This window comes from Passer montanus, unplaced genomic scaffold (assembly GCF_014805655.1).
Source record: "Passer montanus isolate IOZ18808 unplaced genomic scaffold, ASM1480565v1 scaffold109, whole genome shotgun sequence".
In the NCBI taxonomy this organism is placed as follows: Eukaryota; Metazoa; Chordata; class Aves; order Passeriformes; family Passeridae; genus Passer; species Passer montanus.
In genome coordinates this window covers 2,586,921-2,658,631 of record NW_024357502.1, presented here as the reverse complement: position 1 = coordinate 2,658,631, position 71,711 = coordinate 2,586,921, and the positions used below count along the sequence as shown (strand labels likewise).

The 71,711-nt window shown below is 46.3% G+C and overlaps 1 protein-coding gene across 1 annotated transcript; it reads right to left on the bottom strand.

The window, feature by feature from the left end:
* Positions 1-22,810: 22,810 nt before the first annotated feature.
* Positions 22,811-52,202, bottom strand: DDRGK1 (DDRGK domain containing 1; the record flags this gene model as incomplete). Its single annotated transcript, XM_039724346.1, has 8 exons — positions 22,811-24,292; positions 25,653-25,701; positions 26,339-26,395; positions 29,445-29,483; positions 31,566-31,688; positions 40,794-40,895; positions 42,438-42,544; positions 52,046-52,202. Coding segments are annotated over 8 exons (807 nt in total), but the record flags the coding sequence as incomplete, so codon positions are not given.
* Between the last annotated feature and the right edge of the window lie 19,509 nt (positions 52,203-71,711).

The window sequence follows — 71,711 nt, the reverse complement described above, 5'->3', positions numbered from 1 at the left end:
AGTGCAGTTTGGGGACTGGGTTGTCTGGGAGGCATCACAGTTCCTCTGGTGGGATCTCATTATGTGATGAGCTGAACATCTGGATTAAAATAGATCAAATAGTCACTAAATCCTAAATAAGCCTGGGAGCTCAGCGGCAGCCATATGCTTCCTACTGACAAGCTCAAAAAAAAAAAATCTCTCCTTGCCATTACCTCACACTGCAGCAGTGTTTTATCCTCCTCCAAGCCAGCTCAGGGACAAACCTTCCTGCTCTGCCTGCCCAGCCCTCCCTGCTCTGGCCATCCTCTGGACCAGCAGCCTGAAGCCCTTTTAGGCAGGGATGCCTGGAAATGGGAACTTACCCACTGTGCAAAAGATCTGGTGATGGAAATGAAAGGAATAATATTCAAAGGAAGATCAAAGAGGAAGAGAACCAGAATTTTGTTGTTTAGCATTCAAAGGATGTTAAATGTCCCTTAGTGTTTGGGGTTTTAGGAAAATCCTGTAGGAACACAGTGAATATTGATGTTTTGTTGTCTACATCCTTCTGGGGCCAAGAGGAAAGTGGAGGTCAAGTGGCCTCCAAGAGCTGGATGGAGAGCGTGGAGGGTGGGATGGACCCAGGGGTGCTGCAGGAGGATGCAGGAAAGGTTTTTGTTGGAAGGAATCTTAAATACCATCCCATTCCACCCCTCCCACTGTCCCAGGTTGCTCTAAGCCTTGTCCAACCTGGCCTTGGGCACTTCCAGGGACCCAGGGGCAGCCACAGCTGCTTGGGGCAACCCAGAGCCTCCTCACCCTCACAGGGAGGAATTTATTCCCATTTATTCCCATCTAAATCTCCCCTTTTCAGAGCAGAAAGGAGGGGAGGACTCGGGGGTAACACATCACAGCACTGTCTTTACCCCTTGGGAGCACAAAAACAAGGTGTGGCCACTGCCTTTAGGTCATGCTCCTTATTCAGCTAAGCAAGACAAGGGCTAAGGTCCTGGGAGGCCTTGGCAGCCTTGTCCTGGAGCTTTTTTTAGCCCCTTTCAGCTGATTTTAGCTGAAACAGCACATGGCCCAATGGTCAGATGGGCATTGCTGTGGCATTCACATTCCCTGAACATGATCCCTTCGCCCAGGGTTTTCTCCTGGGAAGTGGAAAGGCAGCCAGAGGCCTCAAAGAAAAAGGAAAACAATTCTTATCTCATTTGCTTCTCCTGTGCTGTGCTCATGTGCAATGTGTTTGGAGATTGTTTACCCACAGGTGATTGTTTCACTGGGTTCTGCTGGGAGTTGTTTTCACTCTTTGGCCAGTCAGGGCCAAGCTGTGTCAGACTCTGGAGAGAGTCACCAGTTTTCATTATTATCTTTTTAGTCTTCTGTAAGTGTCCTTTCTGTATTCTTTAGTATAGTATAGTATTCTTTAATATAATATAGCATTATAAAGTAATAAATTAGCTTTCTGATAAAATGGAATCAGATTCATCATTCCTCCCTTCGTTCGTGGCCCTGCATTTACAATGCATTGCTGGTGTGGCAACCAGTCACGCCACCAGATTTCACCAAGCTTTTTGCAACTGCGTGGTTTCACCCCAAAAACATCCAACCAGCCAGCGAGTGCCTGACTAAAACCTGGGGGGCTTCTCTGAACCAGCAGTGCTTCTGTAGGTTGTTGTGTGAGGTGTGAGAGCAGCACCAACCAGGCCACCCTCCACCCTCACCTCCTGCAGGAAAAAATCTGTGCTGCTCTCTGTGGAATCCCAGGGCACTGGGAATATTTCTCTGTCTGCTCCGGGTGCCCTGACCCCCAGGGCAGCACTGACTTTGACTCTCATCCATGGAGAAAGTTTTCTAAACTTCAAGATAGACCAGAATCCACTAAAATGTGAAATAGATTATAGAGAGTAGTGTAGGTGTGTCACTTAGGTGGGAGATTTAGTTTTTGGGATTTTTAGTGTGTTGTAAGTGGAGGAAAAATGGAGGGCACAGGGTGTTGTCCTGGGTTTCTTCTTCACACTTCTTCCTTCTTCATGGGTTTTGGTGGCATTTTGTAATTGTGCAGAAGAGTCTGCACTGGGGATCTTTGGGATCAGTTATTGGGTTAAAAGGGGAAATAATCCAGGTGTCAGTTCTTAATTGGACAGTTAAGTCTTAAAAGCACTTGTAACAGATTGTTGGCCATTTTGTGCCTTGCTAATGAAAAGCTGCCAAACTCATATCTGTTTTACTGATAAGAAATAACAAACACCTGAGTGCAAACACGAACTGCTGTCTCAAGTGCCTTCAATCCCAACCCAGAGGAACCCACAACTGGCACCCCACAGCTGGTCACTTGCCGTGGTGACCCCGAGGAGGGCCCAGCACAGGAGATGCTCAGAAGCCCGTGGGCACCCACCATAATTGCATTATTGATGGGAATTAGCAGTAATTGGATAATTTGGGAGCCGAGTGTTGGATTTGTTCCAACAAACGCTGACAGAAACGTCGCGGCTCGTTGTGGTTTGCTGCTTAATGAGCCCAACCTCAAACTCCCTGCCCTGTGCACCAGGGCTCTGCTGCCTTTTTGCCTTCTAAATTGTAACACTTCAAGGATAATCATCTGGAAATGGCACGGAAAAACCAGGGCAGGCCGTGACCTGAGTTAGCTGGAGAAATTCTCCTTCCTTCTCTGGTTGGAGGGAGAGGAGGATGGTGGTGGCTGAGCTGTGCTGGATCAACCTTTGATTGATTATTGGTTAATAATGAGATGAAATGGGGGCACGGAGGTGTCCCTGGTGTCCCCTTCTCTCCATCACCCACTGCTGTGACTGGCTGAAGGAGGCAGCCCAGGGGCAATAATGCACAGAGGCCAAATCCTGCTGGGAAAGGTCCAAGGGCCCAGTTCGGGCTCCTTGGTGCCTCTCAGCAGAGGGAAGGACCAGATTTTCACCTCTGGGGTGCACAGCCTGAAGGACCCAGAAGGAACCAGTTCTCCATTTGCAGACACACCTCCCCAGATTCCTGTTTTTCCTCTGAAAACTGCTGTGGGGTTGTTTATTTTATTTTATTTTATTTTATTTTATTTTATTTTATTTTATTTTATTTTATTTTATTTTATTTTATTTTTTTATTATTTTTACTTTTTGGGGTTTTTTGAGGTTTTTTGGTGGGGGTTTTTTGGTGAGGTTTTTTTTTTGTTTGACTTTTTGGGAGTTTTTTGAGTGTTTTTTTGTCATTTCTTTGGGGTTTTATTTTGTTCATTTTGTGGTTTTTTTGTTTTTTGGGGATTTTTTGGGGGTTTTTTGTCTTTTTTTTCTTGTTTGTTTTGTGGACTTTTTTTGTTTTTTTCAGGGCTTTTTGGTAGTTTTTTGTTTTCTTTTTTTGGTGTGGATTTTTTTTTTGTTTTGTTTTTGGTGGTTTTCGTTGGTTCTTTGGAATTTTTTTAGTTTTTCGGTTGGGGTTTTTTTTGTTGTTTTGTTTTCTTTTTCAGGCTTTTTTTTGTTTTTGTTTTTTTGGTGGTTTTTTTTTTTTGTTTTTTTGAGTGTGTGTGGAAGGGGCTGTCTGTGCCATGGCAGTGTGGCATCCACACCCTCCTCTCCCCTTCTTGCCGACACCTCCTGATTTTGCACCTGACACCTCCCATTTCTCCCAGAAGGGAAACGAGGGGGCACGAGAAGAAATCACACCCCCCAGGAGGAAAACAACCCCAAACAACCCCCTCCCTCTCTTTTCCAGCTGTGCAACCCCTCCCTCCCCATTCCCCCGCCTCCTTCCCTCCCCGAATTTGGGGCAGGGATGCTCTTCCCGCATCCCCTGTGCCGGGTGACGGTGATGCGCGGCGACACTCGGCCGTGCCAGCGGGGACACCGCAGCCCCCGCTGCCCCTCCCGCAGCCAGGGCTCCCGGGAGCTGCTCCAGCAGCGCCCCGGTGCCCCCATCCTTCCCCCCAGCTTGGCCGAGGGGTCCCCGAGGGGTCCCCGAGGGTTGGGGTGTGCTGGAGGGAATGGTAAATGGGGAAAAGGCTCCGGGGACTTGCTGGGGGAGAAACTCCCCGTGGATGGGGCTGTGTCAGGGGCAGGAGCATTTTTGGGGCAGGGATGCAGCTGCCTTGTGGATTGGGGTGGTGGGATGGGGGAAATACAGCCAGTGGCTGAGGCTGTTCAGCCCTTCTGCAGCTCCTCGTGGTTCAAATGCAAGCAAAGTCATCCCTTCTCCATCCCCATCCTCCCTTTCCCCATTTCCATTCCCCTTTTCCCCATCCCCAGCCTCTCTTTCTCCCTTCCCAACCTCCCCTTCTCCATCTCCATCCTCCCTTTCCCCATTCCCCATTCTTCCTTTATCCACTCCCATCCTCTTTTTCTTCTACTTTTCTCCTACTCCTACATCCCCATCCTACTTTTCTTCACCTCCAGCCTCCTTTATTCACCCCCAGCCTCCCCCCTCCAAAGTCATCCTTTCTTTCTCCATCCTCAGCCTCTCCTTCTCTCTTCCCAACCTCCCCTTCTCCACCCCCATCCTCCCTTTCCCCATTCCCATCTTCCCTTATCCTCTCCCATCCTCTTTTTCTCCATCCTCAGCCTCTGTTTCTCCATCCTCATCCTCCCTTTCCCCATTCCCATCCTCTCCCATCCTTTTTCTCCATCCCCATCATTCTTTTCTTCACCTCCAGCCTCCTTTATTCATCCCCAGCTTCCCCCGCTCCATCCCCATCCTTTCTTTCTCCATCCCCATCCTTTCTCTCTCCATCCTCAGCCTCTCCTTCTCTCTTCCCAACCTCCCCTTCTCCACCCCCATCCTCCCTTTCCCCATTCCCATCTTCCTTTATCCATTTCCATCCTCTTTTTCTCCATCTCCAGCCTCTATTTCTCCATCTTCATCCTACTTTTCTTCACCTCCAGCCTCCTTTATTCATCCCCAGCTTCCCCCGTCTCCATCTCCAGCCTCTATTTCTCCATCTTCATCCTACTTTTCTTCACCTCCAGCCTCCTTTATTCATCCCCAGCTTCCCCCGCTCCATCCCCATCCTTTCTCTCTCCATCTTCATCCTACTTTTCTTCACCTCCAGCCTCCTTTATTCAACCCCAGCCTCCCCCCTCCATCCCCGTCCTCTTTCCCCATCCCCATCCTTTCTTTCCCCATCCCCAGCCTCTCCTTCTCTCTTCCCAACCTCCCCTTCTCCATCCCCATCCTCCCTTTCCTATTCTTTCTTTATCCTCTCCCATCCTCTTTTTCTCCATCCCCTTTTTCCCCATCCCCATCCTCCCTTTCCCCATTCCCTTCTTCCTTTATCCTCTCCCAACCTCTTTTTCTCCATCTCCAGCCTCTATTTCTCCATCCCCATCCTCCCTTTCCTATTCTTTCTTTATCCTCTCCCATCCTCTTTTTCTCCATCCCCTTTTTCCCCATCCCCATCCTCCCTTTCCCCATTCCCTTCTTCCTTTATCCTCTCCCAACCTCTTTTTCTCCATCTCCAGCCTCTATTTCTCCATCCCCATCCTTCCTTTCCCCATTCCCATCCTTTTTCTCCATCCCCATCCTCCTTTTCTTCACCTCCAGCCTCCTTTATTCCCCCCCAGCCTCCCCCTCTCCATCCCCATGCTTTCTTTCTCCATCCCCATCCTCCTTTTCTTCACCTCCAGCCTCCTTTATTCACCCCCAGCCTCCCCCTCTCCATCCCCATGCTTTCTTTCTCCATCCCCATCCTTCCTTTCCCCATTCCCATCCTTTTTCTCCATCCCCATCCTCCTTTTCTTCACCTCCAGCCTCCTTTATTCACCCCCAGCCTCCCCCCTCTCCATCTCCATCCTTTTTTCCTCCATTTCCAGACTCTCATTATCTCTTCCCAATCTCTCCTTCTCCATCCTGATCCTCCCTTCCCCCATTCCCATCCTCTCCCATACTCTTTTTCTCCATACCCAGCCTCTATTTCTGCATCCCCATCCTCCCTTTATTCGCCCCCAGCCTCCCCCTCTCCATCCCCATCCTTTCTTTCTCCATCCCCATCCTTTCTTTCTCCATTCCCAGCCTCTCTTTATCCACCCTCATCCTCCCAGCTCCTTCTGCTCACCCTGACCTTGCCCCTGGCTGCCCTGACCTTGACCTGGCCCCATAAAATCCCATAAATCCGAGCCCTGTGCCTAGCTCAGGAGCATCCCTCTGCCTCAAACCGCGGAGCAGGACGAGGGGAGCCGAGAGCAGGGCACAGGGAAGCCGAAATCAGTGTGGGAACCCAGCCCTGCTTTCTCACCCCGGCTCAGGAAGGCACAGGGACGTGACCCAGTTATTCCATGGCAGCGTTTAATATTTCCCCTGCAAGGCACAGCCAGCCCGGCTTCCTCTCCCTCCCGCTTCCCAGCCAGCCAGCCCGGCCTGGATCGCTGCTTTCCCGGGGCTGGAGGGCTCGTGGGGCTGGGATGGAGGGGAAAATGTGACGGTGCAGCCTCGCCAGATGTGCTGCTGATTCATCCCAGCATTGCGTAAGCCCCGCAGCGCTGCTCCAGCCGGGAAGCAGCTGCTTCCTCCGGGCTCTGCCTGGAATGGGGGTGTGGGGGGACCCCTCCAGAGGGGGCAGAGCGCTCAGGGTGGGGTGCAGCGCCCCAAAAACTCCGCAAAGAGGTGAAGGAGCTGGGAGAGACATCACTGTGGTGGTGAGAAGAAGGTGAGCAGGTCCAGGAGTGGTCAAAAAAGGCAGCCCAAGGTGGCCAAATCAACCCTCCCAGCTCCCTGCTCAATGCCCTGAGGGTGTTTGGCCTCTCTGAGAGAGCCAGTGGCTCTCCTGAGGGGACAAAGGACAAATCTCTCTGGGGTGCTCCCCATGTAATGGTGTGGATATAATTTGATTATCCTTTCCTCGATGTTTAGCATCACAAAGGGAAAAGCTGCCTTGGAGCCACCACTCTGGGAATGTGGCTGAAGAAGGGTCTGAAACTGGCCAGGAGAAGCTGCAGCATTTGGGAAAAGCCTTAAAAACATCCTGCCCCAGTCCCAGCTCCTGGCTGTGCCTGTGTTCAAGAGGCATTTGGACAATGCTCTCAGACACGTGGTTTCATTTTTGGGATTGTCCTGTGCAGGGCCAGGAGCTGGACTGATGATCCTTGTGGGTCCCTTCCAGCTCAGGAGATTCCATGATTCTCCCAGCAGCAAACTGTTCAGGCTCCTCTGGAGAAGACACAAAGCTTTTGTTCCAGAGCCCACAAAAATTCATTTATTTTCAAAAAAAGACACAGGCATTGATAAGAAAGACCTGGACAGACCAGGGCTTCTACACAGTCACCCTGCAGAGCAAAGAGGTTTCAGTGGGGCCCCAAAACTCCTGATCTGCCTTAGCAGGGGGAGTTCAGCAGGTGGGACTTCACAGAAAACCTGTGTGTGTGCATCTGCCGAGTGTGTTTGCACACAAATAACACAACAGAGGTTTTGGAGGACAGTGTTGCACAAAGCAAGAGCGGGACACGTTGTGTTTTATGTAAAAATCCCTGGCAAGATGAGATTAAAACAGAAAAACATCCAGGGCCTTGCACAGGACTTCAGTGCCGCCTGTACCCCCCTTCCCATGCTCAGCCTGGGCTGCCTCTGCAGGTTTGGGATTTATTTTTGGGGGAGATTTGGCAGGCTGGTGTTCCTGAGGATGACCAAGACCTTGGCCAACCCTTCGAAGAGGCCACCTGAGCATCTCACAGGCAGCAGGTCCCAAATCAGAGTCAACACACAGGGGAGAAACCACGAAAATCCCGAATCTGGTAAAACAAGAGGGGGGAAAAAAACCCCTTCAGTGCCAGAGGAGGTGGGAGAGCACATGGAGAAGGGGGTGGCAGAGCCAGTCTCATCCTTTTGGGATGCTGGGAGCAGGGGGGAGGCCTTTTCTTGCAAGGAAAGTGCTCAGTGAATCACCAGGAGCAGAGCAGCGTCAGGCTAAGCCGCGGTTCTAAGCGGCTTTAGGAGCGGCGAGAGAAACGCGCACCAAATAAAAGTGGGCAAAGGAAAACAAACAGTGCCGTGGTTATGTAAGGGATCAGAGGCTGCCCACGTGCTCCCTGGGGTCCTCCAGCCCCCCTCCTGGGAATGCTCTGATGGGTTTTGGTTCATCCTGGTCGCCCCTCATTAGGAATTTTTGGGGAGGGTTTGTGGAGGAACGAGGGGAGGTGCAGGGATGTGACAGCTCCTGTTGGAGGGGTGACCAAGGAGGATTGGAATGGGATTGAAATGAATTGTAATGTTCAGGGTGGCTGGGAAAAGGGTGTGGACAACTCCTTGCTGGCTCCGCTGTCAGGACCCAGAGCTGGGGACAAACGAGCAATCAAGTGACACTTGGGTAGGACAGATCAGCCAGGACAGAGAGCTGCTCCCCACCACCTGCCCAGCTAAACAGGGAATTACTGCTGTGGGATGCTGCAAAGATAAAACACACACACGGATCCCAAAAGTTTAGCACCTGATAATCCCAAAAGGTTCTTCCAAAGATTCAACTTCTGGCTTGTGAGAAAGAGGGAGAGCAAATTTTTACATGGGCAAGGACAAGGGGGATGGACATAAACTGCCAGAGGGCAGGGCTGGATGGGAGACTGGGAAGGAATTGTTCCCTGTGAGGATGAGGAGCCCTGGCACAAGGTGCCCAGAGAAGCTGTGGCTGCCCCTGCATCCCTGGAAGTGCCCAAGGCCAGGCTGGACAGGGCTTGGAGCAACCTGGGACAGTGGAAGGAGGTGGAATGAGATGATCTTTGAGGACCCTTCCAACCCAACCCAATTTGTGATTCCACAATTCTAAAATCAATTGCAATGTTTTAGATGTAAGGGGTTACCTGAATTCCCCCTTTGGGTTGTCCTGGGCAGGTGCCTCCACGTGTCACTGTAAGCCTCTGTCACATCCTGCTCCGTGCCTCAGTTTCCCTGCTCTGGAGCTGGGCAGAGCCACACACAGCGTGCTGCAAAAGGTGCAAAAGCAGCTTGGATGGAAACCGATGGAGTTTGCTCCAGAGAAAAACAAATCCTTGGGAGGAGAGGCTTGCTTTCCACGCAGAGTTTCAGCCTGTCATTAAAGCAGAGGGTTGGTGTCCTGCAGCTTCCTAAGACATCCCATCACTGCTGACGTCCCTGTGGAGGAGAGGACGCCTCTGGCACCCCTGGGTCCTCACCAGCCATGCCCAGGAGGTCAGGAGAGCCTTGTCTCTCCAGGAACCCTGGAATTGTCCCTTCTCAATGGAACAAACACAATAATGACACAATAATCCCCTGAAGACTTGCTAGACCAATTGTGCTCTCCAGGGCCACTTTTCCTCAATGGCTGCTCCTGTTTGGTCCTTTCCAGCTCCCCAAATTCCACTCTTGGCTCACCCTCACTGCTGTTTTCTCCCCAGGGAGAGGATGAGCTGTACCCACGCTGCTGTCACATCCACCCTCAGTTTTTCCCTTGAAAAGCTGGAAATACCATCCTCATCCAAAGCCATAAAACTCCTGACTGAGCCACTATTGTATTTGTGGGGAATGTGCCAACAAAGGCAGGAATGATGAATCTGACTCCATGTTCTCAGAAGGCTGATTTATTACTTTATTATACTATATTATATTAAAGAATGCTAAACTATACTAAAGAATACAGAAAGGATACTTACAGAATGCTAAAAAGATAATAATGAAAACTCGTGACTCTCTCCAGAGTCTGACACAGCTTGGCCCTGATTGGCCAAAGAGTGAAAACAACTCCCAGCAGAACCCAGTGAAACAATCACCTGTGGGTAAACAATCTCCAAACACATTCCACATGAGCACAGCACAGGAGAAGCAAATGAGATAAGAATTGTTTTCCTTTTCTCTGAGGCTTCTCAGCTTCCCAGAACAAAAACCCTGGGTGAAGGGATTTTCCAGAGAATGTGAATGCCACAAGCCACTCCTTCCCATCCACTCCTAGAAAAAAATGGAATGATACCATCATAAAAACCACTGCTGATCCACTTTCAGTGAAGTATCAGCTCCATCCCATTGGGAAAGGGTGGATCTCTGTCCCAGCTCTCCTTGGACTTCCAGATTTGTCTCATTTCCAAGCCAGCAGCTGCTTTGTAGCGTCCTGTGAGATCTGGTCTCATCCCTCATCGCCTTTTGCTGCTGCAGAAGGGATCCCATTTTCACCTTCTCCCAAATTCTGGATGCTCCCACCTGTGCTTGGCCCCAGTGCCAAGTGGGAATGTGTTGGAACCGTGGATGATGAGAATTTCAGACTTTCTGTGCCCCCAGGAGAACACTGCACTGACCTGAGGCTGTGGAGAAGGCTTCCAAAATGGAATGATGGAACTGGGATTGTGGGTGTGGAGTTTGCATAGAAGTGTGTAATATCACAGGACAAAAAACCTAAAGTTTAAGGGTTTAGAATGTAGCAATATATATAAAAAGCAAGATGGGGGTTTTAGGGCAGATGCTGGTCCTTCTTCTTCTTCATGGGTTTGGGTGGTTTTGTGTAATTAAATAAAAAAAAAGTCTGCATTGTGGGCCATGGGTGGTTGGTTATTGGGTTAAAAATATAAATAATTTAAATATAATTTCTTAATTAGACAGTTGATCCTTAAAAGTCCTTATAGAAAGAGAGATACATCTCCATTTTTAACTTGTTAGAGCTGAGTGCTATAAAACTCACAGCTTGTGAGACTGTAATATAAATAAAAACTAATAAACATCTAAGTCCAAACAAAAAAATAGGTCTTGCACATTTAACCTGACCTTAACAAAAAAGAAGCAAAGAATCCATTAGGAATGAGGCAAATTCTGGGAATTCTGTGAAATTCCTCTTGCCTTTTGTTTCCTGGAGGGGGGAAGGAGCAGGAGTGGGAATTGAGTCCTGTTTGGGACAATCCCGGCCAGTTTTGGGTGGGGTACAGATGCAGCCCCCCAAAAAGGATCTTCAGAGGAGTCAGGTGGTGGCAACCATGGGGAGAGAGCCCAGGCAGGCAGGAGGATCCCATGGCTGGATTTATCCTTCCCAGAGCCTGTTGAGGAGGGATTTTAGGAGGGTTTAGGAATGCCCAGAGCAGTTTGGCTGTGTGAGAGTAGAGCTGGCACCTGTCCCCCAACACCTGGGGTGAAATCATCCTCCTGGGTGGGGGCACTTTGCCACCAGAACTAATTAGACACAGTAGGCTCCTTGATTAGTGCCTGTGTTTGGGACACAACATCACAGGGAGGCAGAGGAAAGGCCCCAACCCTCTTTGCCAGAGGGGCCAAATCCACCCCAAATGGGGGTGGCTGACCCTGGGGAGCACCAGCTGGGGACTGTCACATCTCCTGGGGCATCTGGCTTCTTCTGGCCTTGCTTCCATGACTTTCCTTTCCTTTCCCTTTCCCTTTCCCTTTCCCTTTCCCTTTCCTTTCCATCACCTCAAAGCAAGGTGATATTTTTAGGGTGTTCAGCTGGCTGAAGGCAGACACTGTTTAGGTTTTTCTTATTTCTAGCCCATTTCCAAAGAAAACCAGGTGTTGGAGTCCATGGAATTGCTGGGTGTTCTGGGCACAGCCTTTCCCTGGGGTTTTCCTTAGGGATGAGAGATAAAAGCAGAGTCATGGGAAATCCCTGTCTTCCCACAGGCCTGGGCCTCATCTTTCCAGCCTTTCCAGAGTGAGGATTCCCAGAAGAACAATTCAGAATTTAAACCCCAAACTGTTGTCATAAAGGAAGTGTGGGGAAGGTGGAATGGCTCCAATCTGGCAATCTGGGAAGGAATTCTTCCCTGTGAGGGTGGGGAGGCCCTGGAATGGATTTCCCAGAGCAGCTGTGGCTGCCCCTGGATCCCTGGCAGTGCCCAAGGCCAGGCTGGATGCGGCGTGGAGCAGCCTGGGACAGTGGAAGGTGTCCCTGCCACGGCAGGGGTGGCACTGGATGGGCTTTAAGGTCCCTTCCAACCCAAATAATTCCATGGTTCTGTGGGATTTTATCCAACAGCATCAACCCCACCCTGAAATTAATCAGAGTCAACACCCTCTGCAGCTTGATTAAAAACATCCCTAAATATTCTGGTACTGGGGATGGATAGATGGGGTGGATCCTGGTGGTTTTTAGGGTTTTTTTTTTTCAAGTGAGAGGCTTCCTGGCAATATTTGGCCAGCTCTGCTCACTCATATCCCCACCAGCACCCAGGATGTGCAGACATGAACAATCCTGGATTTGGGAGAGCCTGGAATTGCTGCCTCCAGCTTAGAGCTGGGAAATACTCCTGGGGTCCAGTGAGAGCCCAGGCTGCCCTCACTTCCCACAAATTCCAGCAGCATCTCCAGCTGGGAGCCCATTCCCAGCCACGGGGGCTGCTCCACGGCCAGGAGTGCAGGGAACCTCTGCTCAGGGCTCAGGGCTCTGCCCAGGGCTGGAGGGAGCAGAGCAGCGGGCAGGACACGGGGACACCGCGGGTTTCCATGACAACCACTCCAGGTGTCAGGTGGGGATGCTCAGGGATGCTGCAGTGCCAGGGAGCTGCATTCAGCAGGGAATGGGGCTGGGAATCTCCTCTGGAAATGTCAGCAGAGCTGGGAAGGGCCTCGTGTCCCAGAACCACAGGAAAAGAACGACACTCACGCGCTGGGATGTCCGAGGCCAAAAAGGCACTTTTATTTCCAGACCTTGATATTTATAAAATTCCAAAAGTGACCATGGATTGGAGGGTGAAATTGCCACCTCTCCAGCCACACTGGTCAAACCAACAGTGCATCAATTCCCTCCTCCTCCAGAAAGGAATGCAAAACAGTAATTATTTACACGAAGAGTGCGTGAGAAGCTCCATTACAAAAACGCAGACATCAGAAGGCTTGGGAGAACTTCAGAAGAGCAGGGTGACCCCTCCTGCAGCCTGCTGTGCCTGGCTCAGCCCAGCCAGCGAGCTCAGGTCTCTGCAGAGCCCAGGACAGGGTGTGACAGCAGCTGGGTGGCACAGGGGGTGTGCTGCTGGTGTCCTCCACACTGGGGACACACAATTCCCTGCTGGGACCTGCTGTCCTTCCTTCTCCGTGCCCAGTGCTGGCTCCAGCTCATCTTTCTTAACAGGACCATAATAAGATGCCTGAATGTTGGCCAAAATGTTTTCCCAGCTGCTGGCACGCCCAGACACTCTCTGAGGAAGGTGGAGAGGGAGGAGAAGTGAAGCAGGGACATTTCAGCCTGAATGCACCTGAAACCTTCTGTGTCCCCCTGGATCTGCCCTGCCACCCTCCTGCCATGACCTGCTCCCAGAAACGTTGAAGAATCCCCCCTCTACCCAAGGGACCTCGTGGATTCTGTGGTGGCACAGGTCACTCCCATCATGATTATGTTATTTTTATGTTAAAAAACCCCGATTTTTTATTTTAAGCTGTTGGCAGGGGAAAGCCATGGGAGCCCAGCTGCAACCACTCCCCTCAGTGGAGGTTTTCCTCACAGAAGGTGTCTGGACTTTTAAGAACGTGCCAACTTCAATATCCAGATGTGGAGAGGAGGGATGTGGCTCCTGACAGCCTGATTTAGGTCTTGCAGAGGAAGAAAAACTCCTTTTTCTCCTTTTTTTTCCTGGCCTTGGCTCAGAACAGGCTCCACCAAACCCAGACTTGATGTTCCCTGTGGAGCTCTGGTGGTTGGGAGAACAGCAGGACTCCTGGCACGAGTCAAACCCTCTGGAGAGGATCCTTGTGCCACATTTCTGTCCAAGATTATTGTCTGGAGCACACGCAGGGCTTGGCAGGAAGGGTGGAGAAGCAAGGCTGGTGGTGAAACCCAGTCCCTGTGGTCTGCGAGGGAGGGAGCCCCTGGTCTGTGCTGCAGGTGATGTGAAATGTGGGGTGACCCCATTTCCTCCCTACAGAGCTCCATAAGATTTTTTAGGGAGGTGTTTTTGTGCTGGAATTTTCCCTTTTCTGCTCTTGCTCACGGAGAGGAGCCCCACAGGCTGAGGGGATGTGCCAGGTCACTTCCAGTGGCCACAGCTCCCTCAGCTCCAGAGCCTGGGCTTGTTCCTTGGGTGGGATTTAAGAACAGGACAAACAGCTGGGCTGCCCTGGCTGATTGTGAAAAATTCTATTTGCAGGGATCCTCGTGGCAGGAATGATGGATCTGACTCCATGTTCTCAGAAGGCTGATTTATTATTTATGATACTATATTATATTAAAGAATACTATATTATACTAAAGAATACAGAAAGGGTATTTACAGAATGCTAAAAAGATAATAATGAAAACTCGTGACTCTCTCCAGAGTCTGACAAGCTTGGCCCTGATTGGCCAAAGAGTGAAAACAACTCCCAGCAGAACCCAGTGAAACAATCACCTGTGGGTAAACAATCTCCAAACACATTCCACATGAGCACAACACAGGAGAAGCAAATGAGACAAGAATTGTTTTCCTTTTCTCTGAGGCTTCTCAGCTTCCCAGAAGAAAAATCCTGGGGGAAAGGATTTTCCAGAGAATGTGAATGCCACAGTGAAGCTCCTCAGAGATTAGAAGTGAAGCACAGGCTGCTTTGGGCAGCAGGCTGGATGAATTTCCTGGCATAATCAACCTTCCAGCAGAGAATACCAAGGTCCTTTGCAATCATCACTGGTGCTTTGTGCTGCCTGCACGAGCAGTTTGCTTTGCATTCTGGCTTTATTCTATTCCATTTCAGTTTACCCAAAATATCTCCGCATGCTGCTGAGTGGCAGCTCTCTGGGATGAGTGTGCATGTGGATGTACTTCTGCTAAGTCAGTGTGAATCCCTTCTGCCAGTCAGGCAAATAATGACAGCAGGGAAAATTAGCAAGGGGAAAAAGAAGACAGAGACATGCAGCATCTCTGGGGAATAACCGAACAGCCCAGGAGAGCTGAGTGTGCCTTTCCCACTCTGCCTGACCAGGTCCTGTGGAGCTGGGCAGCACATCCGAGCTCCCTGTGCCATCCTCCTCTACTCCTGGCTCTCTCCACAGCTGGGCTGCTAAAATTTTCCCCAATATCCAGTCTAAATCTTTTCTGGCACAACTTGAGGTCATTTTCCTTCATCCTGCCCCTTGTTCCCTGGGATCAGAGCCTGACCCCCACTTGTTTCTGTGGAAATTGAGAATACCTCCCTTCAGCCAGGCTGAGCACTGGCTGCATTTCAGAATTCATTTCGAATTCTGAAATGAAATGAGGCAGGATCTGTCCAAGGAAACTTCCCAAGAAAAACAGGTGGAATCCTTCCAGAGAAGAAACCTGAGACTGCACAAGAGTAGGAGGCAGATTCCTCAGGATCCCCAAGGCCTGATGATGATGATGATGATGATTATTTTTCTGTGTGTATCTGCTGTGTCAGTCCCTCTCTGGGTCTCCAAACCACAGCAGCTGGTCAGCAGGGCAGGAACAGCAGCAGGGCAGTGTTTGCTTGTGCTGTGTCAGGTCCCAGCAGGGTGACACCAGCACTGTCAGCACCTCTGGCTGGAGCTGAATCCCAGAGGGAAAGATGGAGCAGCTGGAGAGCAGCCCCAGGACAGGGTCTGTGCTGCTCCTGCTCCCTGCTGGGGGATGAAACAGCTCCAGGGCTCAGCTTGAGTCAACAGGAGAACAAATCAGGGGGGCTGGGTGATCCCCAGTGCTTGGGCTGGGTTGGAGGGGATCTTAAATCCCATTTCATTCCAGCCCTGCCATGGGCAGGGACACCTTCCACTATCCCAGATTGCTCCAGCCTGGCTTTGGACACTTCCAGGGATGAAAGCATCAGAGTGAGGAGACAAATTGAGTTTACTGACTCAACAGAGCAGCCTTGAGGGGTTGAAACAACCCCTTCCAAACACTGCCCTTGCCCTCCTTGAGCAGCACTTGGAGATGTGCCGACTCCAAGGAAGGATGCTGAAAGTGGGAATGGCTCCGCTGCCAGAGGGATGGGAAATTGGGAAGAAATTCTTCCCTGTGAGGGTGGGCAGGCCCTGGCAGAGGGTACCCAGAGAGCTGTGGCTGCCCCTGGATCCCTGGAAGTGTCCAAGGCCAGGCTGGACAGGGCTTGGAGCACTCTGGGATAGTGGGAAGTGTTCCTGTCCAAGGCAGGAGACAGAATAAGATGAACTTTAAGGCCCTTCCCACCCAGATTCTGTGATTCTATGGGAAACCCCGTCCTTGGAGCTCTCCAGCACAGCTCTGAGCTGCATCCCAGAGCTCCCCACCTGCCCAGGACTGTGGCATCAGCCACAGGTGGAGGGACACATCCCTGGTGACAGCTCAGTTAATGTCACACCTGATTGCCAAAAGCTCTCTGTGCAAACCCTGGGACAGGCACAGTGCTCTCTGCTCTTGAGCCACATTAACAAAAGCTAATGAGCTCCCAGTGCTGCCCCTGCCCGGGATCACACCCCTGTGCTAAGCAGCTTGCTGGGAACAGCCCTTCTCAAACCCTCAGAGCCCCTGCTCAGCAGCAGCAGCATCTGAACCTGTCACTGTCACATTTTCTGGAAAAATCCCTTTGCCAGGATTTCCCTCCTGGGAAGCTGAGAAGCCTCAGAGAAAAGGAAAACAATTCTTATCTCATTTGCTTCTCCTGTGTTTTGCTGCTTTGGAATGTGGTTGGAGATTGTTTACCCACAGGTGATTGTTCCATTGGTTTCATGTGAGTTGTTTTGACTTAATGACCAATCAGGGCCAAGCTGTGTCAGGGCTCTGGAGAGAGTCACCAGTTTTCATTATTACCTTTTAGCCTTCTGTCTGTATCCTTTCTGTGTTCTTTAGTATAGTTTAGTATTCTTTATATAATATAATACCATAAATAATAAATTAGTCTTCTGAGAACATGGCATCAGATTCATCATTCCTTCCTTCATCGGGGAACCCCACAAATACAAAATAAACCCACAAAGAATTCCCTGCTCCCAGCCTGCTCTGCTGATGCTGCACAGCTTTTGGGGTCAATCCTGCCCTTTTCAGTGCGTTCAACACCAGTGTCATTCCTCCCGTGGCTTTTCCATCCTGCTAAAAGAAGTAAAACTCGGCAATTTTGGTTAATTGAACCCCAATACCCCGGTTGTGTGGTAATGCTGGGCGAGGAGCAGAGCCCCAGGCCCTGCCGAGCCCTGGGATGCTCTGGGGATGCTCGGGGGGATGCTCGGCTCCCGTTGCCATGGGAACGCTGGGCGGGAGGGGGATGCGAGAGCGGCTGCTGCCATCTCCTGGAGGAGCCGGGATGGAGAGGGGGTCAGGAAGAGCAGGGGCGAGTCGGAGATGTCCCGGGCAGGGCTCAGCCCCAACCCGGGCAGGGACACTGGCACCCAGGGGTCTGGGCACAGCAGAGCTCAGCGGGGTCACCGAATGCTGGCAGAATGTCACCCTGAATGTGCGGGCTGTCCCCCCAAAAACCCATTAACAATTCCAATTAACGGCCATGACTCCAAGTCATAAAGTCATTAAAGCTGGAAAACCCCTCTGAGATCATGCAGTCTAATCATTAACCCAGCACTGCCAGGGCCACCACTGACACCTGTCCCCAGGTGTCACATCCACAGGGATTTTAAATCCTGCAAGGGATGGGGACTCCAATGCTGCCCTGGGTGGAGTCCCTTCACCCCTTTTGTTGAAGAATTTTTCTTAAATATTCGGCCTAAAGCTCCCCATGCCCAGCCTGAGGCCGTTCCCTCTCCTCCTGTCCCTGTTCCCTGGAGCACAGCCCGACCCCCCGGCTGTCCCCTCCTGGCAGGAGCTGTGCAGAGCCACAAGGTCCCCCCTGAGCCTCCTTTGCTCCAGGCTGAGCCCCTTCCCAGCTCCCTCAGCTGCTCCAGACCCTTCCCCAATGTCCTTTTTGTCACAAGCAGCTCAGAAGTGTCCCAGGAGTGGAGACACCTCAGCACAGGGGATGTCCTGGCCTTCCTGCCACCCCCAGGCTGGGACACACCAGGATCATGCCCAGGACTGCCTACATTGTATTTTGGCAGCTTTGGGCACATCCTGTGGTGGGCTGGCCTCCCTGGCAGGACCCTAAAGGGCTGCTGAGCTCAGCTCCAGGATGGAGAGAGGCTCGGAGGAGGCTGCTCCAGCAAGAGCCCTCTGAAGGAGTTAATGCCACCCTCAGTGTCCTGATGGGAGCAGCAGCAGGGGAACAAACAGATGGGAGGGGATGGCTGGGAGCTTCCTCTGCTGTGTGGGCACCACAGCGAGCGTGGGACGTGCCGGAGCTGCAGCTCAGCCTCGTTTCTCAGGGTTACAACCAAGAGCTGCAGCTTTGCATCCATCCCATCCCATTATCCCATCCCATCCCATTATCCCATCCCATCCCATTATCCCATCCCATCCCATCCCATCCCATCCCATCCCATCCCATTATCCCATCCCATCCCATCCCATCCCATCCCATCCCATCCCATCCCATCCCATCCCTGCTGGCAGCAGGAGCTCGTGGATCAGGGATCTCAGTCCCCAGCATGGAAACCCCAGCTCCTGCTGGTGACATGGGACACGTGCCAGGCTGGCAGGGACACACACAGAGTGGATTCCTGGGATTGGCCATTTTAGGGACAGTGACAGGAGCTGGAACATGGGATTGTTTGTGCTAAAGGCCAGAAACACTGAGGTATTAAATGGCTGGAAATGCGGTAGCCTCACCCTGTGCTTGGTCACCATCACCCAGGGAAAAGTGTCCTCAGGAGCTGCCAGGCTCCTGTGGGATGTCCTTGTCCCACCCTGGGTTTGGTGGTTTTGGTTGGTTTTCTTTTTTTTAAAATTTTTTTTTTGTTTGTTCAATGTTTTTATTTTTTTTTAAATTTCTTTTAATTTTTTTATTTGTGTTTTTTTTTTTTTTAATTTTTTGTTGTAGTTTTTATTTTTTTTTCTGTTTTTGTGGGTTTTTGTGTTGGTTTTGTTTGTTTGTGTTTTGTTTTTGTTTTCCCCTGCAATGCTCCTGCATTGGAGCAGATGAGAGAAATTCTGATTATTGCTGCTGCCAGCTCAGCTCCAGCTGCAGCAGCAGCACCTCCTGCAGGGTTGTCACTTCCCAGCCTTCTCCCTGCTTGGACACCCTGGCCCTGTGATCCCCTCGGGCACCTGAGCCCTGCCTTCCCCAGAGAGCTCCTGCCAGGGGGCAGAAATCCACACAGAGCATTCCAGAGGAGCATTTTCCTGGCAGGAGGATGGGGGAAAACCACACCAGTGTCCCCCAGCTCTTCTGGCTGTGGGAGAGGGCCCAAAGGCAGCAGAACCAGGAGATATCCACGTCCTGCTCCAGGGCTGTGGTACCCACACTCCTGACCCCAGAGTCCCCTGCAGGGCCAGTTCTGCCCTGTCCCCTCCTCCTAATGCAGGAATTTGCTCCTGAGACAAACCAGGAATCCCTGTCCTCTCTGGGGACCTGGATCCACCTGGCCAGGAGGGGTTTTAGGAGGTGCCCACCCTGTGGCATTCACATTCTCTGGAAAAATCCCTTCATCCAGGGTTTTTCTCCTGGGAAGCTGAGAAGCCTCAGAGAAAAGGAAAACAATTCTTATCTCATTTGCTTCTCCTGTGCTGTGCTCATGTGGAATGTGTTTGGAGATTGTTTACCCACAGGTGATTGTTTCACTGGGTTCTGCTGGGAGTTGTGTTCACTCTTTGGCCAACCGGGGCCAAAGCTGTGTCAGACTCTGGAGAGAGTCACAAGTTTTCATTATTATCTTTTTAGCCTTCTGTAAATGTCCTTTCTGTATTCTTTAGTATAATATTCTTTAATATAATATAGTATTATAAAGTAATAAATTAGCCTTCTGAGAACATGGAATCAGATTTCATTCCTGCCTTCATTGGGGTTCCCTGCAAATACAAAACCACCCCTCCTCCAGCTCACATCTGAGCACACAGCAAGACCCCTCTGCAACCATTCCACCCCTGCTTTTAGGTCATAAACAAATTTCAGGCCACTGAAAGTTGTGAAAAAGAGAGAGCAAGGGGAATTGTGTCTCTCTGGTGCTGGACTGCATCCACAGTGCAGCTCTGCACAGGACCTGTGGGGTTTTTAGCTCAGCTGCTTCACTTCAGAAAGGGAAGGGCAGCTCCTTGACTCAAGAGAGAAATGAAATGGATTATTGGACAGTGAATAAATCTGGAGTTGTTCCTCTAATCTCATCACCAACCAGTTCATTCCAGTAAGAGAAACCTTTTGAAGAACCATTTTGGTTTTGGTTGGAGTGGACCTTAAGCCCATCTCACTCCGGGACACCTTCCACCATCCCAAACTGCTCCAAGCTCTGTCCAGCCTGGCCTGGAGCACCAGGATGGGTGAGGAAGGTAAAATTCAACCTGGACCAGGTGGGCTGGGAAGAGCTGGGCCACCCCAGCTGTGGGGTTTTATCCCAGTTCCTCCCAAACCAGGCCCAGGCAGCTGCTGATGCCACTCCTTGTTCCACCTTGTCCCCAGGGATAGGAAATGTCACGTTTGATGGATGCAGAGAGATCATTAAATGTTCTCCTCTCTTCAGGGCAGGAAGGAGGCATTTCCCCCTCCTTTGTTTTACTTTTTCTTTTGTATCAAAGAAGATGAAAAGAATTAAAGTGCCATCTCTGCAGTGCTGCAGGCACAAGACTTCCCTGGGTATCAGGTTTTGTTTTTTTTTCCAGGGATTCCTGCAGCCACAGATTGGTATTAATGATCTGGATTTGCTTTTGGGGTTAAAAAGAAAGAAATCTGTGAATGCAGAACGTGGCTGTTCCTGTGCAGAGGGGAATATTGCAGCTTTGTAATTCACTGCCATCTTGTGATATTTAACGTTTTCCTAAAATGATGAACGTGCAACATGAATTAGAACAGAACCCCAAACAAGAAAAAAAACCAACCCCAAATCTGTTCCTAGTATCCATAGTTACAGAGAAAACTCAGAGACCCTGAGGGTGATGGGTAGAAAAACTCCTATCACAAAGACATAAAATGAAAAGTTGTGACATTTTGTTGCTTTTATTTTTTAACCTGTAAACACTTTGCATAAACTCCACTCTTCCATCAGACAAGAAGTTGGAGTTTTCCTTGATGAGCTCTCACCTTGTGTGTTCTGGAGACAAGGTCTTAAATATATATATATGTATTTTTGTCCTTTGCCTTCAGGTGGGATGGCAAAATTAGGAAAAGTTTGCTCCAATTACCTTAATAATAATAGCAATAATAGCATTAGTAATAATAATAATAATAATAATAATAATAATAATAATAATAATAATAATATCTCCCACAATATATAATATATTATTATTCCTCCAGTATATATTAATATATATAATTATTATTATTATTTCTTCAGTATATGTCTGTGTGTATATATATATATTTATATATATGTGTATATATATATTCCTATATGTACAGTCAGAGTACCTGGGAGTCCTGTGCTACTTCAGAGGGAAGACATTCTGCATAATGCATGGCAAAGTTTAACAGAAAATAGGGAATTTTTTGAAAGTCAAATAGGGGGATGTTCCACCTTCTAAAAACTGATGAAAGCAGATTGGGCAAAGCAGCAAAAAGCAAAATCTCACCCCCAACCTGTCTCTTGCAGAGAGAGGCAGTGGGAGGAGCTGCCCTTGCCCATGGCTAATTTTGATGAGTGATTTGCATTTGGATCACCCCAAAGTGAGGAGCCCAAAATCTACTGCCCAGAGTTTTGCTGTATTTACCATTTCCCCAGTGTTCTGCTGCCCTGTATTTGGTGCTGACTGTGCCAGGCTGTCAGGGCTTGGCCCCAGCTGGCAGCTGAGTCCCACAGAACCACAGGTCAGCCCAGGGAATGGGGGTAAAACTGAGAAAAGTCATGGCTTGAGACCACAGAGTGATGGAATGGTTTGGGAAGGGACCTTAAATCCCACCCAGTGCCATGGGCAGGGACACTTCCCACTGTCCCAGGTTACTCCAAGCCCTGTCCAGCCTGGCCTTGGGCACTTCCAGGGATCCAGGGGCAGCCACAGCTGCTCTGGGCACCCTGTGCCAGGGCCTGCCCCCCCTCCCAGGGAGGAATTCCTTCCCAATATCCCAAACTCTGGCAGTTCAAGTCCATTCCCTGTGTCCTGTCCCTCCATGCCTTGTCCCCAGACCCTCTCCAGCTCTCCTGGAGCTTCAGGCCCTGAAAGGCTGGAGGGAGATGAAGTTCAGCACCCAAACTCTGGGGTTTATTAGGAGAGCAGAGCACTCCACTGCTCCCAGACTGTTCCACCTCTGCCCCAGCACCCTCACCCAGGACACTGGGGACAACTCCCAAGTGAGCCAGGACACCCAGGGGTGTCCCTGTTTCAGTGCCAGCAGGGAGGGAACAACTCTCTTTGAAAATACTGAACTTGTGCTTTGAATTCAACCAGTGAAATAATTTTGGGGGCACAGCCCTGAATTTCCTCCCCCTCCAATTCCACAGACACGACTGAAACAGCAGCTTAGCTTTGAACTGCCTCATTTATAACCCATGCAAACAAATGGCCTGAAGCAATTGTGTTCCAGACTTTCAGCTGCCTCCTGGGACTTTGGATGTGAATTCCTAGAAAATACCAAAACACTCCTATAATAGAAAATGGAGCTGCAGTTTTTAGTGGTGGCTGTGCCCCAGAGCACCAACACCCACCTGTCCTCACCTCCTGCAGCCACTCAGGAAACTCAGGGAGCTGCAACAATTCCTTCAAGGCAGAGCAGAGGTTGTTCCACAGGAGTTTTCAGCAGAGTTAGAAGCCCCACTCATGGTTTTTTTTGTTACCTACATTGTTTTCTCCTGGCTCATGTAAATCCCCAGCCTCACAATTCACATGCAGCAAAGCAGCCCCAAAATGAGGGAAAAAGGAGTTTTCCTGAGTGCTGAGAGGATGCAGCTGGGTGAAAAGAACAGGAATGGAAATGTGGGAGAGGATCAGGAGGGCAGAGCAGCTGCTGGCAGAGCTCAGCCATGTCTTACCCCAACCCTGTCCCTGTCCATTTCTAACACAAACCTCTGCAATTCTTTCAAAATTGTCAATTTTATTACAAGAATACTTTAAGGCAGAACAAAAAACAGTGGCAAACCCAAATATATTTTTAAAATTTAATATGCAATCCTTAAATAAGAGACTTTACAAGCCCCAAATGATAAAAAACCTCTTTGCTGGCTGTGGTTGTACAGCACTCAGGATGTGCTGATCTTTCACAGCAACACGTGGTGCTGGTGGAACTCCACTCTCCTGCACTCTCACATCCAGCAGCAGTGCAGAGATTAAAAGGAAATGTTTCCTTCCATTGTTTTATTGCTGTCTCATCCCACTGATAAGGTGACTTTTAGTCTGCTCAAGTTACCCCTAAGTTTGGCAGAGACAAAACCTCTTGTCCTCCCCAGTTACTGTTCATCCACATAAATTCTGCTGATTTCAGAAAGGAGAATGAATGAATGATTGAAAAAAATAAATATTCTTATGCAGGAAATACACTGACCCATACAATTAAAACATTAATAATCATTACCTTGGAACATTAATTGCATGACTCAGAGTGAATGAAGCTTTTATTTAAAAACCCCCAGACCTGCAGAACACAGAGGCCACGGGGTGGGGGTGGCTGAGGCCTTCAGACACCCTGAGCTGGCTCTGACTTCAAAGGATGAATCACCAGGATCTGGCTGGTATCAGCAGGACAATAAATGAGCCCAGTCAGCCCTTCCCTGGAGGGGTTTCTGTCTCTTGGCTCCAGGGAAATGATGCAGCTTGTCTGCAAGCAAACTTTTTATGTTACACAAACCAAGGAAAACATATTTATGTAGCTAAGGTTTCCTGAAATAGCCCCTGGAATTTTGAACAGAGCAACCATTCTTTCCAGAGTTTCAGGATATATTTCAGCAAGAACAAAGACACACTTAAAGAGTATTTTCTTTTTACTCTTTCCTTCCAATGCTGTGTCCATCACAAAGTTAAACAGCTCCACAGTGCAGAGCAAGCCTGGAGAATCCTGAATGCAAACAACCCCAAATTATTTGACACAGACACCAGAATCTGCAAACAACAAAAGGTTTGTTTATAGCAACATGAGGCTGGCTGCCAGGGGATAAATGACTGACCTTCCTGGGCTACAGGTGCATCAGTGTTTGAACTCCTGGCCAATCAACTTTTACCATTTCACAGCAGTTCTAACAGAAGGAAAAGCAAAAATTTCTGAGTTTGCAGCTGGTGCTTCAAAAGCGCATCCTACCTTCAGGCACCACCAACAGAGGGAGGTTCTTGTTTGCTTTTAATTACAACGTGCTTTATTCATGAAGAGGTTCAGCCCCTGCAGTGTGTGTCTCAGGCCAGGGTTGGAGCCACAGCTCTGCTGTCAGGCTGGAGGTTGATGAGGGAGTTGCTGGCCTGGGCCAGCTCTGCAATGGACACTCGGCCTCGCTGCTTGATGTACTGGGCCACGGCTGCCATCTCCTCTGCAGTGATGTAGATGAACTTTCCCCTGTCATCAATCACACCTGCAGGGCAAGCACAGCGCTGAGAGGCTCCCCTCACCTCCCCCCAGCATCACTCACTGCTTTGGGAAGGGATGTTCCAGCTGCTGAGGCAGCACTCCCCACCTAGGCCAGGCAGGATTTTATCTCCTGGCACTGCCGGGAGCTGGAGCAGGGCTGTGCCAGCAGCCCCAGGGCCCTGGGAATGCTCCTTTTGCTCAAAAAACACGTTCTGGCACTGGGAACAGCTCCACAGCAGCTGCTGCAGGGATCCCAGATGTTCTGAGCTGGATGAGACCCACCAGGATCATTGATCCAGCTCCTGGTCCTGCACAGACCCCACAACAACCCCACCCTGTCCCTTGGAGCATGGTCCAGACTCTCCTGGAGCTCTGGCAGATTTGGGGCAGTGCCCAGCACCCTCTGAAGGAAAAACCTTTCCTGATCTCCAACATAAATCCCCCTGACCCGGCTCCAGCCGTTCCCTGGGTCCTGTCCCTGTCACAGAGCAGAGATCAGAGCTGCCCCAGGGGAGGAAGCTGCAGAACTTGATGGATCTCCCCTCAGCCTCCTCCTCTCCAGGCTGAACAAGCCAAGTGCCCTCAGCTGCCCCTCACACTGGGATCCACATCCTCAAGGGTCTGGATTCCTCTCCAGACCCTTCCCCTTCCCAGCCCTGCTTTTTTTGGTGCTCATGTTCCCAGCTCAGCCTTTCCAGCTTCCCCTCTGAAGGGAATGCAGCTCAGTTTCCATATTCCTGTGGCTCCACCCAGGCTGAGAGCAGAACTCTGTTTTTATGTATTCCACTCAGGCAGAGCCTCCCTGGCTTTGGGCACAGCCAGCCAGGACAGCACACATCCTTCTCCCTGCTTTCCAGGCACTTTTAGGGCATTTGAAAGGGTTTCCACATTGCTGAGACAGTTGTTCTCCAGCCAAGAGCACAAGATCAGGTCAATAAATGTTTGTGCTGGCACTTTTCTGTACTTCACCCTTGGAAAGAAAAGACTGCCCAGCTCTAAACCAGCCTTGTTCCTGCTCAGTCTGCTGCAATTCCAGCTTGGACAGGGCTGGGAACAAGCACTTGACTGGCTCCAGCACCCTGCAGTGCTCTGGGATGTCTGCCTCTCTACCCCATCCTAGCTTTAACCCACCCCAAATCATCCCAGTGATCCTCTCAAATTCAGATTTTAGAAGGCCCCATTTGCAGCTGGCAGCTCAGCAACCCCAAAAGGCCTTCAGCAGATGGGTCAATAAATAAAATAGAAATATCTAGCTATCAAGATCCTTAAAACAGGAATGGCACTGGAATTCTCTCTCTGCCACAGGGAAGGCATTTTGTGCACCAGCAGCTACAGAAAGATCCCCTTTGTGCTTTGGCTGTCACCTGTCAGAGTGCCATCTGCCATCAGGTCCTGGATTCTGTTAATTGCATCCTGTGCAGAAGAGAAAAGGGAGAAAGAGACTGATCAAAAGGGAAGCAAAAACCATTTCACACGTTCAGATAAACTCCAGAGGTTTACCTTGAAATCCCTCAGGGTTAAGGAATCCAGAGAGCTGGAATCAGCCCTTTGGTCTTAGAGGGATGATTTTGTTTTGCATTTTGGGATGTTCAAATTAAATTCCCTACCCCTTAAAAGAGCCTTTTACTGCCATTACTTGGCTGTTTCAAGGAGCAGGGGGTTATAGGAGTCTTCCCATGGAAAGGCTGTGCAGTGCCATGAAGCACACTGAGGTGCTTCTCCAAGGTCCTTGCTCAAAAATTCCATATTTTTTGTATATTTTCCTGCTCCTTTTACGAGCAAACCTCTCCTACCAACCCAAAGCAACAACTTGTTGAATTTATGGCTGGGTTTACTCTACAGTTACTCCAAGAATGCAGATCCACAGCCCTACCTCTCTCTTTTTCTTGTTGTTATACGACTGCAGAAGGAAATTATAATTTAGATTATAACCAGATAAGTTCCTGTAAGTAACCCACTGCACATTTAAATGGAGCTCTGGTTTAAGATGGAGGCAGGGGCCCAGCAAAAATTAATACTTCCACCCCAAAAGTCAGTTGTTTTTTTTTACCTGTGTCCTTAAACCCAGATGTGAAGCCAAGTCCTCCAGCTGGATAACCTTTGTTTTCTGTGGGGACAAACAAGAGTTAAGCTGATGAATGAGAAAGCTGGGATTTTTTTTTTCCATTCCAATTAAAAAAATGCATTAACCAGACAAAGCAGAAGCTGTTCCTTTAAGTAACTTTTCCTAGTAAGCACTTTCCTGTGATGAAAAACTCTCAGGTTACCTAAAGCAGGGAGCTCTGTGGAAAAACTGAGTGCTCTGACCCACTTAGGGCAAGACTCAAACACATCTGCCAGCCTTGATCCTGGACTTTTCCTGACACTGGGATGAGCACAAGGAACAGCCATGACTCTGCTCCCCCACCTCCTGAGTTTCTCAGCTGCTACCTTTAATTTCCACAGTGTTTTATCAAGATCCCTTTCTTCTTTCAGGGATGTTTCAAAGCACCTTTTAAAACCACCACTGGTGTGTATCAGCACTTACATAAAACCCAGGCAAGACTGGCAGCATTAAGTGCTTTAGTCTGTTTTACTGATGTCATGTGTATTAATGCCATAATAATCTTCCTAAGCAAGCCAACACCTTATTAAAATTGTCACTGCTGGAACTGCACATTGTCATTTTGCTTTTGACAGATGCTTCCTGCAGCTTTTCTCAGTCAAGGCACAGCCACCACTGCTCACATCTGGTTTTGTGCTTCTCTGCAGCTCCAGAGAAAACACCTGCAGGGCTTGTCTGGAGCTACTTGATTCCTGTTTTCTTCTCTGCCAAAGTTTTAGGAACTCATCTGTTTAGCTGCAAAAGGATGCAGTGTTTGCAAGGAGCTTGGAAAAGACAAAACTGTTGGAAAGCTCAGTTAATATTCAGGTTTACATTCCTAAAATCCATGTCTGTACAGCCACAGGAGCTGCATCTCCATTAACAAATTAAATACTTCAAACAAGAAAGTCCTTTGTTTCTGGTCTTGAGAGCATACTGGGAGGCCACAGAAGAAATAAAGAGAGGCTGAAATAGATGAATCTTTTTCATTAATAAAATCAGACCCAAAAGAAAGGCACATACAGATTTAGCAGCTGTGAAGTTCGATGCAGCCAAGCTAGAGAACTGAATACCATGGACTGAACACATGGAACTGGAACCAGTCCATGGAATTCAGTTCTCAGAGCTGGGAACTGCCAACATTCGTCACATCTTCTTCTAAAGGGACTGGGGGGGTTGGTGCAAAGCCACATGAACAGCAAAAACAGGACTTAAACCTTCACTTAAAGAACTTCCCCCTCAATGACCAAGTTTAGTGGAAGCTTTCCAAGACAGATCCTGCTGGGAATGAGAGCCCAAGGGGGTGGGGTGGGATGGGGATGCACCCCCCACACTCTGGAATACAACCAATACCAAGAGGTCCCAAGGGAATAAAACACTGCTCCACATGCATCACGTTCCAGAGACAGGCTTAGCTTCTCTTCAGCAACAAAACCACATCCACATTCTCCTGAATTAATCTCATTTTAGGGGTGATGCTGCTGCTGTCCTCAGCAAGGGATGAACCACAGCAAGAGGCTGCATTTTGCTCCCAACACCCTTAAGAATGAAGCACGGGGTGAGCTATCTCCAGCATAAGAAATTATTCATCAGAAGAGCTAAATTCAATTTTATTTTTTAAAAAATGCCAATTACTCTTAATTTGTACATTTTTTCTGACAGCTATGAGCAGCTCAGCACCGCTTCCTGTCAATGGTTTCTGTGAACAGAACAGAAGATGAGGGCAATACATAATCTATACATTAAGCACACTTTCAAGATTAAAGAAAAATACTTAAAACTTGAGAAAGAAAGCGATGCCCCAGTTCTGCAGCTCAGCTCTGCAGAGGAAATCAGGTGTCGAATATTCAGACGTCTGTTTCCAGCCCAAGTTTAATTTCTCTGACGTCAAGATGAAGTGACTGATACAGAATTTTGTGCTGAAACACTCAACTGGGAGCTTGTGACTAATCTGGTCCATCCACCACAACTCCTGGGGCAATGGGCAGAGTCTGCCCTGGCTGTGTCATGCCCTGGAAAGCTCCCAGGGCTTGTGGAAGATCCCAAGGACACTGGGATCTCCTTTTTTTACCCACAGAGGTGAAGGAGAGGCAGAGAGCAGCCCAGCAGAGCTTTGCAGGGCTCAGCTCTGAGCTCCTGTCCAGAACTGCCTGGCAATCACTCCAAAGGACTCCCCAAGGAGAGTTATCCATGAGGCAAATCCCTAAGACCAGGAGATAAATCTGCTGTAAATTCAGGGTTTGGCTGGGATAATGGACCTGAAAAACGTGAGATTTTGGGATACAAACTGATTAGCAGCTGAGTATCCCAGTGATTTGCTTGCTGGAGAAGCCTTTCACACAGGCCACACATCCTGAGAGTCCAGATTCCAGTAAAGAAGAAAGGGATTCATTAGGAAAAAAGATTTGCATGGCAGTGTTGGAGGGAGAGGAGAAAAATGCATGTGACCTTTGATATGGCAATAGTGGAGAGCATTTGCCCTCACAGATCAAAAGCATAAATGAACACAGCCCAGGTTTTAAATACTCAGCCACACAATGGGATGGAAGGGAGACTGGCACACCCTGGTTAAAACAAGGCAGCTGCTTCTTAAACTGCCCCCCCTGAACAAAAAAAACCACTGGAAACTGCATGGATAGAAAAAAGTGAAGGAATCACAGGAAAAGTTGGGATTGAGCTTCCCAGTGCCAGTGTTGGAGGCTCCAAAACACCCTCCAGGTACAGCAGCTCTCATTCCTGCTGAGCTCACGTGGAGACTGTTTTTAAATCAGTGGCTGATGCTCACAAACAAAAAAAACCTCAATGCCCCAAATCCCAATCCATAGCAAACTTTGCTTCCATGAACTCTGAGGGAGATCCACCAGGCCACATCCTGCCCCAAAAGCCAGGACCCAGCTGGAATTAAATTATTTTAGATAATTGTGTTTGTGCTGTTTCAGTAAATGACACTTATTGAAGGAATCACTTTTGTTACTTGTTGAATATTTAAGTGAATGAAAGAGGAAGTAAAGATGGCCCTCTTTGACAAAAGCTATTTCACACCTTCTAAGGAGAAAATCCAAAGGCACCTTACCTTAACATATTCCAGGAATTCCATCAGAAAGCTGCGAGACTGGAGACAGCAAGGAAAACAATTAATATTTGGAATTCATGAGCATTAAATGCATCAAAAACTTGCTCAGTATAAATACTATGGAAGTGTTTAGATTGCACAATTCCTAAGTTTTAACTACACACTCTGAGACTTTGAACGAGACAGCAAGGAAAACAATTAATATTTGGAATTCATGAGCATTAAATGCATCAAAAACTTGCTGATATAAATACTATAAAAGTGTTTAGATTGCATAATTTCTAAGTTTTAACTACACACTCTGAGATACCAAAGTGGGAAGAAAAATAATCTAGATTTAGTCTTCATAAGGGATTTCTGACAGCTATTTTTTGAGACAGAATGTGGCTCAGGTACAATTTAAACGTTTCCTGAAAGGTCATCATACAATTTTTTATTCTTCACATCATAAATACCCTGAAATAAGCACATCTGGGTGAGTTTAAGCATCATTAAGTCACACACCCAGGACATTCTGTGTAGAGGAAAACCCAGAGTGACTCAGGAGCTGCAGATGGCCAAGTGCAGCTGCACAGCACCTGGGGAGGCTCAAGCATTTCAGAGCCATGCACCTGAAATCCAGTGAGCAGCTCCACTGCAGAGCCAATGCAAACACTGTGCACTGAAGCTAGAAGGAGATCAGGTTACTCTGGAACCCCAGAAATCAATCAGCCTTAATTAACTGGTGAGCTCTGGAGTCGGGAGCTTGATTTTCAGCACAAGGCAGAGTCAGCTTTGCTGACAGGATACTGAAATGCTTCAGCACTTCAGCCACCACTTAATTTCCTTCTCATTTCTCCTGCCTCCACATAACTCTGTACCTGTTATTATTTCTGAATATGACTTTTAAATCACCTGCAATTCAAGTTCTAGCTCCCCCACCCCTACCAAAGTGATCTCAGGTTGAGATGCAGGCATCTCAAACTCTTTTAGGTGAGGAACACCCTTCTCTTCAGACATGGAGGGAGATGAATTTCTCCTTGACAGGCAGCTGTAGGAACATGGACAATCACCACATTCCAGCTTTAAAGGGTGTTTGAAGTGGAACACAGCAATATATAGGGATAATCTCATCTCCTAACAGGACAGGTACAGATTTTTGAAGGAGCTGTCAGTAAAAGTCTGCATTTTGCTGCTCACTGCAATTCCCCATCAGCAGACAGAATTTCTCTTGCTGTTAATCCTGGTGTGATGGAGGAATTTTTCTTGATGGGAAGGGGTCCATAGAGAGAATCTGTAATGAGTCAATGGTGCTTGAGAACTGCTGTGCTCAAAGCCACTCTCAGCCACACTAAAGCAAATCCATTTAATTCCAGAGTCTCTTCAGCAGAGCAGCAAATGCACACATGGCCCTGAAATAAATCCTCCCCAAGAAATGCACTGGACAGCTCAAATTGGCAGCTGCAACCCAAGAGCAATTCCAGGATGTGACAGCAAATAAATTGTGTCTAACAGGTTTTCAGCAGACAAAACAAGAACTCTGCCTCCCAGCACAGCAAAACTTCTTCAGGTTTGCTGTGATTTTATATCAAATATCACATTTCAACCACCACCCCCAGCAGCTCTGCAGGCAGCCACAGGAGCAGCAGTGTGGGTTTGTCCTGAGGATTCCCTTATCAGAAGCCTTTTGAGACAAGAGCTTGGCTTTTAATTTGATTTCACAGCAGCTCTCTTGGTGTAGAAAATAAAGCCAAAGCCAAATAATTGCCCCCAAGGTCTGTGGGCACTTTCCAACTCCAAATTCAGCTTTAGTGGCTCAGTCTCTGTGGGTAAGGCAGAGTGCTGACAGTGAGAGATTATCTGAATTCCAGGATGGGTTTTAGTTCAGTTCTTAGACACAGGGAGGACAGAACTCATTTCCAGCAAGTTCTCTCAGAGCTCTAAAATACCCTGCAGGAGTCTGCTATGAGGAACAGCAGCACTCCCCAGGAAATATTCCAGGGTTAACCTGTGCCACAGACACAATTCAGCTTTCACAAGCAAAAACCCTTGGCTGACTCCTACTTTTAATTTCATTCTACACCAGACAGAGTGCAGCAAGTCTAACAGGAGAAGGGGAACTGCAGAACCAGCCTCACGTACCTGCTCCTCTGTCATTGCTTCTTCAACCCCTTCCTCTTCAACCACAAAACTCTCCTTCAGCTTCAGGTACTCTTCATACTCTCTCTTCTCCTCTTCTTCCTTGGCCTTCCTTTTTTCCTCTTCCTGGACAGAAAAGATGACAAGTGGTCAGTTTGCTCTTTCCCAAGTCAGGTTTGAAGTGAAGCAGCATCTTCTTTCTCTGCAGCCAGCACATAACAAGTTTTTAAGCCGAGTCTAAGCTGTCCCCTGATGGCACAAGGACTTTCAGAAGCCACCCCTGAGGCAGTGACCATCTCACAGCCAGGGCTGGTTCTCAGCAGAGCTGACAGAAAACCTCTTAAATAGCACCCTGCCTGCTTCATTTGCATCAATCTGCTGCTCCTCACAGGAAGTCCCTGCCCCTCCCTGCCCTCTGAGGCAACGCTGACATTTTTGGTTGCTGGCCCCAGGTCTGCTCTGCCACTGCAGGACACTGGGAGTGCTCACAAGGGACACTGGTGGAGAGAAAATGTAAAAGTTTCAGGTAAAATCAAGTTTTCAAGGAAAATCTCTTTCTTAGGATAACTTTCTTCCTATATGGATAATATATAAAATTAAATAATATATAAATTATTATATAAAGTATTTTAGGCACAAGAGACAAGGCGTGATTGTATTAACAAAAGGAGTTTTTTACTTTATTTTTTTGTTTGTTAAACAAAAGCTTTTAGTTGTCTGCAATAAAAAAAAAAAATTCATGGCCTACCTTAAAATAAATATTAAAGCTTTAAAGCCCACAGAAAAGCTGACCTTCCCTGCACTTTGAGGCAATGTTGACATTTTTGGTTACTGGCCCCAGGTCTGCTCTGCCACTGCAGGACACTGGGAGTGCTCACAAGGGACACTGGATTACACTGGTGGAGAGAAAATGTGAACATCTCAAGTAAAATCAAGTTTGCAAGGAAAACCTCTTTATTATGATAACTTCTTATATGGATAATATATAAAATTAAATAATACATAAGTAATTATATAAAGTATTTTAGGCACAGGAGGCAAGGCATGATTGTATTAACAAAAGGAGTTTTTAACTTTATTTTTGTTTATTAAACAAAAGCTTTTAGTTATCTGCAATAAAAAACCTTCATGGCTTACCCTGAAATAAATATTAAAACCTTAAAGGCCACAATAAAGCTGGCCCAGAAAACTCCAAGCCCAGCATCAGTGACCTGGTGATGCCTGGTTCTGTGGAATTCACACCTTCACAAATCAAAATGGTGATTAAACCTTTGGGGATGTGACACATTGCTTAGAAAATGTTCCAAATGAGAACTGGTTTTTACTGGGAACTCCTGAATTTGCAGCTTTCCATTATTTTAATTTAAAATTTGTTTTGCTCTTCTCCAAAGAAGGCTGGACTAATGTTGAAGGTTGGATTTGATGATCTCAGAGGCCTTTTCCAATTGAAAAGATTCCACGGCTCACACAGAACAAAAATGTTTCCCTCCAGGAAACGCTGCACAGAGGAATTTATGTTTGTGCAGCACCTGGTACAAAGAGATTCCAAAAGGATCTGGCCTCTGGCTCCATCACATTCCAGAGGCTGATGAAAGCAAACACAGGATTTCTTCAGATTTCAGTGACAATCCCAGGGCATTCCTCTAGCATCAGCACAGAAATGGATTTTTTAAAGAACAATGATACTGATTTCTAATTTGACATTGATATGGTAATTGCTTCCTTAAGTAGCTGGAATGTAAATATTTGTTCCATTAAAAAAAACCAAACAAAACAGAGAGAGACAGAATAGGTCATTCACTATATAGAAAATATATTCATATTCAAAAATATGTCTTTTGGTAAAAAACAAAGAGTATTTGGTCCTGTTTTTAGTTAAATTAAAAAAAATATTATATTATGTAAATATAATTAATATATCAAACATATAAAATACGTATATTTTCATAAGAATAGAAAAAAATATATAGATATTTGGTAAAAAACAAAGAGTATTTGGTCCTGTTTTTAGTTAAATTAAAAAATTATTATATTATATAAATATATCAAAAATATATGTATCTTTTCATAAGAATAGAAAAATATATGTATTAAAATATATATAAAAATATTTTTGCATCAAATTCCCAGAAAGTCAGGAGAAAGAACCCTGCCAACATCCAAAAATGACAAAAACAGGACTGAAAGGCTCTCAGTGTATCTGCAAAGCCAAATCCATTTTTTAAAACTGCTATCTCATGAAAAATCTACAGATCTGAGGAAGCTCTTGAGACAAAACAAGATCATTTTTGGGTCATTCATCACCACCACAATTAATCCAACAGCAGATTTTTTTTCCTTACATGCACTCCAAATGCCAAGAACAACATAACCATATTTCATTTGGAAGCAACAGCAATTGTTCTTTTCTTGTAAGTGCATTAAATTTAATCTTGATCCTGGAAAGACAAGAATAATGTTCTTCCCCTGGTCTATTAGAGAGGCTGTAATTCAGCAGGATTTGAAATGAGGAAAAAGGAAAAAAAACAATCACAAAGCCTCAAAATTGCTTTGGTAAATAATTTCTAGATGGTTCTGCAGAAAAAAAAAAAATATCAGATGACAGTATCCCATTTAACTGAGAGAAACAACAACTAAAAGACATTTTCCTGCTTCTGGAATGTAAAAAACGAGCAGGGCTCCTTCCTGTGGTCCTTAAAACAGCACCTTGCATTTTTTGGAAGTATCCCAGCAGGTTCCTAGCAGCACTCCCATTCCCAACACAGGCAGAAGAGCAGCCCTGCTGTGGGACTGGCAAAGCCACCAGCCCCCAGCCCCTCTTTTACCACCAGGATTTTGTTTTCCAGATGCTGAATTTTGCTCAGCAGAGCATTTCCAGGTGCTCTGAGGCACTGCTTTGGCAGCTAAATTGTGTCAGCCCTGGTGGTTGTAGCTTTCTCCAGAACACTAAATATCTCCAGCTGCTTTTTTTCCATCTAAAAATTAAAAATTCATGAAGAGCCTCACATGCTTTACAACCTAAATTCACCTATGATTCAATCTATAGGACAAAAAAAAAGGATTTATCCAAACTGCAGCTTGGTTCAGAGCAAGAGGAGAGATGACTTTGCACAAGTGCCCAGGGAGAAGCAAGGTGGAGGCTGAGTAGGGGAACCCTGGCACTGTCAGGATGGCTGGGAATATTTATTCCTAGGTGGAGGCTGAGTAGGGGAACCCTGGCACTGTCAGGATGGCTAGGAATATTTATTTCTATTTATTTAGAATATTTATTCCTATTTATTTAGAATATTTATTTCTATTTATGTAGAATCTTTATTTCTATTTATTTAGAATATTTATTTGTATTTTTAAATATTTATTTCTGTCTATTGACAATATTTATTCCTATTTATTTAGAATAATTATATTTATTTACAGTATTTTTTTATTTGACCATCTCTCTAACTCTCTTCTCTCACGTGCCCACGGAGCAGCTGTGTGGGAGCTGCAGGCTCAAATTTAGGCAGCAGAATTCCCCCAAAACTCAGTGCTGTCCATACAAATAACCCAGAAACACCCCCAGCCCCTCAGGGTCTCCTCACAAACTGAGCCCAGGATTTTGTGCCAGGCACATGGAGGGCACTGGGCTCAAATCCACCTTTCAACTCCACATTTTGGCACTCAAAGTTCCTCCTGAGCTCAAACTCACCATTCCAACCCCACATTTTGGCCCTCAAGGCTCCTTTTGAGCTCAAATCCACCTTTCAAACCCCACATTTTTGGCACTCAGGTTTCTCCTGAGCTCACACCCACCTTTCTGACTCCATATTTTGGCCCTTAAGGTTCCTCCTGAGCTCAAACCCACCTTTCAAACCCCACATTTTGGCCCTCAAGGCTCCTTTTGGGCTCAAACCCACCATTCCAACCCCACATTTTGGGCTTCAAGGTTCCTTCTGAGCTCAAACCTACCTTTTGAACCCCACATTTTGGCACTCAAGGTTCCTCATGAGCTCAAACCCCACATTTTGGCACTCAGGTTCCTCCTGAGGTCAAACCCAGCTTTCAAACCCAACATTTTTGGCACTAAAGGTTCCTCCTGAGCTCAAACCCACCATTCCAACCCCACATTCTGGCACTCAAGGCTCCTTTTGAGCTCAAATCCACCTTTCAAACCCCACATTTTTGGCACTCAGGTTTCTCCTGAGCTCACACCCACCTTTCTGACTCCATATTTTGGCCCTTAAGGTTCCTCCTGAGCTCAAACCCACCTTTCCAACCCCACATTTTGGCACTCAAGGCTCCTCCTGAGCTCAAACCCCACATTTTGGCACTCAGGTTCCTCCTGAGGTCAAACCCAGCTTTCAAACCCAACATTTTTGGCACTAAAGGTTCCTCCTGAGCTCAAACCCACCATTCCAACCCCACATTCTGGCACTCAAGGCTCCTTTTGAGCTCAAATCCACCTTTCAAACCCCACATTTTGGCACTCAGGTTCCTCCTGAGGTCAAACCCAGCTTTCAAACCCAACATTTTTGGCACTAAAGGTTCCTTTTGAGCTCAAACCCACCTTTCTGACCCCACATTTTGGGCCTCAAGGTTCCTCCTGAGCTCAAACCCCACATTTTGGCACTCAAGGCTCCTTTTGAGCTCAAATCCACCTTTCCAACCCCACATTTTGGGCCTTAAGGTTCCTCCTGAGCTCAAACCCCATATTTTGGCACTCATGTTTCTCCTGAGCTCAAACCCACCTTTCAAACCCCACATTTTGGCCCTCAAGGCTCCTTTTGGGCTCAAACCCACCTTTCAAACCCCACATTTTGGGCCTCAAGGTTCCTCCTGAGCTCAAACCCACCCTTCAAACCCCACATTTTGGCACTCAGGTTCCTCCTGAGCTCAAACCCACCTTTCAAACCCCACATTTTGGGCCTCAAGGTTCCTCCTGAGCTCAAACCCACCTTTCAAACCCCACATTTTGGCACTCAGGTTCCTCCTGAGCTCAAACCCACCTTTCAAACCCCACATTTTGGCACTCAGGTTCCTCCTGAGCTCAAACCCACCTTTCAAACCCCACATTTTTGGCACTCAGGCTCCTCCTGGGCTGCTGGCTCAGAGCAGAGAGTGGCTGGGCCACCCCCCAGCCATGGGTGGGGTGCTGGGGAAATCCCAGCAGATGGAAATGTGGTAAGTGCAGATGCTCATCTTCAGCTGCCTGCTTTTTTTTCTTTTTTAATTTTTTTTTAAGCAGGCTTGCCTCTCTCCTCACCCATCTAAATGTTACCCAAAATGGGGCCTTGAACAAAGATTTCTTTTTCATTAGTTTATTCCACTGCATGTGAAGAACAGACTATCCCACTTTGACCACACCTTTATTGAACAAATAAGTAAATAAATGATCACTCAAACCTTTATTTTCTTTTTCCCACCCAGCCCCCCCTGCCCACCAAGGACCTGGATGTGCTGCGAGGCTCCTTTCACCCTCTGTTTGCCCCTTGCCTTGATCCCAGGGATTATTTCCAGCACACCTTTTACCAGGTGAAACCCACAGCATCCCAAAAACTCTCTCAGGCTCCCAGCTGGAAGCACACATTGATTTTTGGGATCACAGATTGCTCAGGATGCTGCTTGGGTGGAGCAAACCTCAGTGGTAGTGAGGAAGGCAGAGCAAACACTGGACACTCTTCAGGCACCACCTGCCTTTATTTGTGGCTGTATCCTGAATTTTCAGGATGAGGAACAGCATCCTGAGTGTTTAGAGGGCCATGGACCAAAGAATCCCTCCTTGTACAGCATTCTGTTCTGTATTGTCAGGGACTTTGCAGAGAATAATTTGGCACAGAGCAGACGGATTTGTAGGATTCCTGCCCCCCTCACTGCTCAGACAGAATGAGTTGTCCTCAAACCCTCAAAATCTGAGGAGAATAAGGTTTTTTTGCAAGGTTTTCAACTTGTACTCCCTTAGGAGAAATTAATTTTGAGGGAAGTATGCACACTTGAAAACTGATGCTTAAACTGCAGTTATGGAGTGGTTCTCCATCAGCCTCAAGAAATGCACTGTTAATGTAGGAAAAATGGATATAAATATCAAACAGATAATGAATGAAGAGCTCTGCTGAAACACACATAAATCCTGCTGCTCACAAAATAAAACAACTAAAACTTGGTGCCTCTTCTTACATGATCACAGAGTCAAAACTTTAGGGTCAAACCTTCCTTGTGATCCTGGCTGACCCCCATTTCTACAGCTCTGAAGATAAAAACCATTTTTATTCAGGCACTTAAATGCAAATTTACCAAGATCTCTGTGCACAAAGGAAAAAGAGCTTTTTTTTTGTGAGCAATCTGCCAGGTTTTGTCTGAAGACTCTGTTTTGCAACATCAGAGGAAATTCACTCTCATTGATAAGGTGTCAGCTGGCAAACCAGCTCACCACCAAAAAACTCCAAGAGTGAAAGGGAAATCCCCAGGGTAAAGCAGAGCTGAAGCAAATGCCAATTATAAAGGAGCCAATCAGCCAACCAACTCAGCAGAACACTGGAAAGGAAACTTGAATTTAAAAATACATGATCTGGTTTGCAACACTCAAGCCAAGGGGCAACCACATTTTATTTATAAATGCATACAAATCTACTCACATAGAAGCAGAGGGTATTTTTCTCAAGGCTAGGCAAGATTTTAGCCCCCATAACTCCCTCAAGGCACAGCTCCCACCTGTCAGCACAATTTTAGTAGCAGCTCTAGGGAAAAAGACTGAAAAAAAAGGGTTTAAGTGGAATTTAGGTATCAAAGTTGTGTTTGTTTGGGGACTTGCCCCTGACAGTGAACCTGCAGAAATACTCTGGGAGAGGAAGGGGAAAAGGAGGTACCTGACAACTGCAACATTTCCCAGGCAAACTTCAGTGATAAACTGAATTTTTTGTGCCTTGTGGGGTTATATAAACTACAGCAATGTCAGTGACCAAAATGTCTCCAAAAAAACCAGCTGCCCCCTGGTTTTTATCTCTTATCAGTCACTGCTTGAGGTGTCTCTCAGAATTTTGCCTTTCCACCTCCTAATTCAGGTGAGGGAATGGAATCATCACATGTGCAGTGCACAGGGCCTTCCTGGTGACAAGCCATTACTTGTGGCAATGAAGAATTCCTCCTCTGGAGGAAAAGAAATGACATTTGATCCTGTGCATTCCATAAACCCAGTGATCCTCTCAGAGCCTCTGCCTTTTCCATCACACCATCAGTCTGTAACAAGATTGGAAAGATGAGATGTTCTCATCCTAAGGACAGGCTCTCCTCAATTTTTGTTTCCTGTTACAGGCTCCATGAAGACAAATTTAAAATGACCAGAAAACAGCTGAGCATGGACATTAAATATTGTCAGACACATTTACTTTGATCCACGCTGCAAATGTTCAGCAGTTACTGGATTATCAACTTAGACACAAGCAAAAAAATTAAATATTGACAGCACTTTCCTCTGAGAGGCAGAATAACGCTCCTGTTGTAGCCTGGTGGGTGGGCTTGCTGTCCTGATAAATACTGGGAAAACAAATAATTAAACCAAACTAAAATAGTTTAAAATGACAGGATAGTCACTTGGCTAAAGTGACCTAACTGGATTCAGGCATTTGGGCAACTTTCCAAGTTCTAGGAAGTACTCTGTGGATTGCTGGGCACAATATTTAAAATAAATAAACAGACAAATAAATAAAATCAGAGCGTTAGTTTGTACTCTTTTTCCCTGAGCAATGTGAAATAGAAGTGCTCCTTTACTAGGAATACTGCAAACTAAACCAGAAACAAGTAAGTTTCCTCATTCAACCAAAAATAAATTACACAGCCCTCAACTGAACAGAAACCAAAGTAAAAGAAGGTAAATAAATATTTCTGTGTGAAGAGATGCCTGGTTGAAATTCCACCTTTATTTTCTACTGAACTTTTCAACTTTGCCTGGGTTAACCCAGCTGAATTGCTAAAGACCAGGTGAGATCCCAGCAGAACAACTCAGTCCTGTGCCGCAGCTTTCCCTGGAGCAGGTTGGCCCAGCTCAGGAGGAATTTGCTTAAAAAATTCACCTGCTGTGCTGTGCTGTGCTGGCTGCCACCCTGCAAGGGACTGGAAGTTCCAGTGTCACTTAATGTCACTGTCAAGCCAGGCTGTCACAATTCCCCCAAAGCACTGGAGTCATCTCAACTCGTTATTCAGGGTTTCAAGAGTGCTCAGAACTTTAGGAAAACATTAAAAAAATAAATGTGTGCATCTATGTTGGAAGGGAAGCTGTGGAATTACTGGTCCTCTGGAAGTTTGGTGAAGCTGTTTTACAAAATCATATCCTGATGTTGTAGTGCTGACATTCTCCCAACTCCAATTTCTGAAATTCAAGACTTTTACTGATGGAAAGGAACTGAGAGTTCAGAAGGAAAAGGATTTGTGGGGAATAAGCCCAGAGCTAAATGGAAATTCACATGAAGATCTCATGGATACAATCTGTATGTGTAATGTATGGGTTATTTTTTAAAATTGCTTTATCCTGCCTTCATGCGCTCGAAAGAGGAAAGGAAAAATTATCTTTTCCTTTTTAAAATATTATCAGCAACATACCCCACTTACACAACCTGCTCTTGGAGCAAATTAAAATAAATCTCCATGAAGCAGAGACACAAATTTCCAAAAAAACCCAAAAAATTCACAGTGGGAGCTGAAGGCTGCAATTTTTCATCTCAGAACTGTGCAGAATACCTCTGTCCTTTCCAGCACACAACTTGCAGCAGCACCAGATCACGAAGTTCTCAGCCAGCACTGATGGCCTGAGTACAAACAGCAGCTCTGAAGTCCAAGTTTTCCTCCCTCACTAATGAAAAGTATTCAGCACAAGCATTTCAGCTGAGCAGTACCTGTTTTTCTGGGTCACTCCTGCTAACATATGCACAGCTCAGGAATCTTTAATTGGGAAGCACATGCAAATACATAAAATTAGAATGAAATCATACAATTTCACACAACACTTGCAAAATCAGTTGCTGCTGCTGCTGCTGCCTTTCACTTTCTGCCCTGCTGGTTCCAGCTGGCAGCTCCCAAGGAACAGGGGAAGTTGTGAATCTCCATCCTTGGGAGACACTCAGAGCTGGGCTGGGCAAAGTCCTGAGCTCCAAATCCTGAGCAGGACAGAGCCTGAGGTCCCTGGGCACAGAACTCCTCCAGAAACAATCCCAAAAGCAAAGCTGGCTCAGTATTTCCATAAATAAATACAATTATTCCCACCTGTCTTTCCTCCTCCAGGCGAATCCTCTCCTCTTCTTTCCTCCTCTCCTCCTCTCTTTTTGACTCGAGCTTTCTCCGTTCTTCTCTCTCTGCTTCTTCAGCCTGAAATAAACATGATGCAAGCCAAGCCTTACTCTTTTTGAATCTAATTTTTGAATCTAATTTTAAAATTTCATACGATGATACCATGAGGGAGTTTCTTACCACCTTTTAGATGCAGAAAGAAACATCAAAAAAGAAGAATAATAATTTAAAAAAGCCACTATAATCTCACTTATTTCACTTCCTCTCCTTCAGCACACTCAGCATTGTGGTAAATTTAGAAATTACCCTCCTCACTTGTCTTATCTGTATCTCATTAATTTTTGAATGTGCCTATGAGCTTATTACAACAGTGATGTTAAGCAATGCTGTGTCATGGAATTCCAGTTCTCCTCACTTGAAGTTTAGTTAGAAAGGACCTTAAGGAATAAAAAAAAAAAAAGGATTTGGAACACACACTGTAAAAAAAGTGCATTCAAATGTATCATTAACCTGGGCAGAATCTCTTACAGAAAAAGCTGCAATGGTCTCTTGAAATAATTTTATTTTTGTTGTTACAACAAAGAGGTTGTTGCAAAATGAGGGAAAAATAAAAAGGGTTTTGTCTTGGTGTGTTTAGCTTTTTCAAGATTTTTTTTTCAGGCTCTTCAGGATACTTCAATTTGAAAATATATTTAAGAGGACAAGCAGAAAATATTCCAGTGGATGATCTGGCTTTGAGAAAAAGCCCCATCCAAGGAATTTATCTGTCTACATGGGAAAATAAAAGTCAGCGTGTTTTAAAATGAAATAGAAGATTCCTTGTTCCACCAACTGATGCTTATCCAACTTCATTCAACTTTGCTCACATTTTCCACAAAAAAAAAAAAAAATTAAATTCAATGAGTATGGAAAGTAACAAGATGATGAAAGCACTGAGTGAGAAAAGGTTCATAATGGAAGTATATATATATAACCAGTAATTAAGTTTATTACCAACTGCTCCATCTACTACACTGGATTTAAACCTCAGGTGACACTAAAATTCCCAACTTGGGATTTCACAAGCTTTAAAAATGTTCATACAGAACAATATAGAATCTGAAAAAAAAAAGAAAGGACAATTCCAAGGAAAATGCACAAATTGCTGCCTTCAGAAGGCTGAAAAGCCTCTTGCTTCCCTGGAATTACCACCAAAAAGCTTTTCATCTCCCCTAGTCTGTAAAAACAAGAAATATGGCTAAACACAGATAAAACCAAACCACATTTCTGCACTGTGAGAGCACCTGAACCACTCCTCACCACTGCCCAGGGTGTCACACCAGCACCAGGGGGACTGGAATGTGTTTTTAAGGGGAGACAGTGCTGACATGAGGCTGGAAAGCAGTGGAAACATCCAAGAAAGAGCATTCAAGAGCTGAACTCCTCTCCTCCCCACGAGTCTGAATGGAAAGAAAATGAAACACAGTTTTCCACGGCCCTCTTGGGCCAGCAAAAGCTGAATTGAAATTTTTAAGATAAACCAAGCCTTTAGTGATGACACTGCCTTTGCCTTTCTGTGTCATTCCCAGCTCTCTGCTGAGCTGTTCAGGCTCTGCTCAATACGTGGCAGGAAACACTCACCTCTCTCTGTGCTCTCCTGGCTTGTTTCTCTTCTAATTTCCTCTGCTTCTTTGCTCCAATTTTCCCAGACACCTGAAATTCTGGCACCTCCTCAGCATCCTCTTCCTCTGCAACATTGCATAAAATGACAAATTTTAAATCATCTGTCAAAAAGTCCCTTGGAGAAAGTTCAGTGCTGCCTAGGAAAGCAGCAGCAGATGAAAAGGAGACACACACACGCTTCAGACAAGACCTTTTAGATGGAAAAAGGGAAAAAAAAATCACAGGAGACTGCCAAAGCCACAGAGCAGAAGTAACAAGGCAAACACATACTCAAGTGAAAGGAGAAATAAAAATTTCCTTGATGCTTTTAAGGGAGGCTTTTCATAAATATTTCCTGCTTTCCACAATTAAAAGAGAGATTTTCTCTGATACAGGAATTGTGCTAATGGTTGTCATTATTTATCTGCTCAACACTGGCCTGCAGAGACTTTTTTTCTCAGTTACCCCCAGGCTTTGTACAACAGACATCCACTGAAAAACTGGGATTCAGAGGCACCCCACTCATCCACTGGTTCTGACAGAAAAAACCTTTCAGGGCTGAGGGAGGAAAAAAAAAATCCTTGAAATGCAAATCTTGGGTCTGCCTGCAAGAAAATGACATGTAAATATTTGCCTGTTGTATGACAAATGGTTGTTTACAGAGGTGATTTCTGCAATGGTGAAATATGAAAGGGTTTTATGCTCAAAGGGTGTGCAAATGAGGATTTGTGCTCACTCAAGGGCTGAGGAAGAAGAGCTTTTAAATGCAGCCATTTCCTCCCAGCCACTTTTTTGGCTGGTCTAAATCAGGGCTGGGGACTGAGCTCAACACTCCCAGAGAAATCCTCAGCTCACTGCACAAACACCACACAACAAATCCACAGTCATGGCAGGCTCAAAATGAAAACTCTCACACTTGGATCCCCTTTTTGGGGAAAATAATTAATGCTTTGAGCATCCCCAGTGCTGCTCTGCTCGCTGCTGACTTCAGATCAAACTGGAAGAGGTTTGTGCCAGGATGTTTTTTAGAGGGAGATCTCTCCAGAGCACCTGGTCCCTTTTTTTTGGGAACCCAAAAAGCTGCTATGAAAGGAGCATATGGATGAATGACACTCCCACTTCTTTTTTTATGAAGAATTAGGTTGGAAACATTCTTGTTTTACTAATTCCAAGACACAGAATGGGACTATGGTTAAACTGCCAAGACATCATGAGAAATAAATGTATCTGAGAGCTGTGGAGGTGGCTCTCAAATAACAGCAGTTTTCAGGAGATGGAATTAATGTGAGCCTGGTTGCTGAGCTGGGCTTCAGAGAATTACTGGAGTCTGATTACTGAGATGATCAAAAGGGTTCCCCCTTCCTGCACCAGGGATACTCAGACCTGACACAGATGCTTCTGTAATTTTAATGATGCTTTAAATAACTTTATTTATATTTTAAATACAGCATCGAGGTGAGTTCCAAACACAATGGGTGAGCACACCCAGCACTAGCAGTTATGGCTCCAAAATTAACAGCTCAGTTCTGGCATTATTGTTTAGAGAATTATTTCTTGCAAACACCACAAGTATAAAACACCATCGATGACACTGTTCCACCTGAGGGCTCCTCAGATTTCATCTATATTAAGATTACCTGAGCCAGAAATCTAAGGAAGGCTTGTTTTAAAGCCTTTTTTTTTCCCCCAGTCCTGGATCAAACACACCTTTGTTGCTCAGGAGCATTTCTTTCCTCCTGTTTGAAGCATCTGATGTGACCCCTTAGGCACCACGTCCTCCTGTGTGTGGAGCTCCACCCATCAAAAGGCAGAGATGGGGATGCAGACACAGCACATGACCCAGCAGAGCTGCAAAGGTCACCAGGGCACTAAACCCGGCTGCAATTAAAATTTACTGAATTAAAATTTCCTGAATAAAGCTGAATGTGCTGACAGCAACATCAACACACAGTCAAAGCGTTTTCTGAATCCATTTGCTGTCACAGCTCCACCAAAAGCAGGGAGGGTGCTGCACACAGCCAGCAATTCTTTATTTCATTTTAATCCAGCAGTGATTGTTTCAGCAGCTTTTAACAATCACTTTTCACACACTTGTGGCTGTGACAGCACTGGGAGATACTGTGGGGAGTGAGTCCACAGGAACTTGGACTCCACATGTCCCTGAGTTTGGGAGGGGGGTAGGAGGGTCACTTCATGAAAGTAGCTCAGCATCCCCAAGTGCTGGGCTTGGGCAGCCTGGATTTGTGCTCAGCTGGGAAACCCCATGCTCTGACAGCATTAAAACTGAAAAAAAAAAAAAAAAAGACAAGGAGATTTAAATGGGATTCTGGGAATGAATTTTCCCCTGGAATGGATTTGCCAGGGAAGCTGTGGCTGCCCTTGGATCCCTGGAGGTGTCCAAGGCCAGGCTGGATGAGGCTTGGAGCAGCCTGGGCTGGTGGAAGGTGTCCCTGCCATGGCACTGGATGAGCTTTAACATTAATTCCAACCCAAACCTTTCTGTGATTTCAGCAGTCCCAGGAGTTCCCATCCAGAGTGAGAAAGCACAACCAGTGTGACACACTCTGCCTTACACAAACGTGGGGCTCCCTGCTGCCCAGCTGAGAGGTGGCTTCAGGGAATCTTTGCTTTTCATTGATATTTTGAACATACTGAGAGGCAGACAACAGGGAGGTTATCAGTCACAGATGTGTCTGAATTGCTGGAAATTTCCAGACTTCTTTTAAAAAATGCTTCCCAGTACCTTTAGTAAGTGTGCTGATGTTCTCCAGCAGGACAGAAATTTAACAGAATTCTGTAGTGTGTACAGAACAGACAAAACCTTCCAAAATAAACAATCAGCATTGTGTATTTTAGTTATCCCAGAATGGTTTGGATTGGAAAGGACCTTAAAGATCATCTTGTTCCAATCCCACTGCCACTCCCACCACACCAGGTCTCTCCAAGCCCCATCCAACCTGGTCTACCTGTCCTTGTCTTGCTTCCTTTTAAATTTTGGGTGAAGCAAATGGATTCCCATCCATGAAAAAGAATGAGAGTTGCACAGGTACTCCCAGAAAGTCCTTTGGGCACAGCCAGCTGCCTTATTTACTATTTATGCAGCACCTAACAAAAGGAGTAGAGAAAGGAGAGGGGAAAATGCCAGGCAAAAGCAGCAAATGTTATTAACAGCAGGTAATTAAAACCCAACAGATGTGTGACACCAGCCACTGGAAAGCTGTGGCCATTCCCCAGTAACACAATCCCGTGGTGGGATTAATTACAGCCTAATAACTAGCCTTGATTTTTGTGTTTTTTAATTTAGAAACTGAACAAGAAATTGGTTTATTAATCTGAAGCCACAAAAGCAAGCAACATTTAGAGCAGAAAAGTGCAGCAGGCACAAAGACCAGACCTTTAGAGCAGAATGTGAAGTTTATTCTCAGCTAAAAGCACTTGGCAGAAGTGAGAAACCACAGAGCTGCCCCTGGCCAGCCTGGCTGTGCCTGAGCAGGACCAGCCTCTCACTGGGGGCACTCTGACAGCACCAAACTCACTGCACGAGGAGCAGCAAGGCTAAACTGACTTTTGATTCACCAGTTGGGATATTAGTCAAAGTTTAACTGTACTAGAAAGGTTTTCCTACTGATTAAGCATGAAAATAATTTCAAGTACTACGCCAATTAAGGCGGCTCCATTTCACAAGAACAGCGTGGGACCACATCACTGCTTCTAAATTTACACATTTTCCAGAGCTTTCAGTGCTCAGAAAAATGCTTATTTTAAGAGATTTCAGCACAAACACATTCTTCTTGAACTTATGCACAATATCCATCACTTAATGGGGATGAAGAATTATTTTTACATTATTTTCCCCAAAAAAGTAGCAGAAAACACTCATACAAGATTTTTTTTAGCTGCTCGATTTGAAAGCTGAGCTTAGATACCACACAAAGCAATAAAAAAGCATTTTAAAATGCCCAATCATTATAATTTTAAAAACTTTTAAAACCTTGTTTTTTGCTTTCTTTCCCAACAGTGATTAATACTTAGAAAAATGTGAGATTCTCATCTCTAAACCTTGCCATGCAAAAGAAGAGAGGAACTTACAATTTATGTTTCACTCACAAACTTTTCTTTACCATGTTTTATTTTACAAACCCAAGCACTCAAACTGTCAAAAGCTGTTGGATTTATCATTACTGATGCTGTGGAAGTAAAATAATTTAACCAAATGTTCACTGTACTGGAGATTCCAACACTTGTGCTCAGCTGCACGATGCCAAAAGCTCAGAGAAAAGCCATGCAGATGTTGGGATATTTGACCTTTGGGAGTTTTATGTTGCTGCCAGAAGTAGAGACCTCACAGACAGGGCTCTCTACTATTATTTCTATTATTAAATAATAGAATATTAAATACAAATATTTTAAAAAATTAATAAAAGCAGCCTGACAAAAGCAGATTATTTCTTTGAGGGAGTCCTTACTTTGTTTGTTAAAATCCAAACCAAAACAATGATCCACAAGTCAAATCAGGTTCTGTGGGACATTTTGGAAAGTGCTGGCATTTCTTAGACAAGTCTGGTTCTTGCCCACCACACCATGATTTAGGGCAGTTATAACCACCAGTTTCTCTCTCCCTCACACCAACAGCAGCAAAGTTTTGGCCTGACACACTCCTCCAAGTGACAGAAAAGCCTCACTATTTTTAGCACAGCTGGATCAAGACAACCCAACTGTACCTGTCATTATTTTATCCTCACGAGTTTTTTGTCACTTGAGAGGAAATGACATTTTTCATGGAAATATCAGATGGATGGGTCACTTTCTCTCCAAAATGCAGTCTCAAGGGAAGCACCTTCACCCCTGAGCTCTCTGCAGTGTTCAAGGACAAGGAGAAGGTTTGGAGGGTCAAGCTCAACTTGAGAGCTGGATAAATGTTTTTTCTGCACAAGTAAAAGCTCACAACAAAACACCCTTATGTCCACCCAGAGGTGAGGAGAATCCAAGGGGATGCACTCAGAGCATCAGTCAGGCAAAACCAAGAGCCAAGCACACCCTCCCTGGATGGTAAAGAAAAGGAATTTCAAATTGGAAATGGGTAATGCTATTTATTTACACTACCACACACCCCAAACATCCCTCACTCCAACTCAAATTTATCCCCTTCTCCCACTGCTTAGCTTGGCCTCTGTGCCCTAAATGATTAATGCCTGAAACCCTCACCCATTTCTGCCTTGCAGCATTTTCATCTTGGCTGGAGCCAGTCCACAAAGCCACCTCTGTCTGGGTTCAATTTAAATTAAGACGAACGGAGTTAATTAAGTCTGCTAGCTGGGCTCTCCACCTAACTCCATGAATAACTCTCCTTCCAGACTCCTTTTCCACAGGGAAAGGAGCAGCACCCTGCTCCAGTGTGCAGAGCACAGAGGTTTTTAACAAGACTCCAGATTGCAGAGGGCTGCAGGAAAGGCAGGAGCATTGTGGCTGGAATGAAATTGGGCAATTTGAGGCAATCACAACCATTTTTCTAAAGCCAGACTGCAAGTCCAAGCTCAGGGGTCTCAGTCATTTTGAGAATCACTTTGTCACCAAGGAGAAACATCTCCCAGCAATCTTTGTCCATCAGAGGGTATCTGCAGATGATGATACCTGGCAGGTGACCTCCTTGGAGCACTCACTGACCACCACTGCTCAGTGACCCGAGGCAGGGTGGCACCTGGCTGGGTCTGTCCCATGGACCCTGGCAATCAGGAACCCAGCACCTGCTGGCTTTTCCCTCTGGGAGGAAAGTCAGGATATTTGCTGCTGCACCACTGTCTGCCTGTGACAATCCGTAACTGATTTAGTTAGCTACCCCAGAAAGCTGAAGATTTACAACCTGGTTTTGGCCTGAGACAAAACCAAGTGACAGAAAACCCTCACCCTCACTATTTTTAGCACAGCTGGATCAAGACAACCCAACTGAACCGGTCATTATTTCATCCCCATGAGTTTCTTGTCACTTGAGAGGAAATGACGTTTTTGATGGAAATATCAGATGGATGGATCACTTTCTGCTCCAAAATGCAGTGGGTGTAGATTTGAATATTGAAAATAATAATTTACTATCTCTGTATTAAATGATTCCTTATCCAGGCTGACAAGTAAAATTGAAGCTACAGAAGGGACAATGAAGTTTTCAAGGTTTTGATCTTAGTGCCCAGGGTTTGGGGTTGTTTTTCCTCCCCCATTGTTCTGTGACAGATTTGAGTCCTGGCACCAACACAGCAGCTCAGCACAGGCAGCAGAAACCGTGGGCTACAACTTCACCCTCAAAGCTTCTTTCTCATTCTGGAATTGAAATCTGATGGTTAGATGGAAAACAGAAAACCCTCATGCTAACCACAGCTCCAAAGTCTGCAAGTGCAGCTTTGGGGACATTTCCTAGAGTCAGCAGAACTGGCTCCCAACAGGCAGAACTCTGAGGTGGCAACAGCACTTCCTACCTGACTGCACTTTGTGACCATCACAGGGACACAGGGATGGTCAGGGCACCCCCACACCCTCCCTGAGGTCACTGCTCAGACTCTTCCAGCAGTGGCTTGGTGAAGAAATCACTTCTTGGCAGAAGTCAGAGTGACACACAGAAGGATCAGGCAGCATTGCCCAAAGTTCAGCACAAGCCCAGAGTGGAAATTCCACAAACGGAACAGAAATTTACCAGTGAAATATTGCAACAAATTCAAACATACAAAAAAAAAAATCTGCTTTGGTTGCAGATGTTCAGAAGTTTTCAAAGGCAAGAGTGGAGAAACCAGACTGGCTTGGGTTTGCTGTTTCTAAATTGCCAAATAATTTTGCTCTTCAGCCCTGGTGCTGCACTGGGCTGTCTTTCCAAGGAGTCAATGAATTCTTCAGCACAAAACCCTGCTGTGGAGAGAACTTGCCATTCCAGCTGGCTCAAATGCAAGCAGCAATCAGGCAAAAGTGCTCTATACTGCAGTGACACAGAGAAAATTTTTAAAAAAAGGGGGATAAATCCCAGAGTGATTCCAGGCTTGTGCCACATGCCCACAGAGAGGGCTTTAAAACATTTAACACATCCTTTTGTAAGGGGAAAACCCTTACAAAAGACAGGTATCTTAATCCCTTACCTAATACAGGTAACTCAGGGCCAGGCTGAAGGATTTGCAGCACAGAGGGTGGCCAATCCCAATTAATAAAGGCCACTGATCACCTCAGTGCTGGGGAATCAGGGACAGCTGCTTCTCTCCACAGCTCCTCTGCCCAAATCTGTGCTCTCTCTCCAAAGGCTTTGCTGCTCCTGCTGTGCACCTGTGCTCAGCCACTTGGAAAAAACATCCCAAAATATGAATAAAACCACCCACAGAAGCAAAAAGCAAGAAGCTGGTTTAATTTGGGTAAGAAATTAGGGAAAACAAATAAAAGAAGGCATGTCATTTCAAAGGGAACTTCGTGCAAAAGCAGCAGCACTTGCATCTGATGTACAGAAAGCTGCAAAAGAATTATTTATAAAGCCCAATGACACAGATTCTTCTATTGCTAAAGTGACAAAGTAAGATAAGACAAGATGAGCCATTTGCTTTGACAGCTTCACTGTTGGCCCTCAGCATTCAAACTTTTGATGTCTGGAGTTGAAAACTGAGTATTTTTAGATTCCATTTTCTTTCCAGGATGTTATCACACGAGAAGAAATAACCAAAGTTGAAAAGTTCACACCTGTCCAATCTCCATCTGTGAAACTGCTGAACATAATTAGCTGGAAAAGGACATTCACCTGCCAAAGTGAGGCTTCCTACAAACTGCAGGGCAAGGAAAGCTCAACAAAATGCAAACAGCCCCTAATGAAAGCATCACAGAGCTGTGTGCTCAGTGCTTTCACCTCCTGCACACCACAAAGACACCCTGATCTCCACTGCAAACTCCAGAACTTGAGCAGAAAGCCTGAACACTTCTCCCACGAGCTGAAAGTAGAAAGAATCCAGGGGGTGATTCATGGTGATCTCATCTCTCCAGCAATAAAGAGAATAATGTGTCAAGCTTCACCAGAAAAGGGAATTATACTTACAGGCTGTATAAAGATGTTATTTATCACCATATTTTTGTCTAGGCTACAGAAATATAGCTGTGACCTGTAAATCCAGCACAGGATTTACACAACACATTGTCAACAACCTGCTGGCAAAATGCTGCAGTTTGTGGTGATCTCCAGGAACTCCTCTTGATCCTGACCACCACCTGCATGGCTCCTCGGAGAGAGAACTCCATGTTTTGCAGAGATTACACAGGGGAATTAATGCTTCCCACTCATTTAAAAGGAATCAGTAATGTACTACAGCTTGCTGTTCAATGCAAGGTGTGGATTCTGTTTCCCCAGATTTACAGAATTCACAGAATGATCAGGTTGGAAGAGACCTTCAAGATCATCCAGTCCAACACCTCAACTAAACCCTGGCACCCAGTGCCACATCCAGGCTTTGTTAAACACACCAGGGATGGTGACTCCACCACCTCCCCAGGCAGAGCATTACAGAAATTTATCACTCTTTCTGTGAAAAACTTTTTCCTGATATCCAACCTGTATTTCCCTTGGTGCAGCTTGAGACTGTGCTCTGGTTCTGTCAGTGCTGCCTGGAGAAAGAGCCCAGCCCCAGCTGAGCACAGGCACCTTTCAGGGAGTTGTAGAGAGTGATAAGGTCACCTAAATTAAGGTAATTTAAGTTAATTCCCTGCATGGCTAAGAAGGAAATACAAAAGTTTTTAGGAAGGATGTGAAAGGTCTGGCACCACAAACAGCCAGGATTCACCTCAGGAGGAGGCAGAGGTTTAGTGTAAGGGGTATTCAGAGAAAAGTCGATGAAGTACAGAGAGAAGACATGCTGTTATTGTATTGTAAATTTTTTATACTTTCTCGGTGATTTCCCATGGGTAGTTCTTCACAGCACAGTTAACAAACTAGTTCTCTTCTTAACCTCTCTTTTATAATGCTCATCTTTATCAAATACAATTGTAACCTATTAAAACCAAACTTATTATTAATCTTTAGTAATTAATACAACTACAACTCCTCAAAAATAAAATTACTTTCTACACTATCCCTACCTTTTTACATTTTATCCCCCCCCAACAAAGACAGATTACGGCGAAACTGCAAATAATCCATCAGCAAAACCCAACCAGAGAAAAGTGATGAAGTACAGAGAGAAGACATGCTGTTATTGTATTGTAAATTTTTTATACTTTCTCGGTGATTTCCCATGGGTAGTTCTTCACAGCACAGTTAACAAACTAGTTCTCTTCTTAACCTCTCTTTTATAATGCTCATCTTTATCAAATACAACTGCAACCTATTAAAACCAAACTTATTATTAATCTTTAGTAATTAATACAACTACAACTCCTCAAAAATAAAATTACTTTCTACACTATCCCTACCTTTTTACATTTTATCCCCCCACAAAGACAGATTACGGCAAAACTACAAATAATCCATCAGCAAAACCCAACAACTTCCTCCAGGAGGCAGCTGCACCCCTTCCCCAGCTTGAACAGCTGCTGTGAAGGTTTTTTCCCATGCCTGCAGGATGAGCTGAAGGCAGAGTTACCTTGCAGCCCCTCCTCTGCCTGCTGGGCTCTCCTCTGGGCCATCAGCCTGGTGCCCATGTTCCTGCGGCGCCGGGGCATCCCCTCTGCCCGCTCCTCCACCTGGGGCCGGGGCCTGGCCCCTGCTGCTGCTGCCACATTCTGCTGCTGCTCCTCGTCAGCTGCAAGAAAAAAGGAAAATGTTCATGTTAAAGCTGAGCCTCCCTTCTGTTTCTGAGTCAGCAAACAGCACAGACACAAAAGTGTGTTTTTCTTTCTTGTCAAAAACGGCTTTTCGCAGATACTCAAGTGAATGTTGTATGTGTTATGTTAGAAGGTTATGGTGTATTCATTTTCTTAAGTAGTGCGTTAAATATAGTTTTAGGTTATAACATAATGTTAAAATAGAAACTGTGCTATGTAAGATACGTTTTTTAAAGAGAGGAATGAGGTACTTGCACTGAGACGGCAGCCACAGGACACCTGAATCTTTCAGAGAATTTATTGCTCCATTATCAGAAGGAACTAACTTCTTCCCACCTCACTCATTAAGAGGAAGAAGGTGACACTGACCAGACAGAATCCTTTGTTTGAATGCAATTTATGCACCATGCATGAGGTGCATGAATATGCAACAAGCTGTTGCTTTTAAGGGTTAATCCTCTGCTAATGTGGGTCCTTTTTCGGGCTTATTTTGCCCAGAAAGAGGTACCCCAACTGTCTGTAACTCTTTGTTTTTATTGTCTCGTATTGTCCTAATCCCAACTGTCCAATTTTTTTTTATTACTCTAATTTTATTACTATTTTTATAACCATCTTACTACTAATAAACTTTTAAAATTTTAAAAACAAGTGATTGGCGTTTTTCACATTTCTGAAGTATTTTGATTTTTTTATTGTAATTTGTACTTGTGTAAGGTAGATTCATCTGATTGAAACCTCAGAGGCTGAATGTTTCAGAGAGGAATATGTAAATCATTCCACATGAAACAAACCCTGAAGAGCAAAAAAAGGATCACAAACTACAGCTGAAATGAACACTTCATTCTACCCCGCTGATGTAAACTTCCCAAATCACAGGTAGGTACAAACAGGACCCAAGGGGCACTGCAGCTCTCACTGCCATCTTCTCTGCATGTGCTGCAGTCACTAATTAAGATCTGGAAAACGAAGAATATCCTGGGAGGATGGAACTGACCAGTGGGTTCACTTCAGAAGTTTTCCATAGAAAATTCTCAGATTTATTTATTTTTAGGCTTCCTGTTGCTTTTAACTATGGCAGTAATGCAAAAAAAACCCCCAAAACCACATAATGGTAAAATATCATCATCCCTGATACCTGCTTTGCATATTCAGTTGATAAGCCTAACTGATATTTGTTACCTCCTAAATCCTGCAAAGTATTAACTTTTAAGCTTTAATTCAAGCAAATATTCAAATGGTCTCATGGAAAACTGCAGAACAACTCACTTCCTCCAACTCAGAACACATTTATTTTGTGATCTGACAGACGATGCTGTGTCCCAGCAGGAGCACAAAATGCTCTGCACATTGTGCCAAGTCTCCAGCACCCCCTGAGCCAAACAATGCCCTCCTAAAAAAAGCTCCTATTAGCATATCTGCTATCAGAAAATGAGATTTGTTGTGAGTGAATCTCTGCAGCACCAAAGGCGTGCCTGCAGCTCACCTCAGCTATCACAGCCCTCAAAGCACTGATCTTGGGGCTGGTAAGGACAGGCTGCAGCCCCGAGGACAGCAGGGCCACCTGGGGCAGGTTCTGGCCAGCAGAGATGTCACAGGGATGTCAGCAGGTCCCCACCACGCTGTGACATTTGGAACTGAGCCACTGCCCTGTCACACTGCTGTCACCCTCCTGGTGCCATCCACCTGTGCAGACAGAGCAGGGCTGTGAGAAATCACTGAGTGCAGAGATGCCAAAATGCTGCTCCAAGCCTTGCCCAGTCCTAGCCACAGCTTATTTGGAATGCCACAGGAAACCTTTTCCTGAAGAAGCAGGGCAGATCACTTCTTGGACACTGATAAATGCCAAAAAAGCTTTTTATACAAATGCAGTATTTCACTTCCTAAGTTCTTGAGATATGCTGCAATTCAAACCTCAGCATCCTTTCACCTGCAAGCTTCAGTGATTCCCAAGATGGTCCTGCCCAGCAGCTCAGCTGTGCAGTTCCAGCTCTCATTCATTCTGGTTTTGGTTCCTGTTGTCCTGTGAAACAGAGACTGCTTTGCATTTTATGAAAGAGGAATCTATTTATAAGCCATGTATTTATTTCAAACTGAAGAGCTCAACCCTCACAGAGAAAAACATGTGAACGAAGCTCTCTGCTCTTCTCCATTTAACTCTCTACAGGAGATTAAGTAATTCCTCAAAGTGACCGGTGTGGACTGGGCTCAGGATGTGCCAAACCCCACCACACCTGACCCACATCACAAACACACAGGGCAGCTGGTGGACGATATTTGTCACATCTCCAAAACATGCACATTAACAGAAGACACCAAGCCACTACAGATTGTCATTTAGTAGGAAAATAAATGTTTTAATGAAGATTTTTTTCTTCCTTCCAGTCTCTAAAATACTTCTCCTGGCTGCAGATTCTTTTTCAGCAGCACACAGCTGGTTGAACATGAGCCAGTGGCACCTGGCTTGTGGCAGCAGGGCCAGGGCAATGCCTGTCCCCAATCCTGGGGGTGGTTTTTGAGCCCCTCCCAGTAAGAAAGACCTGGAGAGAACCCAGGGAAAGGAACAGAGCTGGGGAAAGGTCTGGAGCCCCAGGAGAGGCTGAGGGAGCTGGGAAGGGGCTCAGCCTGGAGCAAAGGAGGCTCAGGGGGGACCTTGTGGCTCTGCACAGCTCCTGCCAGGAGGGGACAGCCGGGGGATCGGGCTGTGCTCCAGGGAACAGGGACAGGAGCAGAGGGAAAGGCCTCAGGCTGGGCCAGGGGAGAGTCAGATTGGATATTTAGGAAAAATTCATAATGGAAAGGGTTGTCCAGCCCTGGCACAGCAGCCCAGGGCAGTGGTGGAGTCCCCATCCCTGGAGGGATTTAACAGCCATGAGGATGTGGCCCCTGGGGACAGGGTCAGTGGTGGCCTTGGCAGTGCTGGGGGAATGGTTGGACTGGGTGACCTCAGAGGGCTTTTCCAACCTTTTTGACTCGAGCATTCTAGAACTTGTATTTGCCAGGCACTCAGCTGGGCAGGGATTTGGAAAACATGAATGTTACTCACTGCATTTCTCCCTGTCCTTTCCCAGCAGCAGGAGAAAATCCCCATTTCCTCTGCTCTGCTGTAACACACCTGGACCTGCTCCCTCAGGGTCAGGGCTCTGCCTACGTGACTCCAGACACAGCTTTTGCTGCAGGATGCTGAAAGTTCAGCTGTGCCCTCCCTCCCCCTGAGCTGTGGCACACAGAGGGGAAGTTTCACACAACAGAGGACTCATTTAAAAATCACTTTTCCTTTTCCTTGGGGCTGGACTGACCATCAGATTTGAGCTCAGGAATGATTTGCTCTGGGGTCTGGCCCTGCTGGGGTTTTTTTTCACCTCCTCCTGCAGCACAGGGCGGGGTTTGGCTGCTGCACTTATCTGAGCACATCTCTTCATTTTCCTGGAGCTGCAGAGGTCTCAGCAGTGGCACCCCAGGCTAGCCAGATCATGCAGAGATTACTCACACAAGCACTAATTAGCCTTGATCCAGAGCCATCTGAGTGAAAATTAATGGCCAACATTAAAGAGGGGAGACAAGCCATCCACAAGCTTTGCAGAATGACAGGCCAGGCTGAATTAATGAGATAAACCCCTCAAATTAGCAGGTAATACAAACAAAACACTCAACAGCTGTCTGGGAAAGGGACACGGGCTCAGTTTGTATTTGTGGTGTCCAGGGTCTGACTCAGCCATGAAAAGCCAAGAACATTTTTGTGCTGGGCACAGCAGCTCTGCCTGGGTGCTCAGGGAGCACCAGGGCAGGCAGGAGATTATTTCAGCTGACTTGTCAGCCAGGGCACAGCAGCAGCTCTGACACTCTGCTGTGTCTCCTTCCTGAAGGGAGAGAGAACACAACTGTGCTCTGCAAGCAGAAATCTCTGCTGAGCTGGATGTGAAAAACTGCAGAAACCACCACGGAGTCATTCAGAGCCCAGGGCAGGACCTCATCCTGCACTCCCAGGTAGAAATCTGCCCCTTCACGAAATTGTGCAAACTTTTGCTTACAGCAGAGATGCTTTTGTAGAGAAGAAGCCCTTGCCTATCACAGTGCCATCAGGTGGGCAGGTGCCACCTGGGCTGGCAGGAATGGAGGCAGTTCAGGGCTGCAGGGACACAGCTCCACCTGCTGCACCCTCACCAGCAGTGGCACCACCCAGCACCTTCCTTCTGCCTCCCTGCAAAACCTCTGACATTCAGAGAGGGATTCAAAACTCAACAGTGGAAGCTTCCTGAGATGCTTTGGCCCAGTGGAGCTTATCAGAAAGAGAAGTGGCAGCCACGTGGAAAATCAAGAAATGCCACTTTTTGTTTTCATTTTCAGTAGAACAAGTCCAGGCGTGATCCTGCTGGGAACAACTGCTCCAAGTGACCTTTCAAAGAAACACAAAGGTACAGGATTTACCTCTCCTGACCCTCAGCTCCCTAAACATTTGAACATTTTTAAAAGCCAATTTCCATGAGATAACACAAAAGGAAGCTGCTGTCCCAATCCCTGCACATTATCAAGAAAAGGTGAGAGCTCCCACCACTTCTTTAGGTCCATTGTCCCTGGTTTCAAATCCTTTCCAGGTGGCAACACAGATTTATTGGCACAATTGTGGCAGCTTCCATTTTCCACCTAAGAACATGGAATAGGAAAGGAAATTCCTGCTTAAAACTAAATTTTGTGGCTATTAAAAACACCAAAATCCCAGTGATTCTGAAAAATAATTTGTGTTGTGTACAGAGAACAGTCATCCCCAGAAGCTGAAATTCTGTGAAGAGCTTTATTATGACAGAAACCAAGATATTAAATATTATATTAAACAATGTATTAAAGTAAAAAAGATCTTAAAACCACCGTAAAAAAAAAGCATGGCCAACTTGCAAGTATCAAAAAGTTACCACTAAAAAAGGCTTCAAAATGATGAAATTATCCTGAATGTAAATTAACTTCAACCAACTTGCTCAAAATCAGTATTAAAGTTTGGTTTTTTACAATAATTTGCACTATTTAAAACAAATGCTTGGGCTTCAATTTAGAACTTTGAATGCTTAAAGAGAAAAGAAATCCTTCCAAGCCCCACAGCCCCTGATTTATCCAAATAATGACAGGAGTCAAGCTCAGGAAATGATGCATTTCTCCAGGACATGCATCCCTCACTTTTATCACAAATTCATCTTTTCATTCATAGGAATTCACAGAAATGACATCAGTTTCCAAACCTTTCCAAGAGAAAGGTTTAGACCAGGTCTGTGGAGGCAGACGTGTGTGAGAAATGTGCTGGAAAACTTAATTATTATCAGCAAAATCTGCTTTTAACACAGATACCTTACCAGCACAATATTACACTGAGTGATTGTGCTTGTATTAGATAAGTGGTGCTTTTCCCTCTTAATTAAAAATTATCAATCAACTCCCAAAAAAGAATAGAAATTCCAACCCAAAACACCCCATATCCCCAAAATCTGTGGAGGTATTGACCAGGAGTTCAGAGTTTGTCACATCCTAATTTGACACCTGGCAGCCAAACCCTGTCTCCTCCCACTGTGAGAGCACAGCAAGGGCAGCAAGTTCCCAGCACACCTGAATCTTTCCCACAGCTCCCAATTCCCACCCACACAAGGTCACCCCACCACGGTGCAACTGGCAGTGCTGGGCATGGTTGCACTCTGATTTTAGAGGTTTTTTTCCAGCCCAGATGATTCTCTGATCTAACTCTGCTCAGCAGGGACACAGGGCTGGAAGTGCTGCATCATCCACCTGCTTCCCATGGCTGAGGTGGGACACGGCACAGGACTGACTCCAGATGGCTCTGGAATATCTCCAGTGAGGAAAACTCTGCAGCCTCCCTCTCTGGGCCACCTTTTCCAGTGCTCCCAGTGAAGAAGCTCTTCCTCATGTTCAGGTGGAGCTTCAGTTCCTGCCTGTTGCTGCTGTGGCATGTGAAAAATGTGTATTTTATGATTGGCTTTTTGCAAATATTCAAATTAATATTGTATGTGTTATGTTAGAAAGTGATGCTGTATTCATTTTCTTAAGTGATGTGTTAAATACAGTTTTAGGTTATAACATAATGTTAAAATAGAAACTATGCTATGTAAGATATTTTATTTTTAAAGAAAGGAGTCACACTGAGATAGCAGCCACAGGACACCTGAATCTTTCAGAGAAAAAGAATTTATTGCTCCATTATCAGAAGGAACTAACTTCTTCCCACCTCACTCATTAAGAGGAAGAAGTTGGCACTGACCAGACAGAATCCTTTGTTTGAATGGAATTTATGCATCATGTATGTTGTGTATGAATATGCAACAAGCTGTTGCTTTTAAGGGTTAATCCTCTGTTATCGTGGGTCCTTTTTTGGGCTTATTTTGCCCAGAAAGAGGTACCCGGACTGTCTGTAACTCTTTGTTTTTATTGTCTTGTATTATCCTAACCCTAATTGTTCAAGTTTTTATTTCTCTAATTATATTACTATTTTTATAACCACTTTATTACTATTAAACTTTTAAAATTTGAGAAACAAGTGATTGTTGTTTTTCACACTGCCCCTCAGGGCAGAGCCTGGGCCCTGCTCTGAGCCCTCCCTGCAGACACTGCTGGGTGTGGATCAATCAAAAACACTGTTTAGCTAATTAATCATTGCTGTGGGCTCCATGGCTGCCTGTGTCCCTGTCACGAGCTCGAGATGAGTTCAGATCTGTCAGCAGATGAAATGCAGCTTTTGCTGAGGGATCTGCTGAATTTTAGCCATGTAGAACCAGCAACACAGTGGGATGCTCTCAAAAAAGAAATGAACTACAGGCTGAATGCTTCTCCACGGCTGCCTGTGTCCCTGTCACGAGCTCGAGATGAGTTCAGATCTGTCAGCAGATGAAATGCAGCTTTTACTGAGGGATCTGCTGAATTTTGGCCATGTAGAACCAGCAACACAGTGGGAAGCTCTCAAAAAAGAAATGAACTACAGCAAAGTTTTATTTTAGTAATAGCCTTTTAAAAAGTCTTATTTTGGGAATCATTCATTGAGTCGTGGAATGGTTTGGGCTGGAAGGAACCTTAAGGATGATCTTGTTCCATTCCTTGCCATGGGCAGGGTCATTTTCCACTGTCCCAGGCTGCTCCAAGCCTTGTCCAGCCTGGCCTTGGGCACTGCCAGGGATCCAGGGGCAGCCACAGCTTCTCTGGGCACCCTGTGCCAGGGCTCAGCACTCTCACAGGGAAGAATTCCTTCCCAAAATCCCATCCATCGCTGCCCTCTGGCAGTGGGAGCCATTCCCTGTGTCCTGTCCCTCCCTCCCTTGTCCCCAGTCCCTCTGCAGCTCTCCTGGAGCCCCTTCAGGCCCTGCAAGGGGCTCTGAGCTCTCCCTGGAGCCTTTTCCAGGTGAGCTCCCCCAGCTCTCCCAGCCTGGCTCCAGCCCTGCAGCATCTCTGGATTTGCTGCAGCTCCTCCTGCTGCTGGCCCCAGGGCTGGAGCAGCCCTGCAGGAGGGGTCTCACCTGCAGAATCCCCCTCCCCAGCTGGGGTTGAGCGCACAGAGGGCTCATGTGGAGCTCCTGACCCAGCCCAGCTCCCCTCAGGTCCAGCTTTGGCCGAAGCACACGGGGGGAGGCTGGAGGTTCCCAGAGCCCGTGTGCCATCCAGCCCTGAATGCATGACACACTCTTGTCAGTGCTGAGCAGTTAATTTCCCTGCACCCTCACTACTGCCTTTACTAAGGAGATGGTGTTGGTGGTGGGATGTCACCTCTCTGGGCTGCAGAGGGAGCAGAGGAGTTTTTCCTGTAGGTGTCACCAATATCCCGTGTAGAAACCGAGCTTAAACTGCCGAGGAAGGACCGAGCGTGGGATGCTCGGGTCGGTTTGATGCAACACCAGAGTCTTTGAAATATTTGGGATCCCTCGGGTTGTGTTTCACAGAAGCCTTTCTGTATTTTCCTAATTTAAGTCTGGAAAAATCCCTCTGGTTTCCTCAATAACCATGGAAATTCCAGAGGATTTTGAGGCTGGCTTTCTACCAGGACACTGGGAGAATGTGTGAAGGCTGTGATGAGCTGTGGGTGGTGATTGAATTTGGTGGCTGCTGCTGGAGCGTGACTTGTTCCACTCAGTCATGCAAACACTGCAAGAATATCACAAAATCATGGAATGATTTGGGTTGGGAGGAACCTTAGAAACCTCCTCGTTCCATGGGCAGGGACACCTTCAGTAGCCCAGGGTGCTCCAAGCCCTGCCCAGCCTGGCCTTGGATAATTCCAGGGATCCAGGAGCAGCCTCAGCTTCTCTGGGCAGCTGTGCCAGGGCTCAGCACCCTCACAGGGAAGAATTCTCTCCTTAGTATTTATTCTAAATCTGTCCTCTTTTAGCTTAAAAATGTTTCTCCTTGTCCCAGCAGTTGTAAATCCTTAATCACAATAATACAGTATTTGCAGACCTAGGGAATTTTCTCACCCAGCGTGGGAGCAGTGCCTGATTTCAGTACAGGCTGTTTTAAGGGAAAATTGGTCTTTTTTCCATTTATTGTGAAAAAAAGGTCAAACAGCACATTCCCCCTCAAACACCTCATTGTACAGAGGAATTACACAGAATAAATAAGATTAGAAAATCACTCTTGCATCATCAAGCCCTGCTATTCCCCCACTGCCAAAGCCACCACTAAACCACCCCGAAGTTCCACCTCCACACTTCAAATCGCTTTAAATTCAAATCCTTGTGGGGCTGGAAGCACATCCACGTGTGTGAGTTCTCCTCACTTCTCCTCGCCCAGCTGGCAGAGCAGCCCCGGGGCTTCGATCCAGCGTCGCGGTGGCGTCAGGTACCGGTGCCCGGTAATGAGGCTCTAATTCCGTGCGAATAAACTCAAGTGCATCCAGGAGCTCGGTGTATCCCGGGGCCAACTGGCACAAAACGCCCTCTTCCACACTTGTCAGCTTGCCTCGCCTTCCAGGAGAGGGTGGCTGCATGCAAACTGCCTGCTGGGAGCTGTTCCTGGACTGCTCTGAGCCGGGAATTATCTCGGAAAGTGCAGTTTGGCACCCAGGTTTGTGCAGAGGGACTTTCTGACCATTTTCTCCCGTGGATGTACCTCTCAGTGCCTGGTGTCAGGAAAATTAATCCACAAACATCAGAGGTTTATGTCCAAAAAGGAGACAGAGGAGTCCTTTTGCTTTTATTTGAATGAAAAAGGAGACAGAGGAGTCCTTTTGCTTATATTTGAATGAAGGAAGAGGCCATGGGACATTCCCCTGGGGTGTCTCAAATTTTTGGAGGACGCAGCCTCCTTTTTATCCCAATTTCCTGTCTGCATTTCCCTTCTCTTTTTCCCTATTTCTGAGGTACTTGAGAGGTACAGACTTCCCAGAACACCTGATACCAAAGATTTCCCTCTAATGTATAACCCTCCTTTTAATTTTTAATTCTTATGGAATTTAGGTCTTTTCCCATTGTTTTTTTCATCTTTCAATATCTAATTTCATTTACCAGCAAACCTAAAGTTTATTTGTAAGAGCAAATATAATTTTTCCATTCATCAATCAGTGGAATCCTTCCCATTGTTTCTTTTATCTCCCAGTGCTAGTTTTATCTACCAGCAGAGCCACAGCTTGTTTGTAAAGACAAATCTACTCTTCCTCTCACTGGGCAATCCTTATTTTCCAGCAGGGATGCAACCTTCGTGCAGCAGGATTTATTTACAGGGAGAAATGCTGCAAGTGCTGCCTTCCAGCTCCCGCCCACTTGGAGATGGACCTCGGCTGTTCTTCCAAATGCTCTGGAAATGTGCTGATGAGGGGAGGGTTCTGCATCGCTCCTTCCTGCCAGTGGGACACGGCACCTTCCAGGGAGCACTCGGGATTGCAGGATCACACTCTGGGAAGGAGCTGGATCAGAGAGCCAAAGAGCTGCAGGTTATTTTGTAATTGCAGGGCAGTGAAGGGTCTGGATCAGAGAGCCAAAGAGCTGCAGATTATTTTATAATTGTAGAGCAGTGAGCTGGTGACCCTAAATGTGGGGTGAGCTCCACCCAGGAGCCCCCTGCACCATCCTAGAGTTCAGTTTCTCCCCAAAACCTCTGAAGAAGCTTCTGAGACGTGTCTTGCTCTTTTCTGGCCCTGCTGCTTCCTTCTCACTGCTCTACTTTTGTTTTAGGAGAAATAAAATGGTTGTTGCTTGAGATAACTTCCAAATCTCCCTTAAACTGAGAAATTTAAACACAAGTAGTGATCATAATCAAAATAGAATCTTAGTTCTTGAAAGCAACGTTACAAAATTAAGAAATGCATAAAAAATTTAAGGCTTGAAACCACTGTGAGGTGGTTCCCTCTGTGTTAGTTTTGTAACAGCTCATTTCTGCTCTGAAGGTTTCACTGACTGGTCTAGTTCAGCCACAGTCTGAGTGGTGCAGGGAGTGGGACTTGATCAGATAAAGGCCTTTTTTGCCTTAAAAGCTGGGGGAAGATTTGAAACAAATGATGCCAGTAAAGATATAAATCTAAAAGAAATCCAGCCAGGCTAAGGATTTCTTTGAGCAGGTCTTCAAAAATATTTGGAGATCAAGACTGTTGTGCTGACAGGAGATTAAAGAAAAAAAGAGTGGTGAAGTGAAATCCCAACAAGTGAAATTCAGATGCTTTCCCTCCTGTGGCCACCAAACGAAAACCTTTCAAAGGCTCTTTGGTGACCAGTGAAGCCACAGAGGTGGGGTGGATTTGGATGTCCCTGGTTAATGCCCTGAGCACAGGATTCAGCCTTGTGGCTGCTAGGAAAATGAATCCACAGACATCAGAGGTTTATATCCAAAAAGGATATAAAAAGAGGAGTCTTTTACTTTATATGAACAAAGGGAGAGGCCATGGGGCATTCCCCTGGGGTCTCTCCAATTTTTGGAGGATGCAGCTTCCTTTTTATCCCAATTTCCTGGCTGCATTTCCCTACTCTCTTTCCCCATTTCTGAGGTCCTTGAGAGGTACAGACTTCCCAGAACACCTGATACCAAAGATTTCCCTCTAATGTATAACCCTCCTTTTAATTTTTAATTATTATGGAATGTAGGGGTTTTTCTTCCCATTGTTTCTTTCATCTTTCAATGTCTAACTTCATTTACCAGCAAACCTAAAGTTTATTTGTAAGAGCAAATATAATTTTTCCATTCATCAATCAGTGGAATCCTTCCCATTGTTTCTTTTACCTCCCAGTGCTAGTTTTATCTACCAGCAGAGCCACAGCTTGTTTGTAAAGACAAATCTGCCATTCCTCTCATGGCTGTGACTGCATCTGTGGCTGTCTTTTCAGCAATTCATCTGCAATATTTTCTTCATCTCTTTTGGCTGTGAACTATTCCAGATGATTCTTAACCAGTGTTTCTTGGGCATGGACACATTCCTAGAAAAGACCTGTTGTCAGTGTTTCTTGGGCATGGACACATTCCTTGAAAAGACCTGTTGTAGTGCCCGTCCCTGGAGGTGTTCAAGGAATGACTGGAGGTGATCTGAGTGCTCTGGGCTGGTTCACAAGGCTGTGATGGGTTAAAAGTTGGGCTTGATCTTGGAGGTGTTTTCCAAGATTTAGCTCCAGCTGCATTATCTGAGCATGGTCCCAACACTGGACAAGTTTCTCCTCTGGAATTTGCTAGCTGAAAATCAAAGATAAAAATACTGGTTTTCTTCCCAAAGTCAGTCCTGGGGAGGACAACCATCACAGAAACAGCGGTGGTGGAAAAGTCCAGAGGAAATACTCAAGAGTTTGCTGCTGTTCTGGGTGTCTTTGTCATTCAGAGCTGCTCCTGCTGCAGAGCTCTCTCCTCTCATGCCCGTCGAGCTGTTTGTCTAGTGCCTTAATGAGTTTCCGGTATCTTTTCAAAATGTAAATTGTAACCAATTTACAAGTCATTACTTGTGAAGTCGGTCACTGCAGCCCGTCTTTAATTTCACCTGTCCCTTCCCGTGTTTCCATTAAACCCCATTTAATTACAAATTAATCTCATTCTCGGGGCATCAGCTGCGTTTGTAATAAATGTCCCTCAAAGTCTGTGACTCAGCTGACAACACACGAGCAGTGACCAAGAGCTGGATGAAGAGGGTTTCCAGTCTTCTCCTGTCTCCAAAAATCCACCAGCACAAGGGGGAAAGAAAACCAGAGATGCCAAAATGGAATTTGGTTTCTTTGCTCTTGTGAAGAAAAGGGGAGCAGTTGTGACCCAGCAGTACCTCCCTCAGGTTGTCCCCAGGGACCACAGGGACTTGCAGCTTTGCTGCCTGAGGGGAGGCTTTAGCTGCAAAAATCCACCTTTCCAGCCAGCTCCCATCAATCCAGAGCGTTTAGTTGGATTGCAGACTCCCGTTGCTTAATGGGAACGTTGCTCACCATTTCACATCCTGCTTTTGGCACGAGCAGCTGGAGGCATGGGCTGCATTTCTCTTCCTGGGTGCAGCACAGAAGAAATCACTTTTATTTTTGGCTTGGCTGGAAACTGAACTGTGGGGTGCCTGTTGTCTTTGGGGCAAAGCCTCCCCTCCTCTAAAGGCTTTCCCCCACTGTTCTCAGCATCCCTTTACCTCTGCCTTCCCTCTGTGCTCATGAGCACATGGTGGGATGGGCCAGGGAATGGATCCTGCCTTCTGACAACCTTTTTATCAGCAGAAGATGTGTCTGTGGCAGAACTGGTGCAACCCAAGGGTGGGTGTTCATCTTCCTGCGTTCATCTCCCTTCCAGACTTCTTCAGGGAGGCTGGAGAAGCCCAGGTCCTCTTGCTCCCTGCCCTGGTGATGCCAGATTTCACTTAACGTGTCTGTCCATCCTTCTGTCTTGCACATGAACAGCTTGGCTGATGTAAGGGTCTCTTTGAGTTAGGTTTTATAAGTTTTTGGTGATTTGTATCACACTTGAGATAGCTCACCGACATCAGATGGCATAAAATTAGCAGGATGGCTTTTGTGGCAGTGTTGGAAACAGAAAAGTTTTAATAAAAGGCAAAATAACAAAGCTCTTTACAGAGAAAAACTGAGCTAGGGCAAGAGGTTCTTGCTCTTGGTAAAACACCCCACAAAAGCAATTAGTTTCTTTGTTGTCTTCTTTTTCTAGTAAATTGCTTAGGTGGGACTTTTTGGCTTCTGTCCAATTTGTTGTCCTTAAGTTTGAGGTGAAGTCCTCAAGGTCCTATGAGGTGTCTGTTTACCTAATTGAGGAGAGAAACTTCTGGGCTTTTTTCCTTTTTTAGGAGACAAAGGATAATTTTGTCACTCTGTCACTTAGCCAGTTGTGGTCTTGCCTTGTGAGATCCAATTTCTCTTTTCAACTTCATAATTAAGATTATAGAGAAGGGAGGGCCTGACTCACCTCAAAGGTGTGTGATAAAAGGACGAGAAGCAACAGGCCTAGGCTGCAGCAAGGGCAATTCCATAAGGCAAGGAACAATGTCTGCCCTGGGAGGATGGAGAAATGCTGGACCACGAGCCCAGAAGGGTGGGGGGCATTGCTTCCCTTGGAGGTGTCCCACACTCAGCTGGACAAGCCTGAATTTCGATGCAATTCTGCAAATGAACCAGAACAGAAAGAATTGCATGTACAAGCAGAGATGAGTGTGGATGCAGCCTGCAGAGGCTCCTTATCTGTCTTTGAAATGCCACTGCTCCACGCTGACAGCCGGCCAAGAGCTGCATCAGCGACTGGGAATATTCGCTTTTCTCCTCGGACTGCGTGGAGTGCACAGATAACTGTGGGAGCAGCAAGGCTGCTTTCATCTTCCTGGAGCTAATCCAAACCGATCACGTTGCTGGGGGAAGTCAGGGGAGAGAAGGAGAAGACAGAGTATCTTTATTTAAAAATAAATTAAAGAAATCCTTAAAATCAAAGCTCTTAGCAGGGGTTCAGCAGGATCAGGAGGCGGCAGTCCTTGCTGGTGCTGAATTTATTGCCTGTGTTAAATGTCTGGACTGAATTGCCTTGTCTTCCCACAAACGGAGCTGCTCCTACCTAGTGTTGCTTGAGCAGTGGGGAAAAGGGAGCAGAGCTGTCTGTGCTGTCCCTGCTCTGTGGATAACAGAGGGAACAGGGAGTTTTGAGGACTGTCAGGCTGGATTAATCTCGAGGCACACGGAATCCAGTTCCTTGCTTGCTTTGCTGATCAGCACAGCAGGTTTCCAGGAATCATTATAAAAGCATTTCAGAGGAAAAACTGTTCATTTTGTTCCCCTTTTCCCCAAAATACTGCCCTGCCTGCTATCCTTGCAAGGTCAGCTTTAAAAAATCAGGAAGATTTCCAAGAGTCTGCAAGGCTGTGAGTTGCTGGTGGTGGTGTAGACCCACAGGAAGTTGTAGGGACAAGTAACTGAGGTTGTCACAGCAGCCTGGGCTGTGGGAACAATCTGGGGAAGACAGCTGGGATCCCCCAGGGAAGTGGGAAAAGGTCAGAACAGACACATGGGCTTTGCCAGAGGTACCAGGAGTCTTTTGCTGCCTCTGTATTTTGAATCATGAAAGCCTGGAACTTTTAGGTGTTGGACTTGGGTGATCCTTGTGGGTCCTTTCCAATTCAGGATTTTCCATGGTATTCTAAAGGAAAGGGTAGGGAAACCCAGGCTACAAATGTCCCTCAAAAGCAGCCAGGAAAACACTTCTGCAGGGATCTGTCTCCAGCAGAGGTCATGGTGCTCAGAAATTATCTTTGCTCTATGTTGAAGATCCTAAAGTAGCTAAACTGGATCCCCAGGAGAGATACAGAACCAGTAACCCCATGAACAAGATTCACTGGACTTCATCTGCCACTGGCAACCAAATCACAGAATCACAGACTGGTTTGGGCTGGATGACACCTTAAAGATCATCCCATCCCACCCCCTGCCGTGGAGGAACACCTTCCACTATCCCAGGCTGCTCCAAACCCCCTCCAGCCTGGCCTTGGACACTTCCAGGGATCCAGGGGCAGCCACAGCTTCTCTGGGCACCCTGTGCCAGGCCCTCACCACCTTTACAGTCAGCAATTAAATAATTAATCAATCTAAATCCATTTTCCACTCAGCCTGTGTTTGTGCTCAGGATTGCCTCTGCCTGAGGGATTTAAAGGAATGATTCCTGTAAGTCTGTAAGTGAAGAGGAGGGTGTGGATACCTTGTGAATATCTGTGGGACTCAGCAAAGTGGATTCCCAGGGCTCCCACAGCCTTCTCCACGCTCCTCAGGTACTTCCCATCCCACTGCTGGGCATCATCCCAACACTAAGCCAGGTGAAAAGTGGGGAGATGAGCTCAGTGTGGCTGCTGGAGGATTTCCTGTCAGTACATCAGGGGCATGAGGACAGCAGCTCTCATTAGTGCCATTAGTGCAGGGCTGGAGGATGAATCCATGGCCAGAGATGGCTGCCCAGGTTACTTTGTCTTCTCTTTGATTTAAGCACTACAATTAGTCCAGAGCTTGAAAATTATGCTATTAAACATTGTGCTGTCCTTTTTTTAATGGATGGCTACTGGGAGAACTTACTGGAACATTTCCAACACTCCTGTTTCCATAGGAAGTGTGCAAAAGGAGAAGGGCTGCCTAGGATCTCACCTATTCACCCCAAATTCAGCATCACCTGCATCACCTCTGCTGCTGGATCCCTGATATTTGTCTGTGTGCTTGAAAGCCACGTGCCCTGTCCCACCTCCAAACCCTTCCAGTTCATCACTGTCCCTGTCACAGCAAGGGTTTCCTTTATTCCTGACCTAAATCTTCCTGCAGACAATATAAGCCCAAGATCATCCCCATCCCATAATGAATATTCATCACTTTCTCTAACATAATGAAGGTCGGTGTTCTTTAATAAGAGAGAAGAAAGGCACACAGGAGGTCCATTTAATAACAGAGGTGACTGGTACAAAGAGCAGGGAGATATTATAATTAATATCGCAAGGGTGGGAATGTGCTCAGGAAAATCCTGGCAACCAGGAGGAAGGGATGCCATGAAGTTTTAGCTTGGAGAAGTTAAAAAAAGCTTTGACTGAAGTTAATGGAAATTCTGCCCGCATAAGAAACACAGGTGGAAGGGAAAATCGGCTTATTTTAATCAAAGTGAGAAGGGAAAAAAACCCAACCCTAATTTAAATCAGCCCAAGTGATTGCAAGCTTAATTCTCTCCCCTTATTAGACTCTTCAATCCTAACCCTACAGGCCTAAGAGATCTCTTTACACTGGAGGCACAGGATTTTGATTTGTATGCACGCTGACCTCGGAGTGATGGAGTGAATCCATCCTCAGTCAGTGGGGCGGATTCCCAATTAAATCTGCTGGGAAAGATGATTACATGAACCCATCCTTGTCTGGAAGTGGGATGGCTGGGGAGGTTCCACTCTGTCAGCTCTGAGGTGCTGGATAATTGCTGTGGATGGAAAAAGGAGGAGGAGGAGGAGGTGCTTTGCTTCTCTTCTGAGCTGGAGGGAAAGGGAGGATGAAGCATCTGGCCATGAGGAAAGGCTGGGAGAATTGGGATTGTTCAGCCTGGAGAAGAGAAGGCTTTGGGGTGACCTAACTGGGGCCTTCCAGGACCTGAAGGGGCCCCAAGAGAGGTGGAGAGGGACTTTGGACAAGGGATGGGGGCACAGGACAAGGGGGAATGGCTTCCAATGCAAAGAGAAGAGGTTTAGAATGGATATTGGGAAGAAATTCTTCCATGTGAAGATGGTGGGCCCTGGCACAGGGTGCCCAGAGAAGCTGTGGCTGCCCCTGAATCCATGGAAGTGTCCAAGGCCAGGCTGGATGGAGCTTGGAGCCACCTGGGATAGTGGAAGATGTCCCTCCATGGCAGGGGGTGGAACAGGATGATCTTTAAGATCCCTTCCAACCCAAACCATTCCATGATTCTGTGATGAAGTTTAAAAAGGAGGGTGGGGCAAGTCAATCAGGACATGTTTACTTTATAAAAAAAAATTTAAAAATTCCCAAAACATCATTATTTTAAAAAAATAAAAATAAAACCCCTAACCTCACAGCTTTAGTTTTCTTTTCCTCCCTCCTGCAACTTTTATCTGCTCTGCAAAAAGAGAGAAGCAAGGAAAAGGATGCCAGGTAGGTGTTACATTAGAAAGCTCTGATTTACCTTGATTTTAATGGGGCTCAGCCAAAATTCCTACCAGGACACAAATGTGAACTCATTCCTTTCCTTCCCATTTCACTTTTTTTTCCCATCCCAGAAATGACACAGGCAGAGAGGTTGGAAGCAGCCAATTCCCATGAATAAGTGGAGGAGAGACCCCATTTCATCCTGGCAGTGGTTCCTGAACTGGGGCCAATTCATTAGGCAGAGATCTCCTCATCCCTGAGCAGAACAGCCTGTTCTGCCTGCCCCGAGTGCCTTCTGCTCTCCAGCATCCGCAGAGGTTGCTGCTTGGACAGGGACAGCCTTGGAATCCTACCCTGAGATATTTATATGGATTTATATGTTGGAAAAAAAAAAAGGCTGATTTTGTTACAAAATTTTTAATTTTTCACTGCTGCCATCACCTTCTTCCCCATCCACAGAAAACATCCCACCCAGGAGGATTCATCCAAAAAGAATGGTGTGTTTGCAGTTATATTATTTTTTCTTCTTTAGTTTGTTTTTGGGTTTTTTTAGGGATTGCTTTTCAACAGAAAAGCAAAACTATCCCTGAGAAAAAAGATCATTTGACCTCGCCTCATCCCTGTCCCTTTGCAGCCTCGGGTTGGGCTCTGCACTGCCAGCCCCAGCCCTGCCGTGTCCCGGTGCCAGCAGCCAGGAAGGACCGGGAAAACCGGGCTTGGGGACTTCCCCAGTGACGGGTTTTGCTGCCATCCCGTGGTCACTGCCCTTTGAAGCCGCTGGACTGGTCTCAAGGCAAGGACTTGATGGTCTGGCAGTGACCCCCCCAAAACAGGAGCTGGACAAACTCCCACCGAGCCAGCAGAGTGAAAAGCCAAAAGAAAGGGAGAGGGATTTTCCCTCCCATCTCCTGCTGGAACACAAGGACAGGTCATGAAGGGGCAGGTGCTGAAACAAAGAACTCAACAAAAGCCTTTAATCACCTTCCAGCACAAGAATGCCATTGGGATCCTATTTCCATCTGTATGTATCCCAAATTTCTTACAGAATTACAGATCCATGGAATCTCCTGAGATGGAGGAGCATCATCAAGTCCAACTCCTGGCCCTGCATTGTCCTTTCAGGGTCCTGTCAGTGATGGAGCTGTGCTCATCCTTTCTTCCATGGCACTCCTGAGTCACTCAACCTTTCCTGACTTTTCTTTTGCCTGCAGAGAGTGGAAAACCATCCTGGGTTTAGTTTTAACCCTTCCCAACAAGAAAGACTGAGGGGCTGGAGCATGTCTGGAGAATGGAACAGAGCTGGGGAAGGGTCTGGAGCCCCAGGAGTGGCTGAGGGAGCTGGGAAGGGGCTCAGCCTGGAGCAAAGGAGGCTCAGGGGGGACCTTGTGGCTCTGCACAGCTCCTGACAGGAGGGGACAGCCGGGGGGGTCGGGCTGTGCTCCCAGGGAACAGGGACAGGAGGAGAGGGAACGGCCTCAGGCTGGGCCAGGGGAGGGTCAGGGTGGATATTGGGAAAATTTCTTCATGGAAAGGGTTGTCCAACCCTGGCACAGCTGCCCAGGGAGGTGGCAGAGTCCCCATCCCTGAAAATGTTCAAAAACCCTGTGAATGTGGCACTTGGGGGTGGTTTAGGGGTGGCCTTGGCACTGCTGGGGAAACTGTTTGGATTCACTGATCTTAGAGGGCTTTTCCAACCTTAACAATTGTGGGATTCTGTGGTTCTGGGATTCTGTGTTCTGTAGTTCTCTATCTGCCCACTCATTGCTTTAATGCATCAGGTCTTTGGTGTGAACCAAGCTGAACCTTTATCTCCCCAACAGGCTGGATCAGAGGGAAGCAAAAAATGCAACAGGAGCTGGAGGAGAGCAGCCACTGTCACCTCCTGGCTCATGGGGTGACCTGAACAGCTCCATGATTTTGGTCCAGATCCCTTCAGTAAGCTCTTGGCTGGATCCCAGCATGGACCAGGAGCTCTCACACCCTGGTGAGGGATTTCTGGGTTCTAACTACCAGTGAACTATCCAAGGCTTGTTCTTTTCATCAAGTCCAGGTGACTCTTCCTCATACATTTCAACGCCCTGAACCCCAAAATCAGGCTCAAACATCCTGGGGGATCTGATTCCACTGCCACTGGAAGTGTCTGGGCCATCATTTTCCAGTCAGTGCTTGAGTGGCTGGTGTGGATTTAGTGTGTCAGAGCAGAGACTCCACAAAAAGCAACATTTCCTGCATGCAGCACCATATTTCAGCATCGAGGATAATTCTGTATTCCCATCTGCTTTATTTTAAGCAGCCCCAGGGATGGAAAGAGCCACCTTAAGAAAATACAGCCAGCACTATCCTGCTCCAGCCGCCCACGGGCTGACAGATTAAATCTCGTTTGCTTGTGCCAGAGTCTTGCTCACTTGTTTGTCATTATCTGGAGTTTTGTTAGGCTGTGTTAAAAAACAAAATC